The sequence below is a fragment of the Notamacropus eugenii genome, chromosome 2 (genome assembly GCF_028372415.1).
Source record: "Notamacropus eugenii isolate mMacEug1 chromosome 2, mMacEug1.pri_v2, whole genome shotgun sequence".
In the NCBI taxonomy this organism is placed as follows: domain Eukaryota; kingdom Metazoa; phylum Chordata; class Mammalia; order Diprotodontia; family Macropodidae; genus Notamacropus; species Notamacropus eugenii.
In genome coordinates, this window is record NC_092873.1 from 533,328,422 (window position 1) to 533,400,510 (window position 72,089).

A 72,089-nucleotide genomic window follows, 5' to 3' on the forward strand; every position below is an offset into this window, starting at 1 on the left:
CCTTTTTCACCATTGTTTTACTTCTGACCACCAGCTTCGTCAGCCTGCCATCCCTTCTATTAGCTGCCCTTCTTCTTTCCCATTTCGATTCCTACTTCAGCCCTTCCTTCTATCATTCCTTTCCATTTTCTTTCCCTCATCCTTTCCTACTTCTCTATAGGATCAGATAACTTTCTATACCTAATAAATGTGTATATCATTCCCTCACTGAGCCAAATCTGTGGTGAGTAAGATTCAAGCAATATTCACCCCTCCCTTCTTTCCCTCTACTATAATAAGCCTTTTGTACCTCTTCATGTGATGTAATTTATCCTATCAGCTTCCCATTTGTCGTATACTTCCAGTACAATATTGTTTTCACTCCTTACTTTTTATCATCACATCAAGGTCAACTTAAACTCATACTTTCTGTCTATTTATACTCCTTGTAATTGCCCTGATAGAGCTACAGCTCTCAAGAATTACAAGTATCATCTTCCCATGTAGGGACATACACAGTGTAACCTTATTGAAAAACATGTTTGTTGTTGTTGTTGTTGGTTGTTGTTTTCTTTCCTCTTTACCTACTTATTGAGTCTTGTATTTAAATGCCAAATTTTCTGTTCAGTTTGGGTTCTATCCATCAGGAACGTGTGAAAGCCCCTATTTCATTGAATATCCATCTTTTCCCCTGACAGATTACGCTCAGTTTTGCTAGGTAGATGATTCTTTATTATAAACCAAATCCCTTTGCTTCTGGAATATCATATTCCAATACCTCCACTCAATTAATGTAGAAGCTGCATATTCTTCTGTAATCCTGACTGTAGCTCCTTCATATTTAAATTATCTCTTTCTGGCTGCTTATAGTACTTTCTCCTTGACTTGATAATTCTGGAATTTGGCTATAGCATTCCTTTGAATTTATATTTTTGGAACTCTTTCAGGAGTTGATCAGAGGATTCTTTCAAAGACAATTTTACTGTCTGATTCCAGGATATCAGGGGAGTTTTCCTTGATCATTTCCTGAAAGATGCTGTCCAGTTTCCTTTTATGATCAGAGCTTTCAGGTGGTACAATAATTCTTCAGCTGTCACTCCTGCATCTGTTTTGCAGGTCAGTTGTTTTTAAAAAGAAGCAATTTACATTTTCTTCTATATTTTAATTATTTTGATTTTGTTTGACTGATTCTTAATGTCTGATAGAGTTATTAGTTTCTGCTTGCCAAATTCTAATTTTTAAGAAATTATTTTCTCCAGTTAGCTTCTATACCGTCTTCTCCATTTCCTTTATTCTACTTTTAAAGGAGTTGTGACCCCTTCCAGTGAATTTTTTCTTCCATTTGGCCAATTCTATTTTTAAGGAGTTGTTTACTTCAGTCAATTTTTAAAGGTCCTTTTCCGAGCTGTTGATTTTTTCATAATTCTCCTTCATAACTGTCGTTTATTTTCATAATTTTTCTTCTATCTCTCTTACTCAATTTTAAAAATCCTTTTTTATCTCTTCTAAGAAGACTTTTAGAGTTTGAAAGCAACTTATATTCCCCTTTGAGACTTCACCTGTAGGTATTGTGACATTGCTATCCTCTTCTGAGCTTGTGTTTTGACCTTCCATCTTACCATAGTAGCCCTCTATGATCAGGGCCCTTTAGCTTTTCTGTTTTTTGGTTATTGCTGTTTGCAATTTAAAAAAAAAAAGTTTATCTCTATTCCTGGGGCACAGATAACAATGTCCCAAGTTTTTATGCTGGAGATAGGAGCCTGGTCACTGACTTTCAAAGCTGGTGGCTTGCCCACTGCACTGGTTCAGCTTGGTGTATTTATACTTATTATGGTGCGGTTCTAGGGCTGACAATTTGCTTTCTGCATTGGGACTGGAGGCCTCACAGCTGGCCTGCTTTGACATTAGCCTGCTGAGTCAGTCTTGGCATGAGACCATTTATGCTGGGCTATGCTCCCCCTTTACCAAAGTGAGACAGACTTTTCCTGAAGTTGTTGTAAATTATCTTAAGCTGGAAAATTGATGCACTCCATATGTTTCTGGATTCTGAGACTCTGTATTCCATTTTGAAGTTTTATTTAATGTTGTTTCTGAGGGAAACTAGGGAGGCCTCAGGCAATTTAGTGGATTATTCCTGCCATTTTGGCCTTCTTGCATTCTTTTTATAAATGGCACTGAACATTAAATAGTTTTCCCTTTTCCCAACTGCTAAATTTTATCTCCTTGTCTTAATATTTTCCAAGTGTAGTTATGTGGATGCAAACCATAGAAATCAAATTTACAAACATTTTCAGATTGTAAGTTACTAAAAATGTATATATATTGCCTTTCACTTCACAGTACTATATTACCAACAGACTTTTTTTTGTGAAATAACATTAAAGTATGAATGGTATGTGTAAATGGAAAAGGAAGGAGCATGTTCATCTGCTGAGCAAAAATGATAACAAATCGAAGGGAAAAATACTACTCTGAAGTTTTAAAATACTAATGAGGGAGAAAAAAATATGGTGTAGATCCTCAAAGGATATATTAAACTTTCATTAAAAATGTCAAAAAAAAATCAGTGTCTGTGTGTGTGTGTGTGTGTGTGTGTGTATCATGTTATTTTATAAGACCTTCTGATAAAGGTGCAAAGTTGTATGGCAAAAATCAGACAGAGCAACATTTATGCTATTTTTCACAATAAATTCAAATTGACTTTGTGATCTGAATATTAAAGATCATACAATGAAACAAACACAGAAGCTAAATCATAAGCATGTTGTAGGTATAGGTAGAAGATGAATGCTTAAAGAAAGAAATGTTGACGGCCACTATAAAAGATAAAATAATCATTTTGATTACTTAAAAATGAATACCTTATGAACAACAACAACAAAACCATGTAATATAAGATTAGATAAGTATCCAAAGAATGCCAAAAATGGTTTTTACAAGAAGAATTTCAAACTCTTGACAATAATATAAAATTATACTTTAAATCAGTGATAATAGGGGAAACAAAAATTAGCAGATTGATATTTTGCCTCATATTGAAAACTGACCGAAAGAAAATTCCAAAAATACATAATGTTGGAGGGTATGGAGGCATAGGCAATCAATGTATTGTTAGATCAGCTCTGAATGATTGAATATATTTTGTAAAAAAAATTAGAAGTATTAAATGTATATATGTTTTCACCCAGAGATTATACCACTAAGCATCTCTCGTAAGGAGTTCAATGAGCTAAGAAAGGCTCCATAACACCAAAGTATTTATAGGAGCAGTTTTGGGGCTTTTTTTAAAAAAGAGGATGGATGGTAAGGAACCAAAAATCAAGTGGATTCCTATGTATTACAAAATAACTAAACACATTTTGCTACATGAAAATTAAAAATCAATATTATGAATACAGAGAAGCATGAAATAAACTTACATGAGCTGATGTAAAATAAAGCATTCAGGGTCAGTAAAACAATCTACATGTTGACCACCTAAATGTAAATGAAATGCACAGCATAAAATAATCTACAATTAATGTGGTGAAAGCATAAAGAACAAGCTTAATCCCAAAGAAGAAATGTGAGAACAAATTTCCCCAAATCTTTGGCAGTTCATGGGTATAGAGCACTTTATATAGCATCTCATTTTAAGTAAAGGATCACTTGTTTATTTTCTGTCATTTTGTTTTTAAAGTTTTGTGAATTGTAGAACTATTGGATAAAATAACTAGTTATTTTAGTTGAATAACTAAATTTAATTGTATATGTGTGGCCACAATGTTCTTTACCTTCATGGTCACTAATTAATATTTTGAGAAAAAAACATTAATTATGAGCAAAATTCCCAAAAATTCCCAAGTTTCAAATAGTGAGATGATAATCAAACTCAAGTTTGATCACATTTTGGTTTGCTTATTTATTAACTTTTATAAACTAAGAGCTCTAAAGTCTTTTTTCTTGTTCATGTACAGATTTTCATACTTGTAATTCTAACAGCTGGCTTTCATTAACTTCCCTTCTCCTTTAGTAGGATATGTCCTTTTCAAATCCAACCTCCTCTTTTGTGAAGGTTGCTTTGTGAATTTATCACCATGTCACATCATTCCAAAGAGGAAAGTAAATATCCATGGAAGGGGAATGATATTCTATATCTATTTGAAGTGAAAGTTATAACTTCCCCTAAGACTGACTTCATTCACAATTGAAATGCGTAGAAATATTTATTTTATAGCAAATTTTGAGATTAAAGTGCTTGATAGGAAATATTATGATTTGCAGTCTAAATTCCACAAATCTACAAATATACTAAGCACAATATTTCTCATTTGGGAAAAGTAAGTTTTGTAAATGACTGATTTTTATCTTTTTCTTCCATAAAATACTTTAATGTCTACCTTTTTGACTGTTCGGAGGGTTAATTGAGATTACACATGTAAAGTACTTGGCAAATCTTAGAAGTCTTATAAGATCATCGATTATTACTGAACAGGGAAACATTTAGGAGGATTCTTTGTGAAGGAGTTATGGAAGGTAACGGAAAAGGGTTGAAAGGGACAAGTGGGTATTGGTGGCTTCATTTTATTTTTAATTTGCTAAAAGTAGCACGTATATCAACCAAATAAGAAATATATTTTTGCTATCTTTAAGTTAGTAAATATTGTGGGAATGGCTGAGTATTATATTTCTTTGATGACATGTTAAATATCTAGTATAAGTAAAAAAAAATTAACTGATTTCATTGCATGAGAAATCGAACATTTATTTGTATCAAGTCATTATAAATTAATATCAGTGATTATGCTTATAAAATAATACATGCAACAAAGAAGAGTGTCACTCCTATTTGTTATTCTGGTTGTGAATAGAGAGATACTTGATCTGATCAAGCTTGAACATGGAGTGTACAGTTGGATCATATCAACAGTTTTTTTTCCCCTCCAAAAGGGCCAATGAAAGTTGGAATATCCACATATTTTAGAGGGAATAGTCCATCTTAAGAACATGGGCAGCAACCTAGTTTTGAAGTTTATAATACCACAAGTCTGCTAACTGATCCTTCCTTCTTCCTCTCAGGCCATTTTTAGCATATTTGCTCTTTTTCTCTGTGTAGGGGTAGGGCTTCACATTTAGACTACAGAAGGCAGACATGAACATATTTAACAAGGTCATTGTCATAAAGGAAGCGTCTGTGCCCTTCGCAGTGCATCATATCGTAATTTCTAATTGACAGTTTTCTTACCTAGAGTGCGGCTCTGGCAAGAGATTGTTCTCCAAAGACAGTCAGCTGGGTAAATGTCAGAGGCTCAAAAAGTAAATTATAGTGCAAACACCATTGATATTTCTATGAAATGAAAGAAAAGCATATTTATTTTTAAAATATAGAATTTTATTTAAAACAAGTGAAAACCTTCTACTGTGACCTTTACGAGATTCCAAACAGTGACGAATTTGGTCATTACAAATAACCTTTTCCCAGAAAGAGCTTTAGCAACTGGGACTTCCTTGTGGTAATATATGTGAATTAATTTCCTTTCCACAAAATAGCTTATAATATTAAACTTTTGTGAAATATTTCATCCTCGATGTTACAGTTTTAAGTAAATTTTTAAGGGAATAGTAAAAAAAAAATTGTATACAACATTATATCTTTTTGACTTGAGTTTTTAGAGGAAAAATTATTTTTTTTGCTTCTGCGATCTTTTCTGGAAAACATAGCACTTATTGTGTTTGTGTATATGTTATATATCATTCACTTTCACTCTACTATTCATATTTAACTTAGCCAGAAAATTGCAAAGTTATCAACTGGAAAAATCCCATTTACAAAATTCCCATGTTCTAAATATTATTTTTTATTCCATTTTATGGAATTATAAATTACTTTTCCTTTTCCTCATAAAGACAAAATTCTGGATAGTAAGTTTTTCCAAGACAGTTCACAAAATCTGTACCCCACTGATTTCACTGACTCATATCATTGATCACAGGGTGTATGGGATGTTCAGGACACTAACATCTCTGGTGTGAGGGCTTGCCAAGGCCACTTCAGCCTGCACATCCACCTTTGGTGTCCACCTGACTCATTCAGCATTTACTTGTCACTCCAAGAAGCTGTAGCATGCCCAGGGGCTATACCCTTGTAAACATCTCAGTAGATGAACCAAACCAGGTTGAGGTTAATTGACAGGCCTCAAATCCATGGGCTAATGGGAGGGTTTCTACCCCAAGGATATAGAGACATTTCCTGGCAGAATGGGAAGATGAGAACAGTTTGTTTCAGTGATCATGAAGGTGACTAAAGCAGGTACTATGGAGCAGTTAGAGTTTGGTTAGACATTGAAATCTTCAAGGTCAATCATGGCATCCCAGGCCACTGCCAGTCATCTTAACAGTTGTCTTGTAATCTGACTTTGGTAACCGAGGAAGAGAGCTTATGCCTCACTAAACCCAATTTCAAGACATCACCCATGCTATCAGTGGTCCTCTTTGAAAGTGAATGATAGAGAGGTAGAGCAAAGATGGAAGAACAGAAGCAGAGACTTGCTAGAGCTCTCCCCCAAGCATGTAAAAATGCCTCTAAACAAATTTTGAAGCTGTAGAAGCCAGAGAATGAAGGAGTGAAGTAAATCTCCAGCCCAAGACAGGCTTAAAAGTCAACAGGAAGTGTGCATCTGGCCAGGTTGGGAGCAGATCACAGTCCAGCATGTGCCAAACCAGCATAGATATGACCTGAGCAGGCCTGGGGCGGGGGGAGGACTGAATCTTTGGCTCCTGTGGTGATTTCTAGACTTCACAAACCCAAAACACCAAGAACAAATTGGTAGGTCAGTGGAAAAACCTGTGCGAGGGTAGAGTGATCCAGCTCAAACCCCAGGGCAGCAGGGGGGTGGAGGAGCTTGAAGCAGTTGTGGAGGGCACAGAGACAGCAGCTGTTTCTGGAGCTCTAGGTCCACAAATTGTAGGGGGATCGAGCAGCTGACACTACATAACTAACCCTCACTGGAAGCAGAGATCTACCTTTACAAATAACACAAATGTCAAGTCAATGGCTGGGGAAATGAGCAAAAACCAGACTGTAGAATCTTACACGAGGAAGGCCAAAATATAAACACAGAAGAAGAAAAAAATTCAAAGCTCCTACATCCAAAGCCTTCAAGAAAAATATGAATTGGTCTCAGTGTGTAGAAGAGCTCAAAAAGGATTTTGAATATCAAGTGAGAGAATTGGAGCAAAAATTGGGAAGAAAAATGAGAGTGATGCAAGAAAAAATGAACAATAAGTGAGCTGCTTGCTAAAGGGGACCCAAAAAATGCTGAAGAAAATAACATTGGAAAAAATAGACTAAACCAAATGGCGAAAGATATCCAAACAGCCAATGAGGAGAAGAATGTCTTATAAAGCAAAATTGGCCAGATGGAAAAGGAGGTTCAAGGGCTCACTGAAGAAAATAATTCCTTAAAGAATAGAATAGAGCAGATGGAAGCTAATGACTTTATGAAAAAACAAGAAATTATAAAACAGAACTAAAGGAATGAAAGAAATAGCAGACAATGAGAAATATCTCATTTGGAAAAACAACTGTCCTGGAAAAGACAGATATTGAAAGAATCCACCAGACTGTCTCCTGAAAGAGATCCCAAAAGAAAAATTCCAAGGAATATTATTACTACAGTTCACAGCTCCCAGGTCAAGGAGAAAATATTGCAATCAGCCAGGAAGAAACAATGTGAGTATTGTGGAAACATAATCAACATAACATAAAATCTAGCAGCTTCTATATGAAGGGATCAGAGGTCTTGGACTATGATATTCTAGAGGTCAAATGAGCTAGAATTGAAACCAAGAATTCCCTACTCAGCAAAACTGAGTTTAATACTTCAAGGAGAAAAGTGGTCATTCAATGAAATAGGACTTTCAATAATTCTTGCTGAATAGACTAGAGTTGGATAGAAAATTTGATTTTCAAACACAAGAATCAAGAGAAGCATGAAATGATAAACAGGAAAGAGAAATCATAAGGGACTTACTGAAGTTGAGCTCTTTAAATTCCTTCATGAAGAGAAAATAATTGCAACTCTTGAGATTCTTCTTAAAATTAGGTTAGTTGGAGGGGTTAAATACACATATGTAGACAGAGGGCACAGAGTGAGTTGAATACGAAGGCATGACATCTAAAAAAAATCAAGTGGGTGAGAAAATTAAGGGGTGAGAGAGGAATATATTGGGAGAAGGAGAAAGGGAGAAATGGAATGGGGTAAATTATCTCTACAATAAAAGAGGCAAGAAAAAACTTTTTCAGTGGAGATGAGGTGGGGAGATGAGAGGGAGTGAGTGAACCTTACTCTCATTAGATTTGGCTTAAGGAGGGAATAATATGTACACTCACTTTGCTATGAAAGTCTATATTAAACTACAGGAAAATAAGGGGGAAGGGGTTAAACAGGGGGAGACAAATCGGAGGGCAAATGAGGAGAGGTGGTAATTAGAAGCAAATAATTCTGAGGAGGGACCAAGTCAAAAGACAGAATAGAATAAATGGGAGGGGCAGAATAGAACGGAGGAAAATGCAGTAAGTTTTTCACATCATGACTGCTATGGAAATGTTTTGCACGACTATATGTGTATAACCTGTATCAAATTCTGTTCCTTCTCACTGGATATGGGTGGGGAGGGATGAAGGAAGAGAAAGGGAACTCAAAGTTTTAAAAATTAATATTAAAAATTGCTTTTTATGTGCAACTGGGAAATAAGACATACAGGCAATGCCATATAAAAATTTATCTTGGCCTACAAGATAATAGAGGGGAAGGGGATGAGAGAAGGGAGATGTGTGGTAGAAGGGAAGGCAGCTTGGGAAAATGCACACTGTCTTGGAGTAGGCAGAGAGGAGAGATGGGGAGAAAATTTGGAACTCAAAATCTTGTTGAAGTGAATGTTGAAAACTAAAAATTAATCAATTAAATTTTAAAAAAATAAATTAATTTAAAAAAGGAAAGTGAATGTTAAACACTTTAAAACACAGCCATTTTGCATACTAATATCCTAATTTAAAATGCATCCCATTTAAATTTGAGTTGTCAAGGATCCATAGGTGCATCCATTTGTCTTTCAAATCAACTACTTCCTTATTAGAGAAGCAAGGATTATCCCAGATCTAAGACATAGGTGGTGGGTTTCCTGTTACCTGTGATAGGATGCCTCTTCTTGCAAAAGTTGGAAAGTGAGACATGTGGTCTGGATACTAACAAAGGCTGAATTATGGAGTCATAAGAGCACCGGGTCACCTTGTATACATTCCCAGGGAACTTCTTAGTCTTTGTTTCTATGAATAGAAGTATACACATCTAGATTAGTGACCATGGGTCCTTAAAATCTCCTTAACAAGTAAAATGAGTGAAATGTAAAGGGAGATACAAAATCTAATAGAAGAACACAATTTGTTAAAAATTAGAATTGGGCAAGTGGAACCTAATGACTGTATGACAAATCAAGAATCAGTCAAACAGAAACAAAAGAATGAAAAAAGAAAAGAAAATGTAAAATATCTCATTGATAAAACAATTGACTTGGAAAATAGATCCAAGAGAGACAATTTAAAAACTTATTGATCTACCTGAAAACTATGATCAAAAAAAGACCCTGGACAGTATCTTTCAGGAAATCATCAATGAAACCTTCCCTGAGGTCCTAGAATCAGAAGGTAAAATAGTCATGAAAAGAATACACTGATTATCTCCTGAAAGACATCCAAAATTGAAAATGCTCTTGAATAGTGTAGCCAAATTCGAAAATTACCAGGCCAGAGGAAAATATGGCAAGCAGCCAAGAAGAGACAAATTAAATATGATGAAAGCACAGTTGGGATCATGCAGGACCTTGCAGTTTATACCTTAAAAGTATTATAATCAAGGTTCAACTATTCAACAAAACTGAGTATACTCTTTCAGGGGAGGAGATGGGCATTCAATGAAATAGGGGACTTCCAAACTTTCCTGATGAGAAGCCAGAGTCCAACAGAAAATTTGATCTTCAAATATAAGACACAAGAGAGGAATAATAATGGTAAAGAGAAAGGAAAAAAAAAAACAAAACAACATGTTATTAATAATAGCAAACTCTTTCCATTACTGCAAGAGAAGATGACACTTGTACATCTTAAGAGCTGTATTATTATTATTAAGCCATTTAAAAGGGGCATACATAGACAGAGGGCATAGGGATAAGATGGAGTTGATGTGATAATAATAAATCTAATTAAATGTTCAAAAGGAATTGCACAGGGAGAAGAGGAAAGGTGGAGACAGACAAAGATAAATTACATTACTTGAAAAGTCATAAAGACCTATTGTACTAGAGGGAAAGAAGGGAGGGAGAAGAACATTATTTGAATCTTACTCTCATCAGATTTGGCTCAGACAGGGAATAACATAATCAGTTATGTATATAAATCTAGCTTATCCTACAGTAAGTAGCAGGAGAAAGTGGAAAGAAAAGGGAGGGGGATAGAAGAAAAGGAAGAAGTAGTAAGGATAAAGGGGGAGAAAAGAGAAGGGGCTGATATAAGTGAGGACAGATTGAGGGAGGCAGTGGTCAAAAGCAAAACTCTGGTGAGAGGAGAAAGGGAGAAAAGACAGAGAAAAGTATAAATGGGGTGAAAGGGAAGGAAGAGAATGGAGAGAAAGACACAGATAATAATCATTACTGTGTATGTGAATGGGATTAACTCTGGTAAAAGGGAAGTGGAGAGCAAAGTTGAGTAAGAACAATTATCCTGAGGTGGAGCCAAGATGACAGAGTAGAAAGACACACATATGCAGGGTCTCCCCCCACAGCCCATAAAATGCCTGTAGAGAGGGATTCTCAACAAACTTTGGAGCAGCAGAAGAAGAGAAAAAAAGAGTGGACGAGATTTCCAGCCCAGGGTGACATGAAAGGCAGATGAGAAACGTCGATTGCACCAGACACAGAGCAGAACCCAGACCTTGGGGGCTGAATCTCCAGTCGTGGAATCCCCAGTCCCAGCAGCAGCTGGTTCTAAGATCCTTCAACCCACAGGCGCCAACGGTCACTGACGGGGTTTTTACAGCTGGCCAGGAAGGGAGAAGGGCCTTCCCATAGCTCCAGCAGCAGGCAGTGGCCACAGAGGCTGCACAGCAGCCCTACAGACCAGCTCCATTGTTGGAGTGTAAAAACCCCAGGGGGCACAGAGAAGCTGATTCTTGCCTCCACCCTGTGTGGAGGCTCTGGCGGAGCTGGTCTTTGTCTCACACTGAATGACAGCCCTGCCCATCCACTGCTGACTTGGGAACTGGAAGCCAGGTGGCTGTGGAAAGGTAATTGCTAAGATTCTGGGCACAAAAATCCCTCTCTGCATCCAGACCAGTACACGCTTGATCGTGCCAAATTGGAGCAATTGAAATCTCACAGATTCCCAGAGTATACCCTACTCTTGAAAAAGGACCCAAAGTCAAGGAACTGGTTGGGAAAAATGCCCAAAAAAGGAAAAAAAATATAAGACTATAGAAGGTTACTTTCTTAGTGAACAGAGACCTTCTCCCATCCTTTTGGATGAGGAAGAAAAATGCTTACCATCAAGGAAAGACATAGAAGTCAAGGTTTCTGTATCCCAAACATCCAAAACAAATATTCAACGGGCTCAGGCCATGGAAGAGCTCAAGAAGTATTTTGAAAATCAAGTTAGAGAGGTGGAGGAAAAACTAGGAAGAGAAATGAGAGACATGAAAGAAAAGCATGAAAAGCAGGTCAACACCTTGCTAAAGGAGAAAAAAGTGCTGAAGAAAATAACATCTTGAAAGATAGGCTAACTCAATTGGCAAAAGAGGTTCAAAAAGCCAATGAGGAGAAGAATGCTCTCAAACGAAGAATTAGCCAAATGAAAAAGGAGATTCAAAAGCTCACTTAAGAAAATACTTCTTCTAAAATTGGAATGGAACAGATGGAGGCTAATGACTTTATGAGAAACCAAGAAATCACAAAAGAAAACCAAAAGAATGAAAAAATGGAAGATAATGTGAAATATCTCATTGGAAAAATACCTGACCTGGAGAATAGATCCAGGAGAGATAATTTAAAAATTATGGGACTACCTGAAAGCCATGATAAAAAAAGAGCCTAGACATCACCTTTCATGAAATTATCAAGGAAAACTGCCCTGAGATTCTAGAACCAGAGGGCACAATAAGTATTCAAGGAATCCAACCATCACTGCCTGAAAGAGATCCAAAACCAGAAACTCCTAGGAACATTGTGGCCAAATTCCAGAGTTCTCTGGTCAAGGAGAAAATATTGCAAGCAGCTAGAAGGAAACAAATCAAGTATTGTGGAAATACAATCAGGATAACACAAGGTCTAGCAGCTTCTACATTAAGGGATCAAAGGGCGTGGAATATGATATTCCAGAAGTCAAAGGAACTAGGACTAAAACCAAGAATCACCTACCTAGCAAAACTGAGTATAATACTTCAGGGGAAAAAGTGGTCTTTCAATGAAATTCAGGACTTTCAAGCATTCTTGATGATAAGACCAGAGCTGAAAAGAAAATTTGACTTTCCAACACAAGGATGAAGAGAAACATGAAAAGGGAAACAGCAAAGAGAAGTCATAAGGGACTTACTAAAGTTCAACTCTTTACATTCCTACATGGAAAGACAATATTTGTACCTCTTGAAACTTTTTTCAGTATCTGGGTAGTTGGTGGGCTTACACACACACACACACACGCACACACACACACACAGAGACAGAGAGCACAAGTTGAATTGAATAGGAAGGGATCATATTTTAAAATAATGAAATTAAACAGTGATAGAGAAATATATTGAGAGGAGAAAGGGAGAAATGGAATGGGGCAAATTATCTCTGATAAAAGAGGCAGGCAAAAGACTTTTTAGTGGAGCGAAAAAGAGAGGAGGGGAAAGAAAATCATGAAGTTTACTCTCATCACATTCAACTAAAGGAGGGAATAAAATGTACAGTCATTTTGGTATGAGAATCTAACAATACAGGAAAGTGGAGGGAAGGGGATAATCAGAATGGGGGGAATAATGGAAGGGAGAACAGTGGGAGGAGGGAGCAATCTTGGGGAGGGATAAGATCAAAAGAAGAATAGATGAAACGCTGGGCAGGATAGGATGGAAGGATATATAGTTATTCTTATACAACACAAACATTATGGAAGTCATTTGCAAAACTAGACAGATATGGCCTATATTGAATTGCTTGCCTTCCCAAAGGTAATGGGTGGGGAGGGAGAGATGAAGAGAAGCTGGAACTCAAAGTTTTAGGAACAACTGTTGAGTATTGTTCTTGCAGCTAGGAAATAAAAAAAATACAGGTAATGGGTTATAGAAATTTATCTTTCCCTTCAGGACAAAAGAGAAGATGGGGATAAGGGAAGAGAGAGATGTTAGAAGGGAGGACAGATTGGTGATAGGGGTAATTAGAATGCTCGGCGTTTTGGGGTGGGGGGAGGGGAGAAAATTTGGAACCCAAAATTTTGTGGAAATGAATGTTGAAAACTTAAATAAATTAAAAGACAAATAAAAAATTTCTATGACTATGGTGAGAAAGTATGCTTTTACAAGCAGCCAAGAGTAAAAACGTCTCATTAAAAAACAACAGTCTCAATTTTATTGGATTTTTTAAAAGTCTTAAAGAGTGACAGAGTTCTGGAATAAAATGTATCAAAAATAAAAAAAATAAATAAAAAATAAAAAAATAAAAAAGGACAATAATCCTAAAATACGTTGTTTATAAGAAAATACTTTTGAAACAGAGGGATATACACTAGTAAAGATAACACTTGGAGCATAATATATTCCACTTCAGGTCAAGTAAAAAAAATGGTAACAATCCTGACATTATATTGAAAAGTTTTTGCACAAATTCCAATGTAATCAAAACTAGAAGGGAAGCAGAAACATGGGAAACATTTTTTTTTTACAACCAGTGTTTCTGATATAGGCATCATTTCTAAAATATATAGAGAATTGAATCAAGTTTATAAGAATACAATTCTCCAATTGATAAATGTTTAAAGTATATGAACAGATAGTTTTCAGAGGAAGGAATTAAAGCTACCTTTAGCTAGATAAAAAAATGTTCTAAGTCACTATTGATTAGCAAAATGCAAATCAATACAACTCTGAGGTATCACATCACATGTATCAGATAGGCTAACATGACAAAATAGGAAATGATACATGTTGGAGAAGTTATGGGAGATTTGGAACAATAATGCATTGTTTGTGGATTTGTTAAGTGATTTAACCTTTCTAGAAAACAATTTGAGACTATGCCCAAAGGATAAAATTGCGCATACCCTTTGACCCAGCAATACCACTTCTAGGTCTGTATCTGAAAGAGATCATAAAAATGAGAAAAAAAGACCCACATGTACGAAAATATTTATAGTTGTTCTTTTTGTGGTGGCAAAGAATTGTTAATTAGGTGAAGGTCCATCAATTTGGGAATGGTTGATTAAGTTGTGGTATATGAATTTAATGGAATACTTTCATGCTATAAGAAATGATGAGTACACACACTTCAGACAAATCTGGAGCAACTTATATGAACTGATGGTGAGTGAAATGCCAAAAGATTCATGAGGGAAAAAAACTATCCACATCCAGAGGAAGAATCGTAGAGTCTAAACACAGATGGAAGCATACTATTTGCTCTCCTTCCCTTTTATTGTTTTATTTCTTTCTTCTGACGCTTCCTTCCATTTGTTTCAATTCTTCCTTACTTCACGACTAATGTGAAAATATGTTTCATATGAATGTACAAATAGAGGCTATATAAGATTGCATGCCATCTTCAGGAGGAAGAAGAAGATAGTGAGGGATACAATTCAAAACTCAAAATCTTATGGAAGTATATGTTGAAAACTAAAACTGGATTATTTCTTATAAATGTTAGTTGAATTAAACTGAAATGGATCAAATGAAAATATAAAATAAAGGTAATTAGCTCCGCAAAATTGTTACTGTAATTTGGAAATATTTAACAAAATAAATTTAATAATGTATTTCAAAATGCTGTTTCTACCAGGGATTAGTCCCAAAAATTCATGGCACGGATGTCAGATCCATCGTGTCATAGTCTGTTTGGAAACTTCCTTCAATTGATATGACTTGTACAAAGCTGTCCCAGGGACACTCAAAAGGGTAGTGATAAAAAAAATTGCATCCAGCCCATCACGGAAAGTGCATTTACTGGAGTCAAAGGACATATTTTCCAGTCCTACCTTTCATGTTATTAGTGCCACTTTGAACAAATCACTTAGCCTCTGGAGGCCTCAGTTTACTCATTTTTGAACGAGGAGTTTGTGATTGGGAACTTCTAAGGCTCTTTTTTCTTGTACATCTCTGATCCTTTGGAGGCATACATGATAATTTCTCTTTCCCCCACCCAAGGAACCCTTGGTCCACTCTGCCCATGGAGTATGAGTTCTAACACTTTGGTTGTTTCCTGATCTCCTTATTGATAAGGTTCAATGTATACTTAGTGATTACAAATCTCAGGCCTAGGGTTGACACTCAACTGACAAAGGCCTAATTCACAGAATGTTGTAGCTATATTCATTAGAAAAAGAGGCTATTAAATGATATCACCTCCTGCGTATCCTTCCAACAAACATCACTTCACTATATAACTGTCTCGTCTGTAGTCTCATCTTGTGCCTCTCATTTCAAATGAGAGTGCTGATTCATTTGTCAATGGATGCTACTAAATGCAGCACGGTTCAACGGAAAGAGCTTTCTATTTGCAAATCCAAGCTTTGCAATTTAATACTTGGGTGATGTTAGGTATGCCACTCCAGATTTCTGAATCTCATTTTCCTCGACTGTAAAATGGGCACAGGAGTAGTTATATTATTCCAACATGTTTCCTAATTCAGACTGATGGGCTTAATGCCTGTAAATAGACTACAAGGTCCTTGAGGACAGAAATTATGACTCATTTGAACTCTTAATCTCTGAAAGATTGGCATAGTGTTCCTCAAATGCAGGTATATAGTAAATATCAAGTATATATTGCTATGACAATTTCTTATTGTAATGCTTTTTGATTTGAAATATTGAAAGGCTGAATATATTTCTTTCCACCCTATCCTTCTTATTGTCAAGTAACCAAGACACTGGGGAGTTTGAGCCAAATTGCTTTCTGAAGAAGGAGTTGATTGTATCTATGTATTGTACTGACTAAATCCCATTGCCTCTGAGAGTGTACCCTTTGCTGATACTTTTATTAAGATAGCTTTTCTTCAGAGCTTGCCACCATAAGCTGGTAGCTGTACTTAATTGGCCTCTGTTAACATAATATATCATTTTACATAATTCTAGAAGAAAATAAAGTGGCATTTTTATTATCTGGTACTACATTATGAATTATTTGTAAAATTAATTTTCTGTAAGACTGAAAGACTGGAAAGAATATTCTTAGGCAGATGTGAAGGTCATGAGCTTTTAGGGAATTCAAAACTGGGTTCATTCTTCCTTGAAAATAAATCAGGCTGATAACATGGACTTCCCTATAGCTAGTGAAAAGTAACTGCCACAAGTAAAGATCTAATATGATCCAGGAGAAGGGGACTGAGATCAAGGCCTCACTCCATCTGTTGCAACTACAAGATCCTGGATATAACTTTTTTGTTGTTCAGTTGTTTCAGTTGTGTACAGCTCTTTGGGGTTTTCTTGGCTATAATATTTGAGGAATTTGCCATTTTTCCTCCAGCTCATTCAAACTGAAGCAAATAGAGTCAAATGACTTTCCCAGGGTCACACACAATAAGCATTGGAGGCTGGTTTTGAACCCAGGTTGTCCTGACTCTAAGTCCAATGCTCTTTCCACTGTGCCATCTTGCTGCCTTAAGTGGAAAGTTAATTTCTCTTAATTTTATTCAATGTAATTCAATCCAACCAACATTTATTAAACCCTGACTATGCACAAGATGACACCAATCATAGCCACTGCTTGCAGAAAAAAACAAAACAGCCTTTGCCTGCAACCAGTTTCAGTTCTACCATAAGGTAGAACTTACAAATAAGTAGTGATTAAAGGAGTAGAAGAGTCAGGTTTTTTTTTTTTCAAGAAAGGTAAAACATCAGTCAATCATATGAAAAAAAAAAATGACCCCAATAGAGAAATGAACATTAAAACAACACTGAGAGTTCTTTTTTTTACCTCACAATTTGGCAAAGACGGTAAAAGAGAAAAATGGCCATAGCAGATCTGCTCAATTAATGAATATGCATCATTCTACTCTCTTACATGATAATAGGTCAAAAGATATAAATGGAATTTCAAATGGGGACAAATCCAAGCTATCTACCTCTGTAAACTAAAAAAATACTCCATGTAGCTAATAATTAGAGAAACACAAATGGATGCAGCTTTAAGGTTCTCCCTCACACCCATTAGATCCACAAAGCTGACAAAAAGTAGAAGATGAAAAATGGTGGAATGGTTCTGTGAAAACAGGCACATAGACAAATTGTTGGTGAAGCTGTCCATTGGTATAACTAATTTGGCAGGGACTTTGTGATGAGACAGAGTGGAGGTCAGTTACAAAATGCAGTTGGTGTGTTGTGGAAATAAAGAGAATTATATACTTGGATATTTGTATATTTGACTATTTAAAAATACTTTTAATATAATTTTAACATAATTCATTTATTTTCATTTTTCCACATTCACTCTCACAAGATTTTGAATTCCAAATTTTCTCCCTATCTCTCCCTTCTCCCAACCCCAGGGTAGTGTGCACCCAAACCACCCCTTTCTCCAATCTACCTTGCATTGTATTGCCCCCCACTTCTCCCGCTTCCCTCCTCCTGTATTTTCCTGACTGGCAAATACCCCATTGGCTGCATGACATTGCCCAGTTGCATGCAAAAAAAACCAATGTTTAACATTCATTTTTAAAGTTTTGAATTCTGCCTTCTCTCTCTTCTTCCTTCCCTACCCACCCTGAGTGAGAAAGCAAGCAATTTGATAAAGTTCTTACGTGTGTAGCCATGCAAACACTTCTATAACAGTCATGTTGTAAAAGACTAAGCACATTTCTCTCCATATTGTTCTGCTTTTCATTTATTCCATTCTCTCCCTTGACCTGTCCCCCCAAAATAGTGTTTGTTTTGGACTGCGCCTTCCCCCAATCTGTCATCCCATCTATTATCCTACCTCTCCTATCCTCTTCCCCCCTTCCTTTCTGCAGGGTAAGATAGGTTTCCATACCCAATTGAATGTGTCATTCCATACTAAAGTCAAATCCTATGAGAATAAGGCTCATTTATTCCCTCTCATCTACTCCACTTCCCCTCCATTGTAAAAGCTCTTTCTTGCCTCCTTTATGTGAGATGATTTATTACATTCTATCTCTCCCTTTTCTTTCTCCCAGTACATTCTTATCAACACTTAATTTAATTTTTTCAAGTAACCTCCCTTCATGTTCAGTTCATCTTCTACCCTCTGCCTATACACACACACATGTATGCATTCACATATAACTACACTCATGTAATATGCACATATATACATGTAAATATGTATATATACACATGTGTGTATTTGTATGTATACACACATACACACGTGCATTATATACACATATGTATGTATATGTGGGTATATGTGTATATGTGTGTGTTCATATATACACACACACACACATACTTACAAATATATTTTCATTTTCATTTCATTTAGGAACTTAAAGAGTTCAACTTTAATGAGTCTCTTATGGCTTCTCTTTCCTGTTTACCTTTACACGTTTCTCTTGATTCTTGTATTTGAATCTATTCAGCTCTGGTTTTTTTCAACAAGAATACTTGAAAGTCCTCTATTTCACTGAGATTCCATTTTTTTCTTCTGAATTACTATACTGAATTTTGCTGGGTAGCTGATTCTTGCTTTTAATCCTAGCTTCTTTGAGCTCTGGAATATCATATTCCAAATCCTTTGATCACTTAATGTAGAAGCTGCTAGATCTTGTGCTATCCTGATTGTATTTCCACAATACTCAAATTGTTTCTTTCTGCTTGCAATATTTTCTCCTTGACCTGGGATCTCTGGAATTTGCCTACAATACTCCTAGGTGTTTCTCTTTTTGATCTTTTTCCGGAGGTGATCAGTGGATTCTTTCAATATTTATTTTAGCCTCTGGCTCTAGAATATCAGAGCAGTTTTCCTTGATAATTTCATGAAAGATGATATCTAGGCTCTTTTTTTTTTTACCAGGACTTTCAGGTAGCCCCATAATTTTTAAATTGTCTCTCTTGTATCTGTTTTCCAGGTCAGTTGTTTTTCCACTGAGATACGTTGCATTGTCTTCAATTGTTTCATTCTTTTTTTTTTTTTTTTTGGGATTTCTTAGTTTCTCATAAAGTCATTACCTTCCACCTGCTCCATTCTAATTTTTAAAGAACATTTTTCTTCAGTGAGTTTTTGAACCTCCTTTTCCATTGGCTAATTCTGCTTTTTAAAACATTCTTCTCCTTATTGATTTTTCAGATCTTTTTTTGCCGTTTGGGTTAGTCTATTTTTAAAAGTGTTATTTTCTTCAGCATTTTTTGGGTGTTCTTTAGCAAGCTGTTGACTTGTTTTCTTTTTCTTTTTTATTTTTTTTTTATTTTTTTAATGTTTAACAATCACTGCCATACAATTGCGATTTTATCCCTCCCCACCCACCCCCTACTACCTCCCTCCCTCCACCCGACTGCATACAATTCTGTATAGATTCTACATATACTTTCCTATTGAGTATATTTTCACTATAGTCATGCTATGTAGTCAGACTAAGATAGATGAAAGAATCCGTATAACAAATCAGAACATGATACACAAACAGATACACATACACAAACATGATCTGCTACATTATGTGAGTGACTTCCATATTTCTCTCTCTGAGTGTGGAAGGCATTTTGCCTTGAGGTCCACCATTGGGATTTTTTTTTTTCAGAAGTTCTTGTGTTATTACAAAAATCTAAGTCTAACAGAAAAAACTCTCACACACTGTGGTTGTTGCTGTGCATAAAGTTCTCCTGGTTCTGCTCCTTTCACTCAGCATCAGGTCATATAAGTCCTTCCAGGCCTCTCTGAAGTCTTCTTGTTCATCATTTCTTATGGCACAATAGTACTCCATTACATTCATATACCATAATTTATTCAGCCATTCCCCAATTGATGGACATCCCCCTGACTTCCAGTTTTTGGCAACTACATAGAGTGCTGCTATAAATATTTTTGTACATGTGGGACCCTTTCCCATTTTTATGATCTCTTGGGGATATAGTCCTAGTAGTGATATTGCTGGGTCAAAGGGTATGCACATTTTTGTAGCCCTTTGGGCATAGTTCCAAATTGCTCTCCAGAATGGTTGGATGGGCTCACAGCTCCACCAACAATGAATTAGTGTTCCAACTCTCCCACATCCTCTCCAGCATTTATCATTTTCTTGTTCTGTCATGTTTGCCAATCTTATAGGTGTGATGTGGTACCTCAGAGTTGTTTTGATTTGCATCTCTCTAACCAATAGTGATTTAGAGCATTTTTTCATATGATTATAGATAGCTTTAATTTCTTCCTCTGAAAATTGCCTGTTCATATCCTTTGACCATTTATCAATTGGGGAATGACTTGAATGATTATACATTTGGGTCAGTTCTCTGTATATTCTAGAAATGAGGCCTTTATCCCCGAGCTTAGCTGTAAAAATTTTTTCCCAATTTACTACATCCCTCCGGATTTTGGTTGCATTGGGTTTGGTTGTGCAAAAACTTCTCAGTTTAATGTACTCAAAGTTATCCATTTTGCATTTCATAATGCTTTCTATCTCTCCTTTAGTAAAGAATTCTTCCCTTCTCCATAGATCTGATAAATACACTATTCCTTGCTTCTCCAGTTTATTCATGGTATCAATCTTTATACCTAAATCATGTACCCATTTGGACTTTATTCTTGTGTACGGTGTCAGGTATGGGTCTATGCCTAATTTCCGCCACACTGTTATCCAGTTTTCCCAGCAATTTTTATCAAACAATGAGTTCTTATCCCAGAAGCTGGGGTCCTTGGGTTTATCAAACAGAAGGTTGCTATATTCCTTGCCTACTCCATCTTGAGTGCCAAGTCTATTCCACTTGTCTACCTCTCTGTTTCTTAGCCAATACCAAGTGGTTTTGATAATTGCTGCTTTATAGTACAGTTTGAGGTCAGGTAGCGCTAGGCCACCTTCCCAAGCATTTCTTTTCATTAGTCCCTTTGATATTCTGGACCTTTTGTTTTTTCAAATGAATTTTGATATTATTTTATCCAGCTCTAGAAAGTAATTGTCTGATAGTTTAATTGGTACGGCACTAAATAAGTATATTAATTTGGGTAGAATTGTCATTTTTATTATATTAGCACGGCCTACCCATGAGCAACTAATGTTTTTCCACTTACTTAAATCTGAGTTTATTTGTGCAAAAAGTGTCTTGTAATTGTGTTCATATAGTCCCTGGGTTTGTTTTGGCAGGTAGACTCCTAAGTATTTTATACTGTCTACCCTAACTTTAAATGGGATTTCTCTTTCTATCTCTTGCTGTTGAACTTTGTTGCTAATATATAGGAATGCAGAGGATTTGTGTGGGTTTATTTTGTACCCTGCAACTTTGCCAAAGTTGTTTATTAATTCAAGTAATTTTTTACTTGAATCTCTGGGATTCTCTAGGTAAATCATCATATCATCTGCAAAGAGTGATAACTTAGTTTCTTCTTTGGCTATTCTAATTCCTTGAATATCTTTATCTTGTCTAATTGCTACAGCTAACATTTCTAGTACCATATTGAATAATAGTGGTGATAATGGACAACCTTGTTTCACCCCTGATCTTATTGGGAATGCATCTAGCTTATCCCCATTGCATATAATGCTTGCTGAAGGTTTTAGATAGATACTGCTTATTATTTTATGGAAAGTTCCCTTTATTCCTACGTTCTCCAATGTTTTTAGTAGGAATGGATGTTGTATTTTGTCAAAAGCTTTTTCTGCATCTATTGAGATAATCATGTGGTTTTTGTTAGCTTTGTTGTTGATGTGATCGATAATGCTAATAGTTTTCCTAATATTGAACCAGCCCTGTAGTCCTGGTATGAATCCTACCTGATCATAATGTATTAATCTCGTGATAAGATGCTGTATTCGTTTTGCTAAAATCTTATTTAAAATTTTTGCATCTATATTCATTAGGGAAATTGGTCTATAATTTTCTTTCTCTGTTTTGTCTCTTCCTGGTTTGGGTATCAAAACCATATTTTTAACATAGAAAGAATTTGGGAGGACTCCTTCTTCCCCAATTTTCAAGAATAGTGTATGTAGTATTGGAATTAACTGTTCTTTAAATGTTTGATAGAATTCACTTGTGAATCCATCTGGCCCTGGAGATTTTTTCCTAGGGAGTTCATTGATGGCTTGTTCAATTTCTTTTTCTGAGATGGGGTTGTTTAAGTATTCAACTTCCTCTTCTGTTAATCTGGGCAATTTGTATTTTTTAAAATATTCATCCATCTCGTTTAGATTGTCGAATTTGTGGGCATAAAGTTGGGCAAAGTAGTTTCTAATTATTGTTTTAATTTCCTCCTCATTGGAGGTGAGTTCACCCCTTTCATTTTTAATGTTAGTAATTTGGTTTTCTTCTTTCTTTTTTTTGATCAGATTAACCAAAGGTTTATCAATTTTATTAGTTTTTTCATAAAACCAACTATTGGTTTTATTTATTAATTCAATAGTTTTCTTTATTTCAATTTTATTAATCTCTCCTTTGGTTTTCAGTATTTCTAATTTGGTGTTTACTTGGGGATTTTCAATTTGTTCTTTTTCTAGCTTTTTCAACTGCAAGCCTAAGTCATTGATCTCCTCTTTCTCTATTTTATTTATGTAAGCATTCAGAGATATAAAACTTCCCCTAATAACTGCCTTTGCAGTGTCCCATAAGTTTTGGTATGTTGTCTCACTATTGTCATTCTCTTGAATGAAGTTGTTGATTGTTTCTATGATTTCTTCTTTGACCCAATCCTTCTTTAGAATTAGATTATTTAGTTTCCAATTGATTTTTGGTTTCTCTTTCCATTTCCTTTTATTACATGTAATTTTTAATGCATTATGATCTGAAAAGGATGCATTGATTATCTCTACCTTTCTGCACTGGATTGTGAGATTTTTATGTCCTAGTACATGGTCAATTTTTGTAAATGTTCCATGTACCGCTGAGAAAAAGGTATATTCCTTTCTATTCCCATTTAATTTTCTCCAAAGATCTATCATATCTACCTTATCCAGAGTTTTATTTACCTCCTTAACCTCTTTCTTGTTTATTTTGAGGTTGGATTTATCTAGTTCAGAGAGGGGGAGGTTGAGGTCCCCCACTAGTATAGTTTTGCTATCAATTTCTTCCTTCAACTCCCCCAACCTCTCCTCTAAGAATCTGGATGCTATACCACTTGGAGCATACATGTTTAGTAATGATATTGCTTCATTGTCTATGGTGCCTTTTAGTAGGATATAGTTTCCATCCTTATCCCTTTTGATTAGATCTATTTCTGCTTTTGCTTTGTCTGAGATTAGGATTGCTACTCCTGCCTTTCTTACATGAGCTGAGGCACAATATATTCTGCTCCATCCTTTGACCTTTATCCTATGTGTATCCCCCCGTTTCAAATGTGTTTCTTGTAAGCAGCATATCGTTGGATTATGGCTTTTAATCCATTCTGCTATCCGTCTCCGTTTTATGGGAGAGTTCATCCCATTCACATTCACAGTTATGATTACAATCTGTGTATTTCCCTCCACCCTCTTTCCCACCATTTGTGCTTTTAACTCTCCCGTCTCCCTTCCCCTCCTCAATAGTATTCACTTTTCTCCCCCTCCTCCTGCAGCCTTCCCCTCCTTCTTTTAGCCCCCCTCCCTTTTAGTCCCCTTTACTCTTATTGCTTCTTTCCTCCCTTTTAGCCTCCCTCCCCTTTCTTCCCCCTTCCCCTCCTACTACCTACAGAGCTAGTTAGGATTATCTGCTTAAGATTATTGTTCCCTCCTTTGAACAAATCAGATGAGAGTACCTCTCAAACAATGCTCATCTCCCTCCCCTCCTTCCCTCTACTATAGTTTTGTACTTCTTCCTGTGATATAATTTGCCATTTTCTGCTTCCCCCTTTCCACACCTCGTATTACATTCCCTTCTCATACTTAAATGATATTTTTGACATGACATCATTTACTTTATGCCCGTTCCCTCTACATATATCCCTTTTATCATAATAGCTGCACAGTTCTCAAGATTGACAGGTATCATCTTCCCTTACAGGGAGGTAAACAGATTGCCCTAATTGAGTTGCAAGTTTTTGTTTTTGTTTTTTCCCCTCTGTTTACCTTTTTATGATTCTCTGGAGACCTGCATTTGAAGATCAAATTGTCTATTGAGTTCTGGTGTTTTGGTCAGGAAGCTCTGGAAATCCCTTATTTCGTTGAATGACTTTCTCCTTGCCTGAAATGTTATGCTGAACTTTGCTGGGTAGTTGATCCTTGGTTGGAGTCCCAACTCCTTTGCCTTACGGAATATTGGGTTCCAATTCTTTCGATCTTTTAATGTAGAAGCTGCAAGGTCCTCTGTGATCCTGACTGTGTGACCTTGATATTTAAATTGTTTCTTTCTGGCTGCTTGTAGTATTTTCTCCTTCACTTGATAGCTCTGGAATTTGGCAACTATATTTCTTGGGGTTTTGAGTTTGGGATCCCTTTCCGGTGGGGAACGGTGGATTCTTTCGATGACTATTTTGCCCTCTGAGTCTAGTACTTCTGGGCAGTTTTCCTTGATGATTTCCTGGAAGATATTGTCCAGACTCTTTTCTTCATCATGGGTTTCTGGCAGGCCAATAATTCTTAGATTTTCTCTCCTGGATCTATTTTCCAGGTCAGTTGTTTTTCCAATTAAATATTTTAGATTTTCTTCTATCTTTTCATTCTTTAGATTTTGTTTGACTGATTCTTGTTGCCTCATTGAGTCATTAGTTTCTACTTGCCCAATTCTAATCTTGATCGTATTGTTTTCTTCAGTTAGCTTTCGCATCTCCTTTTCCATCTGGCCAATTTTTCCCTTTAAGGAGCTATTTTCTCCATTTAATTTTTGTACTTCTTTTTCCATTCGACCAATTTTCCCAGTTAGGTTTTGGGTTTCCTTTTCCATCTGATCAATTTTCCCTATTAGGTTCTGAGTTTCCTTTTCCGTTTGATTAACTCTTCCTTTTAGGGAATTATTCTCTCCAGTTAATTTTTGAACTTCCTTTTCCATTTCTTCAATTTTCTTTTTCAGATTGATGTTCTCATCAGTGAATTCTTTTTTTTATAGTTTTAAAATCATTGGCCAGTTTTTCTTTTATATCCTTCTTCAGACGTTCCAGGTAATCTAGTTGTGCTTGCGAGAAATTCATAGTCCCATCTGAGGTTTCAGATGGAAGTACAGTCTCAGCTCTGACCTCTTTGGTGTTTGTGTTTTGGTCCTTATCCCCATAGAAAGATTCTATGGTTTTTTCACTTTTCGTCTGCTTTTTCCAATTCATGATGTTGGCTGAGTGTTGTAGCTTTTGGTTCTTTCAGTCAGAAGATACAGATCTTTTAAGTTGAGTTGATGTTTGTCTAGGCTAAAAGCAGGCTTTTTTGTTGTTGTTGTTGTTGTTGTTGTTGTTGTTGTTGTTTCCCAGATCAACCCTGGGGTTAGCTTGATAGGTATGTGGGAGGGGTGGTCTGGTCTCAGGAGATCTCCTCAGCTGACCTGAGGCAAAGGCAAGGTCAGGGGATGGTGATCCCAGCTTCCCTATTGTCTTCCCTTTTCCCCTGGAGGGCTGGGGCACGCCTAGAGGCTAATGCGTGTTCCCGCCCCTCCTGGGGCTCGTCTCCCGGGCTGAGGCTTGCTTGGGTCTCAGTGCGAATTTTCTCTGCCCTGGGTCGTCTGTCCCTCCAGATAGCCTCCACCACGGTGGGAAGAATCCCCCTTTGCCACTTTTCCAGCCTCTGGTGTTATGAGACCACCCGCCCCCTTCTGCTGTTCCCACTGATCCAGGATTAATCTGGGGAAGAATTTTATAGTTCCCTCACGGTCATCGCGGGGGGAGGGGAGAGCACTTACTGATCACTCCGGCATCTCAGCTCCTGGATGTTCAAGTAGTGACCCACTGAAGTCCCGTCTTTAGGCTGAAGATTTCAAAGGCTGTTGCGCTGATATCGTTGGCTCGGCCTGGCTTATCTCCTGCTCCGCTGGTCTCACCCGCCACTCTCGGGCCCCTCGGGTCGCCTCCGCCCTGCCGCGCCGACCGCACTGCGCTGTGCGCCGGGGTCTTACCCCTGCGGAACAGATCCCTCCCGTGGACCTTCCAGTCCAGCCTGGGCTCCGAATCTGTCAAAGTCCGTCTCCCACTGGATTCTACACCTCCAAAGTCTGGTCAGACTCTCCCCCCAGAAATATCCAAAGGAGTTTTTCCAGGAGCTTAGGTGAGTCGTTGCTTTCACTCCGCCATCTTGGCTCCGCCTCCCCGCAACTTGTTTTCTTGATTTTATTGCATCACTCTCATTTCTTTTCCCAATTTTTCCTCCACTTCTCTACTTGATGGAGCTCTTATATGGCCTGAGACATTTCATATTTTCCTTCGAGGTTTTGGATATAGGAGTCTTTACTTTGAATTCCTTTTTTCCAGTAGTATGCTTTGATCTTCCTCATCATAAGAAAATACCTTTTAACCAAGAAAATAACCTTCTATAGTCTTATTTTTCTCCTTTTTGATCATTTTATCAGCCAATTTAACTTTTGAGCTCTTTGTTAAGTTAAGGGCATATTGCCCCTAGTTCCAGGGCTTTTGTGCACCTGTTTTCAGAGCTGTCTCTAGGGACCTATAAATTCTCAGCTCCTCTAAAGTAGTGTGATCAAAGGAGATGTATTTACTCCTTTCCTAGCCTGCACTCTGGTCTGTGAGCAACCACAGACACTCTTTTCTGCCCTGGAACTAAGAATATGTTTTCCTCCCCACAGCTGCTACCAATTCTGCCACATCAGTGCTCCTCCTTGCTCCAGGACCTCCACTGAGCACTATGACCCATATCAGTTTCTCTATTTCCCCAGTGTCTGTAGTTCCAGAGCTCCAGAGGCAGCTAATGCTGCAGCAGTGGCCGCTGCCATCCTGGACTTCAGGTTGAGGCTGGACCATCATCCTCTCTCACCCAGGTGAGAGAGCTTTACCGTTGACCTTTGAAGCTGTATTGGGCATTTGTGGGTGAGAAATCTGCAAACTACTACAACTGCCAGTGATTCAGTGCTCTAAGACCTTTTCCAGGCCTTTCTGTGTTGTGGCTCGTGATGGGCTGCACTCTGCTCCAAGCTGGTGCAATATACCCTTCCTGTCAGCCTTGAGTAGGAAATCTGTTTTACTGTCTCTTTTTGTCGCTTCTGTTACTCTAGAATTTGTTTAGATTCATTTTCTACAGGTATTTTTAGGGGTTTGGAGGGAGAGCTCAGGCAGGTTCCTGCTTCAACTCTGTCTTCTTGGCTCCATCCCCAGACTTATTTGGCCATTATTGTTTTAATCTTCCTCAGTCTTCAAATTACTCAGATCCCTGGATGAAAATGGTATGGATGTTTTAATCAAGAAAGCTTAATTAGAAGTCAAGTGCCAAGAGATGTCCTAAGTGATGGAGATGCTCTGTAAAAGTAAACCTGTCCCTAAACTCAAGGATATTATATTCAATTAAGGAATTCAAAATGTATACAAATTAGCGTATGACACATTATCCCCACCCCACATTGAATTTCCCTCTTTTGATATTATTACATGAATTCTATCTGTCCATCTATCTAGCCATTTGCCTATCTAATTTATCTATCTAATGTGCATGTTTCAACATATGTATACATTAATACATACATGCACACAGATATTACATATGTATATATGTATGTATATATGTAATACACAAACCACACACATACATGCATGCCCCCATATGTGTGTGTGTATATATATATATATATTCTTTTCTCATTGCATGTCTTTGATATTAAATTTACAGCTTCTTATATGTAGCTTCTTATATATAGTTTTTTTAACAGGCTACACTTTAATTCTCACAACATCTCTGTGAACATGTGATATAAGCTCTAATTGACCTATCTTGTACTAAAACTGCTAAAAAGGCTCACTATATTTCCTACCTAAAATTGCACCTCTTCTAAACTTCCTTATTTTTTTCAAGTCCAGTGTTTATCTTTAATTTGTAAATTTACAGCAGTTTTATATTGCATCTGTTGTACTGATTTTTAAACAATGTTTTATTTTCTTTTATCTCTTTATCTGAGATAGAAACTAGTAACTTTTGCATACTCTGCATAATGAAACTTCAAAGGTGTTCCAGGGCCTTGAGGAATGAAGATGTAGGATGTCATTGTACAGTAGTCCACAAGTGAAAGTTTTGGGATACATGTTGAGAAACCACATTTGGAAGCTATTCAAAACCTATATAATTAAAAAGTATTTAAATGTAACTCAAGATTATTTATTGAAAGACTGTTCTTACTTTGCATCCAAAAGAAATAAACATCATCAAGATGGAATTTTTATTCAGTTCTAAATGATAAAGGGCATTATTTTCAAGGAAAAAATGGAGGTGCAAAAAACACAGATACAGAGGGCTGGACCTGTAGTCAGAAAGAACTTAGTTAAAGTGTTGTCTCTATCACCAGCTTTGTAACTCTGGACAAATTACTCAACCTCTATCTGACAGTTACCTCAACCGCAAAGTGGGGATAATAGCTCCTATTTGACAGCTCTTTTGTGAGGATCAAATGAGATTATATTTTTAAAGAATTTAACACAAAGCCTGGCACATAGTAGGCATTTAAGAAATACTTGGTTCTTCCTCCTTACTGTGTCATGGTATAAAAATGACCCTGGGTAAATCAAGACTGAGTCAGAAGAACACAAGCTATGGCAGCTTTTCCCAAACTTGGGAGTGGGTCCATTGACAGAGTGATCATCTATTATCCAAGTAGCAAGTCATCTATTTTTAGATAGGAGCTTCAACAGAGGCCTGGCTATTTGGCAGTGATGTTTTTCTTCTTCTTTAGGTAATAGTATCTTATGAAAGTGTCCACTAGAGATAATAACTGATTACTGTTACTACTAGCTGTTGATAACTATTTTCTCCAGGTTCATTGTTTGGCATTTGAAACTTTCAAATCTGACCTCTTCCTATCTTTCAATTCTTCTTTCATTCATTCTCCTTCATACAATCTATGGTCTAGTTATAGTAGCTTACTTGCTATCCCTAGCAAATGATCCTTCATGTCCTGTTTGTGCTTTCCTTAGGCTGTTCCTCCTCTTTTCACTTTTTGACTCTTTTTTAAAGACTGGTTTCAAATATTACTTTCTAACAGACCTTTTCCCCAGTTCTCCTGGCTACTAGTGATATTTCTTCTTGGATGACCTAACTGCTCTGCATTTATCTTTTTTTTATTAATTTTATTTATTTTTAGTGTTCTACAATCACTACCATAAAATTTAGATTTTTTCCCCCTCTACCTACCTCCCACCACCCCCCTCCTTCCCTGAGATGGCATACAGTTCTGTATAGGATCTATGCATACATTCCTATTGAATACATTTTCACCACAGTCATGCTGTGTAGAAGAACTAAAATAAATGGGAGAAATCATATAACAAACCAAAATATTAAACACACACAAGAAATGATCTGCTACATTCTGTGATTGAATTCCATAGTTCTTTCTCTGGATGTGGAAGGCATTTTGCCTTAGGAGATCATTGGGAATTTTTTTTAAGTCCTTGCATTGCTCTGAGGATCCACGTCTACCAAAAAAGAATTCTCGCACACTGTGGTCGTTGCTGTGCACAAAGTTCTCCTGGTTCTGCTCCTTTCACTCAGCATCAGATCATATCAGTCTTTCCAGACCTTACTGAAGTCTTCTTGTTCATCATTTCTTGTAATGCAATAGTATTCCATTACATTCATATACCATAATTTAGTCAGCTATTCCCCAAGTGATGGGCATCCTCTTGATTTAGAGTTCTTAGCCACTACAAAAAGTGCTGCTATAAGTATTTTTGTACATGTGGGAACAATTCCCATTTTCATAATCTCTTGGGGATATAGTCCTAGAAGCAATATTGCTGGGTCAAGGGGTATCCACATTTTTGTAGCCCTTTGGGCATAGTTCCAAATTGCTCTCCAGAATGGTTGGATTAGCTCACAGCTCCACCAACAATGAATTAGTGTTCCAACTCTCACACATCATCTCCACCATTTATCATTTTCCTGTTCTGTCATGTTTGCCAATCTTATAGGTGTGATATGGTACCTCAGCGTTGTTTTGATTTGCATCTCTCTAATGAAAAGTGATTTAGAGCATTTTTTCATATAATTGTAGATATCTTGAGTTTCTTCCTCTGAAAATTGCCTGTTCATATCCTTTGACCATTTATCAATTAGGCAATGCAAACGTCCTTATTTTTGCTGAGATCACAAGAATGCTTCTAGTCACCCAGGTATTCAACCTTAGAATCTTGTTTTACTGGTCCCTTTTTGTTACCTTCACCTCTAATAATTGTCCAACTCAACAATTATTCCTCCAAGTCATCACCTTCAATTTTCTCCATGTCTTGACTCAAATGCTACCTCAGGATTTCCAGCCAACACTACCACCTTTCATCACTATGATCCATAGCTACAGTTACTTAAAGAGTTTTCTTGTTCTTAGTCATTCTGGAAATCTTCTTTTTCACGACGTTGTTTTCTGACCATGTTGCTTCCTATTTGTTATTTTTCTAGGTCTATCAATTACCACATGGATCAAATGGAAACTCCTAAGGTTGATATTTGACCCCTTAACTATCTCTCCCTAGCCAGATTATTGTATCATACTCCCCTCCAGAGAATGTAAAATTTTTCAATCAAGGTATTATTTTAGTAGTAGCTTCCATCTTCATACGCATCATCATTATATTCATAGTCATAGTAACTGACAACCTAATAGTAGTAGCAGGAGCAGCAGCAACAGCATCAGCAGTAGTAGTAACAGGTAGAGCAGGAAGAGGAAGGAGAGGGGAACAGGGAAAGAAGAAGAAGAGGAGGAGGAGGAGGGGTGGGAGAAGGGGAAGTTGTTTTTCTTGTTAGTGTTGTTGTTCTCCCCTTATTCCATTTTGGTTTTGTATCCCAAATCCTAGGAAAGGCAATCTGGCAAGATAGATAGATAGATTTGAGCTCAAAATCCGGGAAACAAGTACAAATCCTACTTCTTATGTACATTGGCTCCATGACCTTTGGAAACTAAGTACTCTCCAGTCACCCTAGATAAATCTGTAAGATCAAAGTAGCAGGAAGTATTAATCCTGATTGTTAGAGGGAGATTTGTGATACTGGAGTTCCTTACATAAATTCAGGTTCAGTCTCAATCCCTCATCCCTGAACCTTATATATATGTATATGTGTGTGTATGTATATATGTGTACGTATATAGGCATATGTGTGTTTATATGTATATATATGTTTGTATGTGTATATATGTGTATATGTATATATATACATAATATCAATTTACTAAATGTGAATTGAATCTAATTTCATTGAGTCATTTTTTTTCCATTTTTTTCTTTGCTTTGTCATTCCAATTCTTCTGAAATCATGGTATTCTACGATTCATAGTATGTAATGTCAAAGGAAAACAATGGTGTTAAATAGATGAGTTTTTATGGTAGAGGATATTTTGAGACCATGTGAAAATAAAATACAAATCTGGACAACCTCCCAAATGCAATTGACCACAACAGCTTTCATCTGCTTACTTCTAGGCCTAGCTCATTGTCACCTGCAGGGCCCATCCAAGGCAAAAATGTAAATGGACTGGCTCAAAGTGTTGTGCATGAGCTACTGCTTAATATACACATTTTTCAAACATTTTCTTTTTTTCCAGGATGGATGATTAGTACTATCTCTTTCCACAATTGTGGTTTTCACTAAGGAGTTTTTGTAGTTTTCTAGGCCTCTAGGCTGTTATTGTGGTTAAGTACCCTGAAGGAAGAATTTCAGCAGAGTGTGCCTGACCGACTTTCTTTGCAATTAGAGATAAAGTATAGAAAAGAGAAAAATGAGGCCTTCCTCTTACTGCACCTAGATTTAAGATTAATAGATAGAGAAAACTCATGTGGGTTCCTCTGCTGTGTATCTATTAGCAGAGAAAGGGAATGTACAGATGCAAGGATCCTAAACATTATGCATAGGTCCCCTATGGTCTTCTAGTTTGACCTTTGGAAAGTCAACCAGTCAGGTTTCTCCATACATAAATGTGACTAATGTACTGAGGACTTCTAAGCTGTTACAGAGATGGCATAAGATAGTATGTAAGGACAGAAGGTTGAAGGGAGGTGATCTGACAAGTAACTATCAAGTAACTGGATATCTCCTTCATTATAAAACTCTTATTCCACACCAGCCATAATGTTGCTAGTAGTAATAAGGCCCTCTAAAAAAGAATTATTTAAAATTTATGTGATAACTACCTCATTGAGTTTCATGAACTGCCTTTCACCCTTAAGATGTATATAATAAGACCATAAGCAATAATTCCATGATATATACCAAAGGGTCTAAAGTTCTCTATGCCTCCATCCAAGGCACTGATTAAAAATGTCAAACAGCAAGAGGCCAGGTAAAGGTCTCCAGGCACCAGAGATCTTCATCCAAGTGGTCGTTCGTGGGAAGTGAGAGTAAAAAAAAATAATTGAGTTCATCCATTTCAAATCAATAGTGATATTTCTAGAGAAATGTGAACTAGTAATGTGTGGACAGAAAACAATTGAAACTAAGATTTAGTGATGTCACTCAGATGACATCGATATCACTGAGATATGGTGGAAAAAGAATCATGATTTCAGTGTTTAAACAATTGCAAGCCACACAGAAAAGTGATTTCCAGTAGAACTATGCTTCAATAGATCTGTGATTTTATCGGTGTGTCTTCTATGCAATTACATCATTCAAAAACATTCATGCCTTGCTGTTGTCTGCCCAACATATTGGATGCCTTCATAGACATTGCTGTCATCACATGGATACTAAATCAGTCCTTGGACTGAATTTTCATTGGTTATCCTTTGATTTTGCCCTGTTATTGGCACACATATTTGAGATGAGATGCCTTAAGAGGCAGTCTGAAACACTAGATAGCATATTTGATTAGAATTCAGAAGGACAAGTTCAAATCCTAACTCTGATGACACATTTGCTATTATAAGCAAGTCACTTATCTGCTCTAAGTCTCATTTTCTGAATCTACAAAAAAAAAGGAATTGGAGTAGATGAGCTATCACCTCCATGATCTTCTAGTATTTTTTTTTTCCAGTCTTACACCAGTTTGATGACATCCTGCACATTCTAACTTGCATACCATTCTTGCTTGCTAAGAATTGATTTCTCTCTTCCTCCTTCCTTCTTGGATGGCCACATCTCCATAGAATATCAAGAGACATAAAAAGCCTTCTGGTTTTGTAGCCTTCAGAATCTGTGGAAAAAAGTAAGCAAAAGAGGAGATGGAAAAGCCAAGCATAGGAATAATTATTCTAGAAATAGACAGTGGAAACATTGGAGAGATCATTAGAGAGAAGATTAAAGCTGTAGAATGGACAAACAATATCGTGAAATCAACAAGCATTCTTGAGCATGAAATGCTAGAGATGAAAAGAAAAGAAAAGAAGAGAAAAGGAAAGGAAAGGAAAGAAAAAAACAACTTGGTCTCTGCTTTCAGGGAGCTCACATAATTTTTCTAAAGATAACCAGGATAGGAAGAAAATAAAAGAATTGCATAATAAGTTTGAGAAATAGATAACCTGGAAGGTAGGTATAGTAATACAGTAATTATGGACCAAAGCATAATTAATAATGCACAATCTCTTTTTTTCTATTTAGTAATATTTTTGAATTACATTTAAAGATAGTTTTCCAGTTTCACTTTTATAAGATTTTGAGTTAAGATTCTTTTCTCCCTACTTCCTTCTCCTTCTCCCTTCCCAAGATAGCATTCACTCTGATATAGGTTATGTATGTGCAGTTATATTAGGCATATTTCCACATTAATCATTTTATGAAAGAAGAATCAGAATGAAAGGGGAAAAAAACATAAAAAAAAATGAAAACAGTATGCTTTGATCAGAATTCAGACTCCATAATTCTTTCTCGGGATGTAGATCACATTTCCATCATGAGTCTTTTGGAACTGTCATAGATACTTGTATCGCTGAGAAGAGCAAAGTCTATCAAAGTTGATTATCATATAATCTTTCTGTTGTGTACAGTGTTTTCATTTTGCTCACTTCAGTAAGCATCAGTATAATGCACAGTATCTTTTTTTTGCATATTAATTATATTTTATTTTTTCCGCTAAGGGACACAGTAGATAAAATGCCCAGCTTGGATTCAGAAAAGACTCATCTTTTTTATTTTAAATCCAGCCTTAGACATTTGCTAGTTGTGTGAAACTGGGTAAGTCATTTCACCCTGCTAGCCTCAACTTCCTCATCTGTAACAGAAGTTGGAGAAGGAAATGGCAAAACACTCCAGTGGAGTGAAGAAGAGTTGGACACAGCTGAAACAACTAAACAAATGCACAGTATAGTAAAAATTTCTGGTATGTAGCATCAAGGATCCCAGCATACACAAGAGGACATGCTGTACAAGTTCTTAGATCTGCTTTTATTAAAGGAAATCAACTTTTGAGGGGCCAGCAATCTTCTTTATTCAAGCACATATATCATTCACTTAATTCAGGGGAAAAAGTCAGCACTCTGAACTTCAGAGAAAATGCAAACAGAAATTACAAGCAGAAATTACGAACAAAAGACCAAAAGAAAGCTCTTCCAATTGTCTGACTACAGACAATGCATACATCATTACCAGAGAGAGAAGCACCAACATCTGGGTTTTCAAAGCCAAGGGGCTTCTTAGCAGATGCCCAAGGTCTCATGTGACACACAAACCTTCTTCCAAAAAATAAACTCCAAAGTAAAACCTCACCTCAGAGTTTATATACATTTTTCAGAGCTGGAGGGCACGACCCTCCTGACCCAGTGCCTCATCATAAATTAGCAAAACAAATCTGAAGGCTATTAATGGGCCAGGAAGAACTTTAACCTTCCCCCCCCCCCCACCCTTAACCTTACATTATTATTACATGGAATGGTATGATTGTTAGCATTACAGAAGTCAGAGGCGATGCCTGGCATTGCAGTTGTCTTATTCTCTTTACAGAAGAAACGGTAGGAGACATAAAAATGACACCTTAACTGCACAGAAAACCAGAAGGTTTTCTGTCCTTTGAGATTTGGATTAAGTATATGTGCCTTTGTGTACATGAAGGGGATTATAAATATTTCTTTCAGTTTTTCTTTAATGTTGCTTGACAAAGATATTTCAAAATTATTTGTTTCTAATTAAAAACAACAAAAATAATTTTTAGTTACAGTTTACATGTGTTTTCTTTCAAACACATTAACTCTAAGCTTGCAAAGAAGCAACTGTATACTTGGAATGAGGAAAGATTTCATTATTATCATGAATTCCTGTTATTGTTGTAGCAGGGCAGACCAGATCTAATAGTGAGCTTCTACTATGGCATTTTCTTACAGTGATTCACATTAGTACTCGTTATCAGTCAATAAGCTGGTATTTATGAAGTGCCAATTGTGTTCAAGGCACTAGTGATACCAACATAAATGAGAAAATTCTCATCTTTAAGGATCTTATACTGGGGTAGACAGCACATAAAACAGGATATTTATGGTATCTTTTTTGAAGCCTGTAAAGCACTTTGTAAACATTATCTCATTTTATCCTCACAAGAACTTTGAAAAGTAAGTGATATAGTTATCCATATTTTTACAGAGGATGAAATTGAGGGAGATGGAGGTTAAATGAAACTCTCTGAATGTGTGTGTGTGCACATGTATATAAATGGTGTGTATGCAAAATAAATTTGTGTAATTTGTTGGGAGAGAACCTAGAATCTGGGGGAAGAAGAAAAGGCCTGCTAGAAGAAGAAACATTTGAACTGACCTTTGAAGGACACAAATGATTCCAGAGGCAGAAGCAAAAAAGGAGAACACTTTTTGCCCTTGTGGATGCATTGTCCAAAGGCCCAGACACATCATGTGGCATATGTGATATGAGCAGCAGAAAGAAGGCACATTTGACTGAGACATAGAGGGTAGGATGGGGTGTCTTGAATTAAAAATAAGTTAGAGCCAGGTTGTGAAAGGCTTATATGACCTAGTTTGTATTTGACCCCAGAGATAAGGAGCCAAAAGAATTTATTGAAGAGGGGAATGAGAGGATCAGCTTTGTATTTTAGGAATAGCCTTTGGGCATCTCTCTGAAGGATGCATTGGAGAGTCAAGCATCTGTAACAGTCAGAGAGTTTCCTGCCTCAATAACAGTGACTCTTACCAAAGGTCACACAAGTTAAAAAATAACCTTTATAAAACAAATCAAAGGTATTGCCTGTCCTAATAATTAAGGCAAACGAAAAGTAAATGATACTGCCTCAGGGGGGTTGTAAGAAAATGTTGCATGACCACATGCCTGGCACTTGGGATGGGATGGGGATTCTTTTGTGGATCTCCATTGGGCTCGTTGGCCACCAACATTCTCTCTAACTCTGGAATCTAGCAATGCTGTGCTTCTTGGAAAAATGCTTTGTCTGCATGTTGCCTACCAACCCCACTTGGGAATAAACAGATTTATCATCCCAAGAACATTGCTGACACTAAGAAAGTTGAATAATTATTGCTGGCACATTTGGCCAGCAGCCAGAGCTGCCCATTCAAATTATTATCTAAATTTTTTAGTCTTCTTAATTCTTTTTTTTTTAATTGTTTGTTTTGCAATAGGGTGATAGAGATAGGGACTGAGATAATAATTTCATTGACTTTAGGAGTCCCTGTATAAAGAAAATTCCTTTCTCCCCTCAGTTAAGTCCCTATACTACATGCTATGCTTAAGAGAGTTGTCTAGAATACTGAGAGGACAAGTGTTTGCCCTGGATTTCAAACCAATATGAATTAAAGGTAGGACTACAGTCAAGGTATCATGACTTCAAAGCCAGATAGTTATTCCTTGGGTAGCCTCAGAGTCAAGTGGGAACCTGAAATCAAGAGAACTGGAAATCGAATTCCTCTTCAGACATTTTTCTATCTCTACTACCCTGGGAATACTAATATGGAAATCATAATAGCACTGACCCCAGAGTATTCATGAGGATCAAATGGGAGGATGTGTACAACCCTTTGAAAATGGCAAAGTGCTTCATAAATGGTGATGTTGATGATGACATGATACTATGACACTCCTGTACTGAATTTGTGTTCCTTTAAATTTTGTTTTCGATTTTTTAGCCATTCCAATTGTGTCTGACTATTTGTGAACCCCTCTGGGATTTTCTTGGCAAACATATTGATATGTCTTTTCATTTCCTTCTCTAGCTCAATTCACAGGTGAGGAAACTAAGACAAGTAGGGTCAAGTGATGTCCCAGGGGTCCCACAGCTAGTAAGTACTTGAGGCCAATAAAATGAGTCTATGCATTTCCAGGCCTGGTGCTGTGTCCATTGTACCACCTAATTGTGATTGCAGAAGCTCCATACCTTATAACCCTTGAATTATTGTTCTTTGGTTTATTAATTAGATATTGAATATATTTCATATACAATTCCATAAGATGCTTATATATATATATATATATATATATATATATATATATATATATATATATATATATATATATATATATATATATATTTGAAATGTATTCATTTTGTTGAACCAAATGTAAACCATTGTTAGAGAATGTTGGGTGTGGGGAAAAATTAATATGCATTTAACAAAACCTACTGTAGGACATAGTAGTTTATTGGGTGTAAAATCACTTACTAAATGTATGTTATTTTTCAAACATTTTGCACTAATTTGGAAATTAATTGAATGTGACAATGAGTTTAAGAGTGTTACTCATAAACACCTCAAGTTTCAGCACTTCTGCTGAAGGACAATTTCATATTTGTTTTATTTAGGGATACAGGAAGATGCAGTATCTGTCACTTAATTAAACTCATAACAAAAATATGAAACATTACACCTGCTCAATTATTGATGATAATTATATAATGAACAGCAATATCAAACTAAGAATTAGATTATAAAGTTATTGAGATAATTAAATGATGTAAATTAATCAATGTAATTAATCAATTGCATTCTTAAAAGACGTGAATCTCAATGCCTTTTACAAAATGAACATCTCAAATCCTATTTAGATAAACAAGTGAAGAATTCATGATTATAGTGTAGAAATTGTTTAGGTCCTAAAACTATGCCTTCTGTGGACCATGTCCAGGTGAGTGGAACTGGCATAATACTAAAAGGAAACCATAGATTTAGTCCAGTAGGTTGAGCTGAGACACTTCTAGATATGGATAAACTATTTTTTAGGTGGGAAAACATTTCCAAAGATATTTATTAGCTTGTTCAAGGAGTCAAAAGTAGTAAATGATAGTAGTAAGATTTGCACTAACTCCCTATAATAACTCTGATAACTCCCTGTAGAACTTTAAGGAAATCCTTTACAGTTTCTAGGTTAGGATTTCCTCAAGAGCAAAAGAAAAAAATGCCAGTGAAATTGTCCATCATTCTCTCAGTTCCAAATATTAAAATCATGTGAATCTCATAAGCTGTACTATTGCATCTTAGATTTATAGAATCTGTCTTCTAGGGTGATGTGAAAAGCACACAAACCATCTCTTACAAGTTTGGGTCAGTTATTAGAAATTAACATAACATGTTGAAATGTGGTGGATCCATGGCTGTGAGTCTATATGGGATGCCATATTAGGAATTTTGTAGTAAATGATGAACAGGTCCAGGAAATACTGAGGATATTAGTCATTATATATACATATACATATATATATGTATGTATGTATGTATGTATGTATGTATGTATATGTATGTATATATGTATGTATGTATGTATATATATATGTATGTGTGTGTATATATATATATATATATATATATATATATATATATATGTAGGTAGGTAGGTAGGTAGGTATGTAGGTATGTAGGTACATAGGTATATATTTTAATACAGGTTTCTCTCCAAAGAACAAAGTCTCAATGTCAGTTCCAGGTAAATGGGTCAATGTGGAAAAAAATCCATTTATCCTTTATTTATGTTGTTGGAACTATTAAGATGGGTTCATGACAGCCCAAAAAATACCTATAAAGAAGAACTCCCAACAAATTCTGGAGCAGCAGAAGCCACAGAACAATGGAGTGGAGGAGATTTCTGTTCCAGAGAGACCAGAAAAACGGATGCAAAATGGCCATCATGCACCAGAACCAGAGCAGAGCCCAGCCCTGCCTTGGCCATGGCACCGAGAGGAGCAGATCCGAGCGGGCTTCAGGGACAGAATCTCCAACAGCCGTACAGGTTCCTCCACCCACAGGTGCCGGGGGCCAGTGACAGGGTCTCTTTGGCTGGCTGAGAGGGAGTGGGGTGCCCCCATAACTCAGGCCCCCTCGGGAGGCAGCAGTGGAGGCAGCAGCAAACAGGGGCTCCCAAAGCAGGCAGGAGCTCAGATCCATTGTTGAAGGGCTCCACATAAACCCCCTGAGGGAACTGAGCCTGGGTGGAGGCCCTGCCCTGCCCCCCCCAGCACATGAACTTAATATCATATTGAATAGCAGCCCCGCCCCCACCCAAAGCCCTGAGGCTGGGAAGCAGCATTTGAATCTCATCCCCCAATCCCTGGATGGGCAGATCTGGAGGCGACGTGGGTGTGGAGAGGACACTCAGAAGTCAAGTCACTGGCTGGGAAAATGCCCAGAAAAGGGAAAAAAATAAGACCATGGAAGGCTACTTTCTTGGTGAACAGATATCTCCTCCCTTCCTCTCAGATAAGGAAGAACAATGCTTACCATCAGGGAAAGACACAGTAGTCAAGGCTTCTGCATCCCAGCCCACCCAACGGGCTCAGGCCATGGAAGAGCTCAAAAAGGATTTTGAAAATCAAGTTAGAGAGGTGGAAGAAAAACTGGGAAAAGAAATGAGAGAGATGCAAGAAAAACATAAAAAGCAGGTCAACACCTTGCTAAAGGAGACCCAAAAAAATGCTGAAGAAAATAACACCTTGAAAAATAGGCTAACTCAATTGGCAAAAGAGGTTCAAAAAGCCAATGAGGAGAAGAATGCTTTAAAAAGCAGAATTAGCCAAATGGAAAAGGAGGTTCAAAAGCTCACCGAAGAAAATGATTCTTGAAAAGGTAGAATGGAACAGATGAAGGCTAATGACTTTATGAGAAACCAAGAAATCACAAAGCAAAACCAAAAGAATGAAAAAATGGAAGATAATGTGAAATATCTCACTGGAAAAACAACTAACCTGGAGAATAGATCCAGGAGAGACAATTTAAAAATTATGGACTACCTGAAAGCCATGATCAAAAAAAGAGCCTAGACATCACCTTTCATGAAATTATCAAGGAAAACTGCCCTGAGATTCTAGAACCAGAGAGCAAAATAAATATTGAAAGAACCACCGATCCCCTCCTGAAAGAGATCCAAAAAGAGAAACTCCTAGGAACATTGTGGCCAAATTTCAGAGTTCCAGGGTCAAGGAGAAAGTATTGCAAGCAGCTAGAAAGAAACAATTCAAGTATTGTTGAAACACAATCAGGATGACACAAGATCTAGGAGCTTCTACATTAAGGGATCAAAGGGCGTGGAATATGATATTCCAGAAGTCAAAGGAACTAGGACTAAAACCAAGATCACCTACCCAGCAAAACTGAGTATAATACTTCAGGGGAAAAAATGGTCTTTCAACGAAATACAGGACTTTCAAGCATTCTTGATGAAGAGATCAGAGCTGAAAAGAAAATTTGACTTTCCAACACAAGAAGAAAAAGAAGCATAAAAAGGTAAACAGCAAAGAGTAGTCATAAGGGACTTAACTAAAGTTGAACTGTTTATATTCCTACATGGAAAGACAATATTTGTAACTCTTGAAAGTTTTCAGTATCTGGGGAGTGGGTGGGATTACATACACACACACACACACACACACGCAAGCACACATAGAGACAGAGAGCACAGAGTGAATGGAATAGGATGGGATCATATCTTAAAAAAATAAAATTAAGTGGTGAGAGAGAAATATATTGAGAGGAGAAAGGGAGAGATGGAATCGGGCAAATTATCTCTCATAAAAGAGGCAAGCAAAAGACTTTTTAGTGGAGGGAAAAAGAGGGGAGGTGAGAGAAAAACATGAAGTTTACTCTCATCACATTTGACTCAAGGAAGGAATAAAATACACACACATTTTGGTATGAAAACCTATCTTACAATACAGGAAAGTGGGAGAGAAGGGGATAAGCAGGGTTGGGGTTGATGATGGAAGGTAGGGCAATAGGAGGAGGGACCAATCTGAAGTCAACACTCTTGGGGAGTGACAGAATCAAAAGAGAATAGAAGCAATGTGGGGCAGGATAGGATGGAGGGAAATATAGTTAGTCTTACACAACACGACTATTATGGAAGTCATTTGCAAAACTAGACAGATATGGCCTATATTGAATTGCTTGTCTTCCCAAAGGGAATGGGTAGGGAGGGAGGGATGAAGAAAAGTTGGAACTCAAAGTTATAGAACAACTTTGGAGTACTGTTCTTGCTACTAGGAAATAAGAAATACAGGTAATGGGGTACAGAATGCTGTCTGGCCCTACAGGACAAAAGAGAAGATGGAGACAAGGGAAGGGAGGGATGTTAGAAGAGCGGACAGATTGGTGACAGGGGCAATTAGAATGATCGGTGTTTTGGGGTGGAGGAAGGTACAAATGGGGAGAAAATTTGGAACCCAAAATTTTGTGAAAATGAATGTTAAAAGTTAAATAATTAAATTTTTAAAGAAAGAGAAAAAAAGAAAAAAAAGATGGGTTAATTATATATATGGAGAGAGAACCACTGATTTATTTTAATTAATCTTTGGAGGTAGTGTGGTATAGCAGCAAGAGCCTTGGATTTGGATTTGGAATTTCTGTGTTTAGATCTCAGCTCTGCCATGAAATACTTGCATTTGATTAGGATAAATCATTTAATCTCTCCAGATCTCAGTTTCCTATTCTGTAAAGTAAGTGAGATGGACTATGTGACCTCTAAGATCCTTTCTAACTCTAAATCAATAATTCAATTGTACTTCATTCCTACATTGTGTGTGTGTGGAAATGCGCATATTCATGCACATGCACATATAATCTATCTTCAGTGGGAAGTAAGAAAAATAGAAACTGCTTTTGATTTTCGATATGTCTTGTATTAAAGTTGTGCTATATAAATAAGTTCATATAAATATATTTGTAATATATGTATATATATACATATAAATACATCAGTAATACATACATGTATACAAGAATGTTTTTGTATGTGCACACATACACCCCAATAAATTTATACAATTATCCTTCACTTCCTGAAAAAAACTATTTGATAAAAAATAAAATCAGGGAAGTAGAAGCTAATGAATCTATGAGACATCAAGTATCAGTCAAACAGAATCTAAGGAATGAAAAGACAGAAGAAAATATAAAATATTTAATGCGAAAACAACTGGCCAGGAAAATAGATCCAGGAGAGAAAATCTACGGATTATTGGCCTATGAGAAAGCCATGATAAAAAAAAGAGCCTGGACAACATCATTCAAGAAACCATCAAGGAAAATATCCCAGAAGTCCTAGACCCAGAGGACAAAATAGTCATTGAAAGAATCTACCATTCACCTTCTGAAAGGAACCCCAAACTAAAAACACCAAGGAATATCGTTGCCAAATTCCAGTTCTATCTATTTTAGGAGAAAATACTGCAGGCAGCCAGAAAGAAATAATTCAAATATTGAGGAGATACAGTCAGGATCACACAGGACATTGCAGCTTCTACATTGAAAGACCAAAGAAATTGCAAATTCTATATTCTATATTCTATAAGACAAAGGAGCTGGGAATACAGCCAAGGATAAATTACCCAGCAAAGTTAAGCATAATATTTGAGGCAAGGAGATGGACATTCAATGAAATAAGGGATTTCCAGACCTTCCTGATGAAAAGGCCAGAACTTAATAGAAAATCTGATCTTCAAACCCAGGTCTCAAGAGAGGCTTAAAATGGTAAACAGCAGAAAAAAATTATTATACATTATGGGCAAACTGTTTACATCTCTATAAGGGAAGATTATCCTGTTAATCTTGAGAATTGTATATGTATTATGAAATGTAAAAGAGATATACATAGATAGAGGAAGTGAGTAGAAATTAAATGATAAGATGATAACAAATGTGATTTAAGGGTGGGAAGGGACTGTAATGGGCGACATGAAAAGGAGGAGGCAGAAAAAAAAATAAATTCCATCACAGGAAGAAGCACAAAAATATATTACAGTACAGGGAAAGAGGGGAGGGAGATGAGTATTGAGACGTACTCTCATAGGATGGGATTCAAGGAGGGTACGACAAACTCAGTTAAGTATAAAAACAGAACTAGCAATATAGGCAATGGAAGGGGAAAGGAGAAAGAAAAGGGAGGGAGGCTAAAAGGGAGGGAAGAAGTAGTAAGGGAAAGGGGGATTAAAAGAGAGGGGAGCTGAAAGAAGGGAAGGAAGACTGAGGGAGCTGGTGGTCAAAAATTAAAACTCTAGTGAGGAGGGGAAGGGAGATTGGAGAACTAAAAGCATAAACAAGGGGAAATGGGATAGAGGGAAAGACACAAATATTAATCAGAACTGGGAATGTGAATGGGATGAATTCTTCTACAATACGGAGACAGAGAGAAGAATGGATTAAAAACCATAATCTAACAATATGTTGTTTACAAGAAATACATTTGAAAAAGGGAGATACACATAGGGTAAAAGTAAAAGGTTAGTGGAGGATTTATTGTGCTTCAGCTGATGTAAAAAAAGCAGAGGTAGCAATCCTAATCTCAGACAAAGCAAAAGCAGAAATAGATCTAATCAAACAGATAAGGAAGGAAACTATATCCCGATAAAAGGAACCAAAGGCAACAAAGTAATTTCATTACTAAACATATATGCTCCAAGTGGTATAGCATCCAAATTATTAGAGGAGAAGTTAAGGGAGTTATCGATTCTATGAGGAAGAAATAGACAACAAAACTATACTAGTGAGGGACCTCAACCTCCCCTTCTCCAAACTTGATAAATATAGCCTCAAAGCAAACAAGAAAGAAATTAAGGAGGTGAATACAACTCTGGATAAGGTAGATATGATATATCTCTGGAGAAAATTGAATGGGGATAGAAAGGAATATACCCTTTTCTCAGTGATACATGCAAATATACAAACATTGACTATGTACTAGACCATAAAAACCTCACAATCCAGTGCAGAAAGGCAGAGATAGTCAATGCATCTTTCTCAGATCATAATGCAATAAAACTTATATGTAATCAAAGGTCATGGAAATATAAATCAAAAACTAATAGGAAACTAAGCAATCTAATCTTAAAGAATGAGTGGATTAAACAACAAATTAAAAAAAAATCACCAACTTCATTCAAGAGAATGACAATATTGAGACAACCTACCAAATTTTATGGGATACTACAAAAGCAGTTCTTAGAAAAAGTTTTATATCTTTGAGTGCTTCATGAATAAAATAAAGAAAAAGGACATCAATAAATTAGGTATGCTGCTGAAAAAGCCAGAAAAGAACAAATTAAAAGTCCCTGAGTAAATACTATATTAGAAATACTGAAAACCAAAGAGAGATTGATAAAATCTAAATTGAGAAAAACTATTGAACTAATAAATAAAAGTAGGAGTTGCTTTTATGAAAAAAGCAATGAAATTGATAAATCTTTGGTCAATTTGATTTAAAAAAAAGAAGAGAACTAAATTGCCAATATCAAAAATGAAAAGGGTGAACTCATCCAGAATGAGGAGGAAATTAAAACAATAATTAGAAATTACTTTGCCCAACTGTATGCCCATAAATTCAATAAGCTAAATGAGATGAATGATTATTTTAAAAGATATAAATTGCCCAGACTAACAGAAGAGGAAGTTGAATACGTAAATAACTCCAGCTCAGAAACAGAAATTGAACAAGTCATCAGTGAATGCCCTAGGAAAAAATCTCCAGGGCCAGATGGATTCACAAGTGAATCCTATCAAACATTAAAGAACAGTTAATTCCAATACTATACAGAGTATATGGGAAAATTGGTGAACTGGTCCTATCAAATTCTTTTTTATGACACAAATATGGTTTTGATACCAAAACCAGGAAGAATGAAAACAGAAAAAGAAAATTACAGACCAATTTTTCTAATGAATATAGATGCAAAAAATTTGAATAAGATTTTAGCAAAAAGAATACAGTAACTACTCATGAGAATAATACATTATAATCAGGTAGAATTTATACCAGAAATGCAGGGCTGGTTCAATATTAGGAAAACTATTAACATTATTGATCATATCAGCAACAAAACTAAAAGAAGCCACATGACTGTCTCCATACATGTAGAAAAAGCTTTTAACAAAATACAGCACCTATTCCTATTGAAAACACTGGCGAACATAGAAATAAATGGAACTTTTCACAAAATAATAAGCAGTACCTACCTAAAACCTTCAAGAAGCATTATATGCAATGGGGATAAGCTAGATGCATTTCCAATAAGATCAGGGGTGAAACAAGGATGTCCAGTATCACCACTATTATTCAATATGCTACTAGAAATGTTAGCTGTAGCAATAAGAGAAGAAAAAGAAATTAAAGGAATATGAATAGGCAAAGAAGAAACTACTTTGTCACTCTTTGGAGATGATGTGATGATATACTTAGAGAATCCCAGAGAATCACGTAAAAAACTACTTAAAATAATAAACAACTTTGATAAATCTGCAGGTTACAAAATAAACCCACACAAATCTTCTGCATTTCTATATATTACTAACACAGCCCAACAGCAAGAGATAGAAATAGAAATCCCACTTAAATCCACGGTAGATACTATAATATTTGGGGACCTACCTGCCAAAACAAACCCAGGGACTATATAAAGAAAATTACAAAACACTTTTCACACAAATAAAGTCAGATCCAAGTAAGTGGAAAACATCAGTTGCTCCCGGGTGGGCCAAGTCAATATAATAAAAATGACACTTCTACCTAAATTAATTTGCTTATTCATTGCCATACCAATCTTTCTTTGGCGGCTCCGAACACTGAACTGGCTCTGGCAATGTGTACATCAACCTCAATTACATTGTGTACATCCCTTAAAAGTACGCTACCAAGCTAAGTGAACTTATCCACAGCATTCAAAACTTCTCCATTTGTTGTAACCAACGATTCCACCTATGGATGGTGTGGTGGTGGTTTTTTGGTGTTAATTATTAGGCCAAAATTAGCACAGGCAGGAGAGAATTGATCCATTAAAGAAGAAAGGAAAGAAGACAAGTTGCGGAAAAAAAGAGGTAATAGACTGACTACCAAACTGAAGTTCTACAGAGCCGTTATGCTGGCCTCATTGTTGTATGCCTGTGAAACATGGACACTCTACCTGCACCATTCCAGGAAACTGCATTGCTTCCACTTGAACTGTCTTAGGAAGATTCTGAGGATCACCTGGCATGATAAAGTAGCAGACACTTAAGTCCTTGCCCTAGTTGAACTGCCGAGTATTCAAACTATGCTTCAGAGACCACAACTCCAATGGGCTGACCACGTTGTTTGAATGCAAAATTCATGATTGCTAAAAAGATTATTTTATGGAGAATTTGCATGGGGTAGGGAATCACATGGTGGCCAGAAGAAACGATAAAAGGACATTCTCAAGGTCTCCCTCAAGAACTTTGGATTTGACTGTGCAACATGGGAGACACTGGCACAGGACCACTCAGCATGCTATGCCCACATAAGAAAAGGTACTGTGCCCTTTGAGCAGAGCAGAATGGAGATAGCACAAAGTAAACACAGGATGCCAAATTTATGATATCCACCCCAAACATTGAAACTATATGTGCCCAACCTGTGATAGAGCATTCTGAGCTCATATTGGTTTGATCTGTCACAGTAGGACACACTGAAATTTCACTTTACAATGATGTCATTTTGGTCTTCAAGGATAAGAGACAACAACCAACCAACCAGCCATACCAATCAAAGTATCCGATAATTATTTTCTGGAACTAGAAAAAATAATATCAAAATTCATCTGGAGGAGCAAAATCTCCAGATTATCAAGGGAACTAATGAAAAGAAATCCTAGGGAAGGTGGCCTACGTCTACTAGATCTAAAATTTTACTATAAAGCAGCCATTGTCAAAAACACCTGGTACTGGCTAAGAAACAGAAGGGTAGACCAGTGAAATATGTTAGGTACTCAAGACACAGAAGTCAATGAATATAGCAATCTACTGTTTGATAAACTCAAGGATCCCAGCTTCTAGGGATAAGAACTCAATGTTCAACAGAAATTGCTGGGGAAACTGGATAACAGCATGGAGGAAACAAAGTATAGATCAATGTGTCATACTGTACACAAGAATAAAGTCCACACGGATACACAATCTAGGTGTAGAGATTGATACTATAAATAAATTAGAGGAACCAGGAATAATGTATTTATCCGAGTTATGTGAAAGGGAAGAATTTTTGACTAAACAAGTGGTAGAAAACATTATGAAATGCAAAATGGATAATTTTGATTACATTAAATTGAAAAGGTTTTGCATAAACAAACCCAATGCAAGCAATATTAGTAGGGAAGCAGGAAAATGGGAAAGAATTTTTGTAAGTAGTGTCTGTGATAAAGACCTCATTTCTAAAATATATAGAGAACTGAGTCAAATGTACAAGAGTGCAAGTCATTCCCCAGTTGACAAATGATCAAAGGATATAACAGGCAGTTTTCAGAGGAAGAAATTAAAGATATCTATGGTCATATGAAAAATGCTGTAAATCACTATTGATTAGAGACACACAAATCAAACAACTCTGAGATACCATATCACATCTATCAGACTGGCTAACATGACAGAAGAGGATGATGATAAACACTGAAGAAGATGTGAGAGAGTTGGAACATTAACTCATTGTTGGTGGAGCTGTGAGCTGATCTAGCTATTCTGGAGAGTAATTTGGAACTATGCCCAAAGAGCTACAAAAACGTGTATACCCTTTGATCCAGCAATACAGCTTCTAGGACTGTATCCCCAAGAGATAATGAAAATGGGAAAGGGTCCCACATGTACAAAAATATTTAAAGCATCACTCTTTGTGGTGGCCAAAAACTGGAAATCAAGGGGATGCCCATCAATTGCTTAATGGCTGAATAAATTGTGGTATATGAATGTAATGGAATACTACTATGCTGTAAGAAATGATGAACAGGTAGAATTCAGAGAGGCCTGGAAAGACATATGAACTGATGCAGAGCAAAGGAAGCAGAACCAGGATAACCTTATACACAGCTACAGGCACAGTGGGTGAGGACTTTTTCTTGTTGACTTAGAACTTCATTGCAATATAAGGGCTTAAAATATTCCCAGTGATCCTTTAAGGCAAAATGCCTTCCACATCCAGAGAAAGAGCTATAGAATTCGATCACAGAATGTAGTAGATCATTTTCTTTTGTATTAAGTTTTGGTTTGTGTTATGATTTCTCCCATTCATTTTAATTCCTCTATGCAACATGTCTAAGGTGAAAATGTATTTTATAGGAATGTATATGTAGAACCTATATAAAATTGTATGCTGTCTCCAGGGGGGAGAGAGAAGGAGGGGGAGGGAAGTGGAAAAATCTAAGTTATATTGAAGTGATTGTAGAACACTGAAAACAAATAAAATTTAAAAAATCAAAAAAAAAAGAACACTACTTATGGAGAGGGGCCAAAATGGGGGCAAAGCACATGAGATCACAGTAAGGGGCCAGCACATTCGATTATTGCTCAAGTCTGTGTCTACATTGCTTTCTGCACTCTGCCCCTGACTCTGGACATTTTCTGCCATGCCAGTGCATCTTCCTCTCCCTGGAGGGTACTTTAGCCTAGTTTTCTTACCCTGGAGGTAAAATAAGACCATCTACCCCGGCCCGTTCCTCCCAGACTCTCTATTTTTAGGGAAGCTTCCAGAGAAGCCTCATTTCTCTCCAAGCTTCCCTCCCGCCTTTCAAGATTTTATGTGCTCTTATTTTACATAGGTACCTTTCCTCTTCACTTTCACTTATCTTGTGTAGGTTGTCTTCCCACATTGTAATATAAGATTTTTTGGAGAAGATAATGTCTTTCTGCTCGTATTTGTTCTAAAATAAACAAAAGCATGCATTGATTTTCAGTAAATTGCAATTGTTTGAACCTATTAAAATCCAAGAACTATATCTTCCACTTTTCCTCATCTCTTACGAAAAGGGAGAAAAGAACCATGAAAGGTCTACTCGAAATGTATTTAAGGAAATACCCATCAATTGAGGAATTGTTGAACAAGTTAGGTCTATCAACTCAATAGAATACTATTCTGCTTATATTTGTTTATCCCAGATTTAGCACAGTGTCTGGTACATAGCAAACCCTTAATGATAGCTCATTGACTTGAGGGGCCTTGATTACATGCAAGATAAAGTAAAATATATTTATAAGGGCTGAGATCCTCCAGCTTTAGGGCTATGATCCACCCTTTGAGCATGCTGGCCAAGTGAAGGTATAGTCAAGTAGATATCTTATTATTTCCTTATCACAGTGCATAGTATGAGAGTTGGGTTCACAGAACCAGTATTTGACCAAGATTAGTGCTGACAAAATATTAAACAAGGCGGGATTTAAGTTTATCCTGAAGATCTCAAGTGAGAATCGAGAGGTAGGATAATCTCTTTCCAAGGCAGCCAAGTACATATTGATCCAGTTTTATTGTTAAGAATTATTTCCATTTTAACCTCCACCCCATGTCTTGAACAAGCCTAGGACATACTGTGCAACATGCTTTAGTGGAAGACTTGTGATATGTAGTTCTATTCTAGGCATTGTGGGCAGATCCCAGGGTGAGGGGGGAAATAAAAACAAACAAAAAACAAAAAACACCTATTGTTAAATCATAATGAATTTAGAGTTGAAAGAACTTTAGAGTTCTTCTGTTCTACCAGTGTCATTTTACAAACATGGAAGGGCCAAAATGTCTACATGATTTACTCAGAATCACACATGTAGTAAATAATAGAACAGACATTTGAAACTACGTCCTTTGATTCCAAATTCAGTATTCATTAGACAGAAATTGTTTTTAATTACAAAGAGCTCACATCCTAATGGTAGTCTAGCAAGCTCTCAGGCAACATGTGATGAAGTCTGGAGTGTAATTGTCCAGTATGCAAATGATGGACTGCAAAAGAGAAGCATCTCTAAAATAAGAATATCATTAGCTTCAGTCTAGGGAAAATGACCCTGAATGACAGTAGAAAGAAGGGGGGGGGGGAAGGCTTAAATATAAGCAAAGTAAGTAAAAAAGAAGAGACAGAAAAGAAGGAAGGAGGAAAGGAAGAAAAGTAAAAGAAAGTAAGGAAGGGAGAAAAATAAAGAAGAAAAGTAGGAAGGAAAGAAAAAGAAAGAAAGGAAGATAGGGAAAGAAGGAAGGAAGGAGGGAAAGAAAGAAGGAAGGAAGGAAAGAAGGAAGAAAACAAGAAAGAAAGATGAAGGGATTTATAGGATACTTTGTCATCAGCTACTTTTTATGAGTGCCTTCCTTGGAATGACATCATCTATCCATGACAAATCATTCTCAGTCTACTATATACCAGGCACTGAAGATCCAAGGACAAAAATCAAATCTGAGGTAACATGAACCATTCATATATATGGAAAATGCATGCACAAATTCAAGTCCATGTTTAGAAGCTTCCAATATGAAACCTTTCCAAGCAGCAAGAGCTTCATGAAGAAGTGAAGTAGTTTTTTATTGTGCTGGAGGACTTCTAAGAGGTTTCCTTGAGGAAGGAGTACATTCCAGGAATGAATGCCAGCCAGTGCAAAGGGTCAGGTAGAGGTTATAGGTTCCTGTTTGTGAAGTAGAGTAAAAAGGCCGGTTGGGCTGGATTCTAGCGTACTGGGAGAAGATAATTAACAAGAGTGGGAAGTTAGATGGCAGTTGCTCTGTAAGGAGTTTTAAGAACCAAAACAAGAAGCTCCTATCTGATGCTGATGGTAATACACTTTGATTATAGGATAGGGATAGATCTGTGATTTCACCTTGTACAGGCCACTCCAAAGAATGCAGATCAGCAACTTCTTTGCAACTTAAGGTCTTATTGAATTGTCTGGAGCTTTGTGCTGTTAAGTGAAGAGCCCAAGGTCACACAGCTTGTATGTGTCAAAGACAGCACCTAAATCCAATATTCTTGACTCCAATACTTGCTCTCCATTCACTAGCAATGTTGGTTCTATTTCAGACATAAAGTAGATTCAAAACAAAACAAAATTTCTTTATTGTCTTTAAGTGACAAACCTGATCCAAAGACAATTACTACAGAAATGGGTAACAAAACTGGGCATGAAGGAGTATGTCTGGGAAAGGGCTCCTTGGGTTTTGCAGAATATTGCAACTTGACCCCTATGGAAACCAAAAACAAAACCCTTTAGAGAATTCACAGAAATGACTCCATTAACAATCCCTTTGCAGCATAGAAAATCATTCCTGTACTCTAGTATAACATTTTCAAAATAAAAAATAAACCAAACGAAGAGAGCAATGTTGAAATCTTAGCATCCAAAAACTTTAGGAACCAAACTGTTCTTAAATGGTAAGATCATTTGCTAAGCATGGATGATATATGTGACTCCAAAGGCATAACTAGGTTGAGCATTATAGAAACATCTGTAAGAGCATTCTGAGCACCATTCATCTACATGTCAAAAGCCTGAGCAACACCTCTGCTGCTGGGTGCTCTGATTAAGACAGATTTTATGAAAAAAGACCTTACTCTGCAAAGGAATAAAACGGAAGGAGGGGTGAAGAGAAAGTCTAAGTCAGAACCTCTCCCAGAAAAGATGTGTTCAACTAGGGGAAGGCATAGTTGATGGAGCCGAGTACTGTAAGAAAAGGGGGGGGGGTGCTTAAACCTGTAGTTTTTATTTTTTTAGCAAAAGAAAAGAAAGTCAGGGGGATCACAAATACTGAGAAACAATGGGGAAGGAAGGAAACTCTTGGGGAGTCCATTAGCTTGAGCCTAGCACTAAGATACAGATGGAAACCATTTAAGTTTGTAAACGCCCTCCTGGCTCAGAGGAATATAAATAGTACCTATTTCACTTTTGGCCAGCAACCCTGAGGGGCTTTCCCTTCCAGTATGATTGTTTTGAAATTAAAGGGGCTGTCCCTTGACTCATTTCTTAAGGGGCCTATTTACTGAATGAGGTGTGAACCTGAAAAGGACTTAACCTAAAAGAGCCAGGTTCTCCCATTACCTCCTGGACCAATCTACAGTAGTCCTAAGGAATATCTGACCACTGATGGGACCCAGATGTCTCTGGAAGAGAAAGTGATGAAGGCAACCTTGCACAGCCCTCCCTCCCTCAAATCAAAGTCAACTGCAAGTCTTGTCATCATCTCCCCAAAGTCCTGATCCTCTTTGAAAACAAAGGACAAACACAACAGAATCAAAAATCTGGAAACATGGTGGACATTAACTGATTTGGGGATAGATGAGCAGGTTTTGTTCCATGAACAGCATGGGTGTTGCTGCATCTTTGACATGGTTTTCAATGATTCCATCCCTAGTAACTTTTACAATGCCTAGTAACTTTTACAATACAGATTTTCCTGTTAAATGCTTGCTGAAATGATTTTTTTTAATATGAAGAATTAAGAGAAATATGAGAAGATTCAAAGTAAACAGAACTAGGTGAACAATATACCCAAGGACTGGGATAATATTCAGGAAAATGATCCTAAAAGCTGAACAGCAGAACACTGAAAAATATCATTGGCTGATTTTGGTCTTTCAATCAGATGATAGAATACTATTCCAAACCCCCATGAGAGAGGGAAGGGTCAAGTTTTGCGGAAAGTTTCTTTGATTATCAGTCAGTTATTTTACTTAGTCCAGTTTTTCAGCTGTATTTCTTTCTATTTTTTAAAAGAATGATTCAATGAGGATGAGTTCACCACTGAAAACAGCCATGGTATTAAAACAGCAACAATAAAACTGTCTTTTTTGTGTGCATATCCTTCTACCATCTCCATATGAAAGTGCCAAAGGATGTACACCTTAAGAATCCCATTGAGATTTTGTCTTCATTCATGGAGCCTTCCTTTGCCACTCACTACAAACTCACCTGTTTCTTTACTCGTGGGTCTTTGGGTAGTGTCTGCCTAGTAGTTCATAGTTGGCCCTGCTGCAGAAGAGGAAAGAATCTCTATGTAGCATTGTGAGCTCCTCCTCACAGAATGCAGACTTATTTACACAGCAATTTGAGGTGGCACCCAAAGCCTCAGAACATTTTATAAATAACCCTTAAATCCTGGTTGTGACAGGACATTGGTGATGGATATTATTTTTCCCAAATTACAAAAGGCAAGCCAAGCCCCAGAGGGCCTATTTAGCCAATGAAGCTTGTATCATGAATCTGCAGCATACGGGGGAGGTGAAGCCAATGGTGCTTCCTTACAGTTCAGTGCATTAACAGAGACTCCTCTAGCTGTCTTAAAACAATTAGGTCTTCAGCATGCAATGGGATGCCTAGCTGCTGTTATGCTTGTGAGCCCAGAAGTCAGGTATATTCAAAATGGAGGAGCCTAGAGTTTGTGAGCCCAGAAGTCAATTAAGAAACAAATTTAAAACTTATTTTTTTAAGTGAGGGAACTACAAGAAAACAAAACAAAAGAAAAAGGCCTCATATTTGCATAGAAAGTCTCAGTAGCAGTAAACTAAGAACTGGAGGCTAAACTTCAGGCATCTAATTATCTAAGCTTACCTTGTCCCACTCTTGTGGTTTTAAACCCTATAGTGAAAAAGTCAAATAAGGTGTTTATTGGGAAGAGGAATCTCGATGAAGTGGATAGAAATGATAAGTGGCAAAAAACATAGAGGAAGGGGAACAATGTTCACAGCAGTAACATAGAAAGAAATAATCAAATGATATGTATTCTCCATATAATGTTATATCTGTCATATGTACATATGATTCATCTAAGTCTCTTGATAACACTTTTAGCTTTTTAAAGTGTTTTCACAACTTTACCTTGCTTTATGAATAGTATACATTTTGTAAAGGATTACAAAATGCTTATTGGAAGTGGGTAATGGGAGAGATGGAAAAGTCAGATAAGATATGGTTCCTGATCCATGAAATCTGGCATTTTTATATCAATACCAAAAGGTAAGGAGGCCTAGAATGTGGGGAGGATTGGACTTGGAATCAGGAAGACTTTCTGACCCAAGCAGGGTGGAGGGGGAATGGGGTAAGGGGGGAAGTGTTGCCTTTAGCATTAGCATGATTATGCTAATGAAATTATTTAAAATTCAGAAAAAGAGCTACTGAAGAGGATCTGTTAACTTGCACACTACATGGATGCCAGGCAAGAGTAATTAAGAAAAGTGTGTTGTGTGTAAAGATGAATAAAAAAAAAAGAGGCAGAAAAGGGAGGGAGGAAGAGAGTAGGATAAGGCAAGACAGAGAAAGAGAGAGGAGCAGAGAGAAAAACAGAAAGAAAGGGAAGGAGGAAGGGATGAGAGAAGGATGGAAGGAAGGAAGGAAGGAAGGAAGGAAGGAAGGAAGGAAGGAAGGAAGGAAGGAAGGAAGGAAGGGAGAGAGAGAGAGTAGGAGGGAGGGAACAGAAGAGGGGGAGGAAAGGAAAAGGAGGGGAAAAGAGAGAAAAGAGGAGAAAGGTAGAAGGATGAGCTTAAGGGAGGGAACAAAAAGGCTGATTTTTTTATTATTTCAAAAAATCAACAAGTGATAAAATCCTTGGGTTAGTTAAATTATATTAAACACAATACTACAATATTAATTTAAAATCAAATAGTGTAAGCTATTTGCAACAGAGGGTGATAGTAAGACCCTAATTCAGTGCTTAATGACATCTAAATTCTGATTATTGTATCTTTTCCTTCCCTTTCAGTAATGTAGATTCCAACCCACCCATGCTTTCCCATCCTATTCAACCTTGCTCAGGTTTTCTTTCCTTTTTCTTTCTTTAAAAAAAAAAACCCACTAATTTTCCCATTAGTTATCAAGAGACTTTTGCAGTAAAATGAAAGATCTAGCAATAATATATGGCATGGATATTATGTATTTCATCCCTAAACTGTTAAACTCACTACTTAGGGCTATAGTTGAATCATATACTACATGTAATGACAACGGCCACACAAAGACAATGCCAGCAACAGCACAGGACACATAACGCATTTGGCTCTTGTTTTGTCACAATACAATAGTAGGTAGATAATCAACTAAATAGACAATAAGAAAAGTTAGAAAATTTGCAATATGTATGTTCACAAGTTCAAAACCAATGAACCCATATGAAAATAGAAACCAAACTGACAGAAATTAGAGAGAAGAGAATGGAGAACTGTCCTTTCTGTTAGAAGCCAAGTAAATTATGCTCAGAAAGGACTTCAGCTTCCATTATCTGGATCCAAGCAGGACCTAGCATTTTTTCATTGAAAAATTTTAAGGGGGGGGGGGAGCAGAGCCAAGATGGCAGAGTGAGAGCAATTACTCACCTAAGCTTTCAGACAAACTCCTTCAGATACTTCTAAAAAGGGAATCTGACCAAATTTTGGAGGTGCAGTATCCAATAGGAGACAGATTGTGGAAGATTCACAGTCCAGGAAAGACTAGAAGATTGATGGGAATAATCCGTTCCAAGGGGGTGGAGGAGCACACAGCACACAGTGCAGGATATCCCCACCATGGCAGTGCTGAGCAGGAAAACCCTGGAGCAGAGAGGTCTGAGACAGCCTCAGCATGGTGGGATAGCAGCTCAGGGCGAGAGTGGGGCAGAGCCGAGCCAGTGAGAGCCGAGAAAGGAGCCCCAGGTATCATCAGCAGTTTTGCCTGAGACTTTCAGCCCACAGACTAAATGTCTGTAAGTCACCTACTTGAACTTCTGGGAGGCAAAATGGTGGAGTGATTAGTAAATGCTCTCTCCCCCTCCCCTTGTTGACCTTGAAAGAGCCATAAAATATTTCCCCAGAAAAATCCTGAACAAGTGGGATCAGCAGAAGGGGCAAACATTCTAGTAGCACCTGAAGCTGGGAAAATCGCTAAGGAGTATTCCTCTTACTGTGGTGAAGGACCAGAGACCCAGGAGGGTGGAGCCTCCCAACCAGCACCAGGACTCTGGTGCCTCAGTGCTCCAGGGTAAACTGGAAGACAAGAGGACAGCACAGATCACCAAGCACTGAGCCTGCCTTTTCTCTAGCCCAGCTGAGGAAATCTCCCCTGAAAAAAAAAAAAAAAAAACACAACACACTTAAGTAACTTAACAAACTAGCTCCAGGACTAATACAGGAAAACACAAACAGAATTCACTCACCATTGCTTTTTCACAGCAGCCAGCTCAGCACCAGGTTCTCTAGCTTCTAGGTGAAAGAACCAGATGCCACAACACACAGAGCCTCACCATCATAAGTAAGGAGCAAAGGAGGAAGGAAAAGACCGCAGAATCTTTCTATAGGGACAAGAACCAAAACATGAATATCAAAGAGTCAGTATTGAGACAGTACTCTGATCTGAAAGTTCAGAAGGGACTACGAACTGCTTGCATGCACAAAGAACATTCTTGGAAGAGCTGAAGAAGGAAATAGAAGAAGAAATTACCAGGGATTTTAAAAGTGTGAAAAAAAGAATTTACTGAATTTGCATGACCAAAGGGATCCCAAACTAAAAATTGCAAGAAGTATTGTTGCCAAATTGCAGAACTATAAAGTGAAGGAGAAAAAACTACATGCAACCAGAAAGAAACAATTCAAATGTCAAGTAGCTACAGTTAGGATCACACAGGACCTTGCAGCTTGTAAATTAAAAGATTGAGGAATTGGAATATGATACTCCTTAAGGCAAAGGAGCTGGGACTACAACCAAGTATCAATTACCCAGCAAAGTTCAGCATAACATTTCAGGTAAGAAGATGGACATTCAATGAAATAAGGGATTCTCAGACCTTCCTGATATAAAGGCTCAAAAGAACTCAATAGAAAATTTGATCTTCAAGCCCAGGTATCAAGAGAGGCATACAAAGGTAAATAGGAGAAAAGAAAAACTTGGTACTAAATTTGGGCGAACTGTGTACCTCCCTATAGGGGAAGATGATACTTGTTACTCTTGAGAATTGTACATCTATTATGAAATATAAAAGGGAAATACATAGATGGAGGGAGCAGGTATAAAGTAAATGATGTGATGATAAAAATGTGATATAAGCATGTGAAGACATTGTATCAGGAGATGTGAAAAGGAGGAAGTTGAAAGGGGTAAACTATGTCACAGGAAGAAGTACAAAATTATGTTACAGTAGAGGGAAAGAGGGGAGGGAGAAGAGCATTGTTTGAGAAGTACTCTCACGTGTTCCAGGAGGGAAAAACAAATTTAATTAAGAAAATAAATCTGATTAGATCTATAGACAGTAGGAGGGGAAGGAAGAAAGAAAGGGGAGAGGAAGCTAAAAGGGAAGGATGAAGTAGTAAGGGTAAAGAGAAGTAAAGAGGAGGGGCCTGAAAGAAGGAAGGGAAGAGTGTGGGAGGTAGTGGTCAAAAATTAAAACTCTACTGTTGAAATGAAGGGAGAACTACAAGCACAGACAGTGGGGAAGAAGATAGAGGGAAAGACACTGATATTAATCACAACTCTGAATTCGAATGGAATGAAGTCTCCCATAAAACGGAGATGGATAGCACAATGGATTAAAAGCCATAATCTAACAATATACTGTTTACAAGAAACACATTTGAAAGGGGGGGGGATATACACAGGGTAAAACTAATAAGTTGGAGCAGAATATATTGTGTTTAACCCGACATAAGAAAATCAGTACCAATCATAATCTCAGACAAAGCAAAAGCAGAAAGAGATCTAATCAAAAGAGATAAGGAAGGGAACTCTGTCCTATTTGAAAGCACCATAGACAATGAAGCACTATCATTACTATACATATACACTCTCAGTGGTATACCATCCAAATTTTTAGAGGAGAAGTTAGGGGCAATACAGGAAGAAGTAGACAACAAAAACTATACTAGTGGGAGACCTCAACCTTCCCCCTCAGAATTTGATAAATCTAACTTCAAAATAAACAAGGAAGAGGTTAAGGTGATGAATAAAACTCTGGATAAGGTAGATATGGCAGATCTCTGGAGAAAACTGAATAGGGGTAGAAAGGAGTGTACCTTTTTCTCAGCAGTACATGAAACATATACAAAAATTTACCACATACTAGGGCATAAAAACCTCACAATCCAGAGCAGAAAGGCAGAGATAGCCAATGCATCTTTCTCAGATCATAACGCAATAAAAATCATATGTAATAAAAGATCATGGAAATATAGACCAAAAATTAATTGGAAAGTAAATAATCTAATCTGAGAGAAGGAGTGAGTTAAACAACAAATCACAGAAACAATCAACAACTTCATTCCAGAGAATGGAAATAATGAGACAACCTACCAGATCTTATGGGATACTGCAAAAGCAATTATTAGGGGAAGTGGTAAATCTTTGAATGCCAACATGAATAAAATAGAGAAAGAGGAGATCAATAAATTGGACTTACAGCTGAAGAAGCTAGAAAAAGAACAAATTGAAAATCCCCAAGTAACTACCAAATTAGAAATACTGAAAACCAAATGAAAGATTAATAAAACTGAAATTAAGAGAACTATTGAACTAATAAATAAAACTAATAGTTGGTTTTATTAAAAAAATAGTAAAATTGATAAACCTTTGGTCAATAGAATTAAAAAAAAGAAAGAAGAAAATCAAATTACTAATATCAAAATAGAAAGGGGTGAACTCACCTCCAATGAGGAGGAAATTAAAAAAGTAATTAGAAATTACTTTGCCTAACTGTATGCCCATAAATTCGACAAGCTAAATGAGGTGGATAATTATTTTAAAAGACATAAATTTCCCAGATTAACAGAAGAGGAAGCTGAATACTTAAATAACTCCGTCTCAGAAAAAAAGAAATTGCACAAGCCATAAATGAACTCCCTAGGAGAAAATCTGCAGGATCAGATGGATTTACAAGTCAATTCTATCAAATTTTTGAAGAACAGATAATTCCAATACTATATGGACTATTTGGGAAAATGAGGGAAGAAGGAATCCTCCCAAATTCTTTTTGTGATGCAAATATGGTTTTGATACCTAAACCAAAAAGAGCTAAAACAAGAAAAATGAAAATTATAGATCAATTTTTCTCATGAATATAGATGCAAAGAATTTAAATAAGATTTTAGCAAAAAGCATACAGCAACTAATCATGAAAATAATACATTATGATCAGATAGGATTTAAAGCAGGAACGCAAGGTGGTTCAATATTAGGGAAACTATTAGCATTACTGATCACATCAACAACAAAAATCAACAACAAACTTAACAGAAAACACATGATTATCTCAATAGATGCAGAAAAAAAACTTTTGACAAAATACAACACCCATTCCTATTAAAAGCCCTGGAGAGCATAGGAATAAAGGGAACTTTCCATAAAATAATAAGTAGCATCTATCTAAAACCTTCAGCAAGCATTATATGCAATGGAGATAAACTAGATGCATTTCCAGTAAGATCAGAGGTGAAACAAGGATGTTCATTATTACAAAAATGTGCATACCCTTTGATCCAGCAATATTGCTTCTAGGACTGTATCCTCAAGAGTTCATAAAAATGGGAAAGGGTCTCACATGTACAAAAATATTTATAGCAGCACTTTTTGTGGTGGCCAAAAACTGGAAATCAAGGTGATGTCCATCAGTTCGCTAATGGTGAATAAATTATGGTATATGAATATAATGGAATACTATTGTGCTATAAGAAATGATGAAGAGGAAGACATCAGAGAGACTTAGAAAGACTTATGTGATCTGATGCTGAGTGAAAGGAGCAGAACCAGAGAACTTTGTGCACAGCAAGGACCATAGTGTGTGAGAGTTTCTTCTGGCAGACTTGGAACTTCATTGAAATCCATGGACTTAAAAAAATTCCAAATGGTCTTTTAAGGCAAAATGTCTTCCACGTCCAGAGAAAGAACTATGAAATTCAATCTCAGAATGTAGCAGATCATAGTCTTGTTATATTATCTCTTCCATTCATTTTAATTCTTCTATGCAACATGACTCTGATAAAAATGTATTTAATAGGAATGTATTTGTAGAACCTATATAAAATTGTCTGCCTCTCAGAGAGTGAGGAGGGCGTGATGGGGAATTAGGGGGAGGGAGAGAAAAAAATCTAAGTTATGTTGTAGTGATTGTAGAACACTGCAAATTAAAAAAGTAAAATATATATAAAAAAAGAAAGAAATTTAAGTGGATTTTCACATACTTTAATTTTTCAAACAGAAATCTAACCAGTGTGCCACTTCTGCTGATGTCAATGACGAGCAGGATCTTCAAACTTCCACACTCTCCAACTGTTGACCATATGCAAGCCAAGGATAAGAAGGCTAAACTCATGTGGTGTTCAGGGTCCTTTGGATATGTATGCTGAGTGATGGACAAAGAATTTTAAAACTGTGAAGTATTAGAATGTATTCATGGCTCATTTCTCTATCTTTAATCATCTACTCCATCTCGAAGTCCTGGGAATTATCTTTTAAAAATATTAAAATAATAGGAACACAGTTTTTGTGCTATTCCACAGGTTTCTTAGTGTAAAACTCTCATTTTGAAGATGAGGAACCAATATTTGTTCAAAGAACAATCTTTTAATCATGAGAAAAGAATTTTGAACCCATACCTACTAACTCCAGATAGGTCCTCCCCACCCCCACCTTTCACAAAGCACAAATTTTGTTTTTACATTCCATGTTTTTATTCCCACATACATCTCATCTCTTTCTCCTGCTCAGGGATCAATCCATCTTAAGACACATACACACACACACAAACATGCACACACACACACACACACACACACGCACACACGCACACACAGACCCAGAAGACAGATACACAGAGAAACACAGAGAGACAGAAACAGATACAAAGAGAGACTGAAGAGAAAGTTGAGGAGATAAAAAAAAAAAATGTCTGACAGAATATACTATGGTCCACATCAACAATCCCATTTTCATGAAAAGAGGGGAAGCTGATCTGTTTTTTCAACTCCTTCCTCAGGCCTGGTATGGTCTTTATAGTTACAAAATGATGAGTTTCAATGTATTCCCTGTCCCTGCTTGCTTTGCTTCATGTCAGTTTCTGTCTTTGCACGCTTTTTTGAGTTTAGGATGTAAGAGCAAACCATTACATTGTATGTTGTTTTTGGAAGAAACTGTCTCACATTCATCCCTCCTACACTTTTAAGTGTCATTTCTCAAACTTTGACCTCACTTAACAGTCATTCAAAGGAAATTTCAAAACATCTATCGGGTCCAAGACACTCTACTACGCACAGGGGTATCCGAATATCAAAATAAAATAAGTTACTGCCTTCAAGGTCTTTACCTGTAGGAGAAAGCAAACATACTCACAAATAAAAGTAGTACAAAGAAAAATAAATTTTTAGCTCAACCACGTAAGGAGATAAGGCTCTCAGAAGAACAGCCATCAAGTTAATTGTTTATTTTATTTTACAAGCAGCCTGGAATCCTCTTGGAATACATCTGAACAGAATCCAAAAGTTAGCAAAACAGTAGAGTGAAACTAACTAGTAAATTGACTTTTAACTGATATGAATTTAATTAAACTCAACAAATATTAAGCAATTATTTTGAGCCAGGCACTTGCAATGGGCCAGTCACTGGTCTAGATACTAGGGATTAAAAGACAAAAAAGCAAGTGACTCCAAGATCTTTCATTTTACTGTGCTCACATTCTGTCATGTGTGTTGTCATGGGAAACACTTGCTAACTGGCCTCCTCCTATGCAAGTACCTTCCAAGTAATCCTTCACACCAATGCTTATGAAATCCTTGTTGCATGTTATTTTCATTCATCAAAGATCCACATTATTCAATGGCTTGTGAAAGATTGTCTTTTTGTCATGCAAGAATGGTACATTCTCCTATACTTTTGACACCTTATCAGCTACCACTCTCCCTGAGCAGCAGCTACTGTTCCCTTCACTAGGCTAAAAATATTATAAATTTATTTTTAATATTTTATTTTCCCAATTGCTTGTAAAAATTTTAATTCTTTTTTTTTGCCTTGAGTTCAAAATTCTATCCCTCCCTTCCTCTCCAACCTCTCCCTGAGATGGTAAGCAATATTATGTAGGGTATACATGTACAATCATTTGAAGCATTTCCATATCAGTCATTCTGTGAAAAACAAACTAAATAAAAAAGTCAAAATAGTATGCTTCTCTCTGTATTCAGACTCCATCAGTTCTTACATTTGAGGCAAATAACATTATTCATCATGACTCTTTTGGGATTTCCTTAGATCATTGTGCTGTTAGGAAGAGCTAAGTCACTCACAGTTGTTCCCCTTTCAGTATCACTGCTACTGTGTGCAATGTTCTCCTATATTTTCTCACTTCACTTTGTATCAGTTCATGTAAGTCTTTCCAATTTCTTTTTCTGAAATCATCCTGCTCATCATTTCTCATAGCACAACAAGTTTCCAAAACAATCATAAATTACAATTTGTTCAGCCATTCTCTAATTGATGGGCATTCCTTCAATTTGTAATTCTTAGTCAGCATAAAAAAGATCTCCTATAGATATTTTTGTTGATACAGAATATTTTTCTTTTTTGTTGATCTCTTTGGAAAATAGGCCTAGTAGTGGAAGACTGATCAAGTGATATGCACGATGTCATAGCTGTTGGAGCATTGTTCCAAATTGTTCTCCAAAATGGTTGGATCATTTCACAACTCCAGCAATGGTGCATTAGTGTCCCAATTTTCCAACATCACCTCCAACATTTGTTATTTTTTTATTCTGCTTTATTAAAGAATCTGATGCATGTGAGGTGGTACCTTGAAGCTGGTTTAATTTGCATTTCTCTAATCGATACTGATTTAAAGCAGTTTTTCATAGGTAACTTTGACTTCTTCATCTGAAAACTCTTCATATTTGACCATTTATCAATTGTGGAATAACGTGTATTTTTTATAAATTTGATTTAGTTTTCTCTGCAGTTGAGAAATAAGGCATTCAACAGAAATATTCTCTTCAATATTCTTCCACTTTTCTGCTTTCTTTCTAATTTTGTTTGTATTGATTGTATTTGTGCAGAATCTTTTTAATTGTATGTGCTCAAAATTATCCATTTCACATATCCTAATGTCCTTTTTACTTTGTTTGGTCCTACTTTTTTCCCTTCTCCACAGACAGAATAACACTGATGATAATTGGAATCTTTGCTTCACTTTGATTTGGTTGGGAAGGCATCAAGTTTATCCCGTTGCAGATAATGCTTGCTGATGTATTTAGGTAGATATGTATTACTTATTTTATTTTGTTTATTCTATTTTATTACTCATTTTAAGGAAAGGTCTATTTATTCCCATATTCTCCATTATTTTTAAATAGAAGTTGGATGCTGTATTTCATCAAAGCTTTTTTGTGTCTATTAAGATATTCATATGATTTCTGTTGGTTTTGCTATTGATATGATTATTTATGTTTATACTTTTCCTAATATTGAACCAGCCCTGAATTCCTAGTATAAATCCTGCCTGGTGTATGATTTTTGTGATGTATAATCACCTTGCTATTATTCTATTTAATTTTTGCATCATTATTCATTTCAGAAATTGATCTATGGTATCCTTTCTCCGTTTTGTGCTCTCCTTTCATTATATGCATCGTGAACATAATTGTGTCATAAAAAAAAAATTGGTAGGACTCCTTTGCCTATTGGTCCAAATAATTTATATAGTACTGGGATTAATTGTTCTTTAAATGATTGGTAGAATTCACTTGTGAATCCATCTGACCCTGGTGATTATTTTTCCTTAGGGAGTTTGTTGATGTCTTGGTCAAATTCTTTTTCTAAGAATGGGATATTTAAGTATTATATGTCCTCTTCTGTTAATTTGGGCAATTAATATTGTAAATATTCATCCATTTCACTTTAATTGTCATATTTTTGGCATATAGTTGGGCAAAATAGCTCCTAATAATCACTTTAATTACTTCATTGATGTGGCATTAACAGTTTTCATTTTAAATACTGATAATTTAGTTTTATTCTTTCCTTTTTAATAAAATAAACCAATTGCTTCTCTATTTTATTATTTTCTTTCAATTTTATTAATCTCTCTGTATGATTTTCAGGATTTTCAATTTGGTGCTTAATTTGGAATTTTTAAGCTCTCTTTTTTCTAGTTTTCTTCTGTTACTGGATGCTCACTTCATTGATCTGTTCTTTCTATATTTTTGTTAATATAAGCAGTTAGAGATATAAATGTCCTCCTAAGTACCACTTTGGATGTCTTCCATAAAGTTTGGTATGCTATCTCATTACTGTTATTATTTTTAATGAAATTAATGATTGTTTTCATACTTTATTCCTTGATCCACTTATTTAGGATTACATTTTTAAGCTTCTACTTAATTTTTAATCTATCTTTCCACTGCTCTTTATTAGATGTGTTTTATTGCATTATGATCAGACAATGATGCATGTAATTTTTTTTTGTTTTCTTGCATTTGTTTGTGAGGATTTTATTCCCTAATACATGCTCAGTTTTTGTGCACGTGTCACATACTGCTGAGAAAAAGGTTTATTCCTTTCAATTCGTATTCAATTTTCTCCAAAGATATAATAAACCTAACTTACCTAAAATTCTATTCACATCTTTATATTCTTTCTTATTTTTTATTTAGTTAGTTTAACAAGTTCTGAGAAGGGAAATTTGTGGATCCCATTAGGATAGTTTAATTATCCATTTTGTTCTGTAACTCATTTACCTTCTCCTTTAAAAATTTAGATGTCATGTCATTTGGTGAATGCATGTTTAGTGTCTATATTACTTCGTTGTCCAATGATATCTTTTGTCAAGATATAACTTCTTCACTTTCTCTTTTAATTAAATCTTTTGGGGGGGCTTCTTTGTCTGAAATCATGATTTCTACCCCTGTTTTTTTTTTAACTTCAGCTTACAAAAAATATGTTTTGCTGCAACCCCTTGCTCTTACTCTGTGTGTGTTTCTGTGTTCAAAGATCATGTTGTAGGATTCTGCTCTTACTTCTGAGCACTACCTCCCCAAATCTGCCCTCCCTTGTATCAGACCCTCCTTCCCTTACCCTTATTTCTTTTAATTTCTTTATACAGTAAGATGTGTTTCTTTTTCCAACTGATTGTATATGTTATTCCCTCTTTGATCCAATTCAGATGAGAGTAAAGTTCAAGAACTATCCACCACTCCTTCCATCTTTCCCTTCATTAAAAGTTTCTTTGTGCCTCTTTTATGTGAGATAATTTGTTCCTTCCTATCTCTACTTTCCCTCTTAATCCAGTGCAATTTTCTTTGTACTCTGATGATATTATCCCATCAGTGTCACCTCACAACTACACACTTAGGCTATGAACACTCCATCCAAATATTTTCATAGTCTCACAGTACACCACACCACCCCCACTGGGAGCAGAGAACTACCTTGACAAAGAGCTCACAAGTCAAGTATATGGCTGATGAAATGAGCAAAAACAAGAAAAAGAATCAGATTATAGTATCTTACTTGTGTGACAAGGAAGACCAACGCATGCAAGCATAAGAAAATAAAATCAAAGGTCCTCTATCCAAATCCTGCAAGAAAAATATGAATTGGTCTCAGGGCGTGGAAGTGCTCAAAAAGATTTTGAAAATGAACTAAGAGAAGTAGAGCGAAAATTAGGAAGAGAAGGGGATGGAGCCAAGGGAACTTAAACCGGGCTCAGGCAACAGAAGACCTTAAAAAACAAGTTAGCATCTTACTAAAGGAGAACCCAAAAAATGCTGAGGAAAATAGCAGCTTTAAAAAGAGGTAACTCAATTAGAAAAAGAGGTACAAAAAGCGAATGAAAAGAAGGAGGTTTTAAAAATCAGAATTGGCCAAATGGAGGAGAAGGTTCCAAAGCTCACTGAACAAAATAATTCATTGAAAGAGAGAATTGAGTTCAGGGAAATGAATGAATATGAGTTAAATCAAGAAGTTAGTAAACAAAATAAAAAATTTTAAAAAATAGAAGATAATGCGAAACATCTAATTGGAAAAACAACTGACCTGGAAAATACATCCAGCAGAAACAATTTAAAAATTATGGGACTACCTGAAAGCCATGATCAAAAAAAGAGCCGAGACATTATCTACCATGAAATTACCAAGGAAAACTCTCCTGATGTTCTAGAATCAGAAGGCAAAATCAATATTGAAAGAAATCATCAATCACCTCCTGAAAGAGACCCAAACAGAGAAACTCCTAGGAATATTGTGGCCAAATTTCAGAGTTCCCAGATCAAGGAGAAAATACTGCAAGTAGTTAGAAAGAAACAATTTGAGTACTGTGGAAATACAATCAGGATAACACAGGATTTGGCAGCTTCAACATTAAGGGGTCAAAGGGCTTGTAATGGGATATTTCAGAGGTCAAAGGAACTGGGATTGAAACCAAGAATCATCTGCCCGGAAAATCTGAGTATAATACTTCAAGGGAATAGATGGTCATTCAATGATATAGACGACTTTCAATCATTCATATTGAGGAAAAGACCAGATCTATACAGAAAAATTTGACTTCCAAAGACAAGAATCAAGAGTCAATCATGAAAAGGCAAACAGGAAAGAAAAATCATAAAAGACTCTCTAAAACTGAACTGTTTACATTACTATATGGAAAGAAAATATGTTTAACTCTTGAATTTTTTCTCAGTATTTGGGTAGATGGAGAGATTTTACATACACGCACACATACACACACATGCACTTATATAGATAGAGAGTACAGGGTGTGCTTTATCGGAAGAGATGATATCCACCCCCAAAAATAAAAAAAAAAAAATCAAGTAAGAGACTTGGACAAAAAATTGGGAAAAGAAATGAGAGTATTGCAAGAAAACCATGGAAAGCAAATCAACAGCTTGCTAAAAGAGACCCAAAAAATGCTGAAGTAAATAATACCTTTAAGAATAGCCTAACCCAAATGGCAAAAATCTTCCAAAAAGTCAATTAAAAGAAGAATGCTTTAAAAAACAGAATTAGTCAAAAGAAAAATGAGGTTCCAAAGCTCACTGAAAAAAATAATTCTCTAAAAATTAGAATGGAGCAGACAGAAATTAATGACTTTATGAGAAAGCAAGAAATTACAAAACCAAACCAAAAAAATAGAAAAAAATGGAAGATAATGTGAAAAACCCTGGAAAAACAACTGACCTGAAAAAAAGATTCTGGAGACATAATTTAAAACTTATAGTATTGCCTGAAAGCCATGATCAAAAAAAGAGCCTAGACATCATCTTTGATGAAACTATCAAGGAAATCTGCCCTGATATTCTAGAACCACAGGGTAAAATAAATATTGAAAGAATGCACTGATCAACTCTTGAAAGAGATCCAAAAAGAGAAACTCCTAGGAATACTGTGGCCAAATTTCGGAGTTCCCAGGTCGAGGTGTAAATATTGCAGGCAATTAGAAAGAAACAATTAGAGTACTGTGGAAGTACAATCAGGATAATATAAAATCTAGTATCCTCTACATTAAGGGAACAAAGGATTAGAATATGATATTCCAGAAGTCAAAGGAAGCAAAATTAAACCAGTAATGACCTACCCAGAAAAACTAAGTATATGACTTCAGGGGGAAAGTGGTCATTCAGTAGAGGATTTTCAAGCATTCTGGAGCAAGAGACCAGAGATGGAAACAAAATTTGACTTTCAAATACAAGAATTAAAGAAGGTATGAAAAGTTAAACAGGAAAGAGAAATCATAAGAAATTTTCTAAAATTGAGCTGTGTACATTCTTACATGGAAAGATAATATTTGCAATTCCTGAGACTTTTCTCTGTATCTGGGCAGTTGGAGGGATTATACACACACACACACACACACACACACACACACACACGTGTGTGTGTGTGTGTATGTATATTATATATGTATAATATACATATACACAGACATATACTATACATATATATATAAAGAACAAGACAGACAGAGAGAGGGAAAGAGACAGAGAGAAAGAGAGAGAGAGAGAGAGAGAGAGAGAGAGAGAGAGAGAGAGAGAGAGAGAGAGAGAGAGAGAGAGAGAGAGAGAGAGCGCACAGGGTGAGCTGAATAAGAAGGGATGATATCAAAAAAATAAAATTAAGGAGAGAGAAGTATATTGGGAGGTGAAAGAGAGAAATGGAATGGAGCAAATTATCTGTCATAAATGAGACAAGAAAAAGCTTTAGCAATGGAGAAGAAAAGGCAGAAGATGAGAGAAAAAAAGTGAAGCTTACTCTCCTCACATTTGGTTTAAGGAGGGAATAACATGTTCACTCAATTTGGTATGAAAATCTATCATACACTACTGGAAAGTAGGGGAGAAGAGGAGAAGTAGGATGGAGGGTGATAGAAGGGAGGACAAATAGGAGGAGGGAGTAATTAGAAATAAACACTGTTGGGAAGGACAAGGTCAAAAGAGAGAATAGAATCAATGGGGGGCAGGATAGGATGGAGGGAAATATAATCTTACACAACATGACTATTGTGGAAGTCTTTTGCAAAACTACCCATATATAGCCTACGTTGAATTGCTTGCCTTCTCATTGGGATGGGTGAGGAGAGAGGAAGGGAGAGAAACTGGAATTCAAAGTTTAGGAATAAATGTTGAGAACTGTTTTTGCATACAATTGGGAAATAAGAAATACAGATAATGGAATATAGAAATGTATCTTGCCCTACAAAATAAGAGAGAATATGGGGATAAAGTAAGGGAGGGATGTGATAGAAGGCAGGTCATGTTGAGGGAAGGGGTAATCAGAATGCACGGTGTTAAGGAGTGGGGGGAGGCGAGAGATGTGGAGAAAATTTGGAGCTCAAAATTTTGTGGATATGAATGTTGAAAACTAAAAATAAATAAACTTTAAAAAACTTTTGAAGAGATACGGGTGTGATGCAAGGATATCATGAAAAATGAGTCAACTGCTTGCTAAAGGAGATCCAAAAATGCTAATGAAAACAACACTTTAAAACTAGACTTACGCAAGTGGCAAGAAAGATCCAAAAAGTCAATGAGGAGAAGAATGCCCTAAAAAGCAGAATTCACCAAATGGAAAAGGAGATTCAAAAGCTCACTGATGAAAATAATTCCTTAAAGATTGCAATGGAGTAGATGGAAGCTAATGACATTATTGAAAATCAAGGAATTATTAAACAAAACCAAAGGAATGAAAAAAGAGCAGACAATCTGGAATATCTCATTGGAAAAACAAATAATCTGGAAAACAGATCCAGGAGAAAGAATTTAAAAATCATTTGACTACCTGAAAGCCATAATCAAGAAAAAAGAGCCTAGACATAATCTTTCATCAAATTATCAAGATAAAAAAAAACTACCCTTATATTCTAGAAACAGAGGTTAAAATAAATATTGAAAGAATTCACCAATCACTTTCAGAAAGTGATCTGAAAAGAAAACCCACCAGGAATCTTGCAGCTAAACTCCAGAATTACCAAGTCAAGGGGAAAATATTGCAAGCAACCAGAGAAAACAGTTCGAGTACTGTGGAAATACAATCAGGATAACACAAGATCTAGCAGCTTATGCATTAAGGGATCAGAGGGTTTGGGATAACATATTCTAGAAGTCAAAGGATCTAGGAATAAAACCAAGGGTCACCTATCCAGCAAAGTGATTGTAATTCTTCAGGGTAAAAATGGTTATTCAATTAAATAAAAGACTTTTAAGCATTCTTGATTAAAGGACCAGAGTTGAGTAGAAAATTTGGCTTTCGAACACAAGAATCAAGACAAGCATAAAAAGGTAAACAGGAAAGAGAAATCATAAGGGATCCCCTAAAGTTGAGCTTTTTACATTCCTACATAGAAAATTAATATTTGTAACTCTTTTTTAAAATTTTAAATGCTTATTTATTAATTTTTAGTTTTCAACATTCATTTCCATGAAATCATGAATTCCAAATTTTCTGCCCACCTCTCCCCTCCCCCATCCCACACCGTTTTGCATTCTGATTACTTCTTCCCTTATTATGCCCTCCTTTATATTTTACTTCTCCCTTCTATTATCCCCATCTTCTCTCTTCTCTTGTAGGGCAAGGTAGATTTCTGTACCCCATTACCTGTATTTGTTATTTTCCAGTTCTATGCAAAAATATTTCTAAAGATTCGTTCCTAATACTTTGAACTCCAAATTGCTTTGTTCTCCTATTTGTCCTCCCTTCTATCATCTCCCACACCCCACTTGTCCCCTTCCTGTAACATAATATATATTTTCATACAAAATTCAGTGAGCATATTATTCCCTCCTTAAGCCAAATGTGAGGAGAGTAACCTTCACTTTTTCTCTCACCTTCTCCCTTTTCTCCTCTATTGAATAAGCTTATTCTTGCCTCTTTTATGAGAGATAGTTTGCCCCATACCATTTCTGCCTTTCTCCTACTCCTACTCCTTCTCTTCCTAATATATTCCTCTCTCAATTCTTAATTTTATTTTTTTTAAATATCATCCCTTCTTAATCAACTCATCCTGTTCTCTCTGTCTCTGTCTTTGACTCCTTCTCTCTCTCTCTCTCTCTCTCTCTCTCTCTCTCTCTCTCTCTCTCTCTCTCTCTCTCTCTCTCTCCATATATATGTGTATATATATATATATACACACACACACACACACACACACACACATATGCATATATAATGTGTGTGTGTGTTTATAATCCCTCTAAATACTGAGAATAGTCTCGAGTCACCAATTTTGATTTTCCATGTAGGAGTATAAAGAGTTCCACTTTAGAAAAGCCTTTATTATTTCTCTTTCCTGTTTACCTTTTCATTCTTCTCTTGATTCTTGTGTTTGAAAGTCAAATTTTCTTTTCAGGTCTGATCTTTTCATCAAGAATGCTTGAAAGTCCTCTATATCATTGAATGATCATTTTTTCCCCTGAAATATTATACTCACTTTTTTGGGTAGATGATTCTTGGTTTTAATTCTACTTCACTTGACTTCTGGAATATCATATTCCAAGCCCTTTGTACCCTAAATCTAGAAGCTGCCAGACCGTGTGTCATCCTGATTTTATTTCCACAACACTAGAATTATTTCTTTATAGCTGCTTGCAATATTTTCTCCTTGACCTGGGAGCTCTGGAATTTGGCTACAATACTCCTAGGAGTTTTTCTTTCTCGATCCTTTTCAGGAGGTGATCAGTAGATTCTTTCAATATTTATTTTACCTTCTTTTTGTAGAATATGAGGGTAGTTTTCCTTGATAATTTCATGAAAGACTATGTCTAGGCTCTCTTTTTGATCATGGTGTTCAGGTAGTCCCATAATTTTTAAATTGTCTCCTAGACCTATTTTCCATGTCAGTTTTTTTTCCATCAAGATGTTTCACATTACCTTTTATTTTTTTCATTCTCTTGGTTTTGTTTTGTAATTTATTGGTTTCTCATAAAGTCATTACCTTCCATCTATTCCCTTCTAATTTTTAAAGAATTATTTTCTTCAGTGAGCTTCTGAACCTCTCTTTTAATTTGGCTAATATTGCTCTTTAAATCATTCTATATCTCATTGGCCTTGTAGGCCTCCATTTGAGTTAGTCTATTTTTTTAAGGTGTTAATTTCTGCAGCAT